The sequence below is a fragment of the Phaethon aethereus genome, assembly GCF_964289735.1.
Source record: "Phaethon aethereus genome assembly, chromosome: 1".
Classification (NCBI taxonomy): Eukaryota; Metazoa; Chordata; class Aves; order Phaethontiformes; family Phaethontidae; genus Phaethon; species Phaethon aethereus.
In genome coordinates, this window is record NC_138575.1 from 56,590,441 (window position 1) to 56,662,529 (window position 72,089).

Genomic DNA, 72,089 nt, shown 5'->3' on the forward strand with positions numbered 1-72,089 from the left:
GGCAAGACAGCGGCGGCGGCGGCGGCACTGAGGCCGGCGCGAGGCAGGTTTCCCGCTCCGCCTTCCACCGGCAGCGCGAGACAGAGGCAGCGCCCGCTTCAGCCCGGCGGCCTCGGGGGAGCGGCTCCGCCCGGGCCCGCCAGTGACGCGAGGGGGAGGGCTGAGCGCCGCGCCGGGCCTCGGGCCTTGTAGGCCGCTGTCGGCGTGACTCGGCCGGCCGGGCCGGCCCTCCCGCGCGCTCAAGATGTCGGCGCAGGCCCAGATGCGCGCCATGCTGGACCAGCTCATGGGCACGTCCCGGGACGGTAAGTGCCCCCCCGGCCGGGGCGGGGGAGGGGAGGAGGAGGCGGAGCCGCCGAAGCCCCTGAGGTCGCGGCGGTACCGGGCAGGCTGGCCGGCCGTTCACCGTGATTGGCAGGCCCGGCGCCCGCTCCTTGCCCCCCCCCCCCTCGCGGGGCGGTGCCTGCCGAGGCTGTGGGTCGGTGGCGGGGTGGGGGCCTCCGGCGCTGCCGCCCCCGGGGCTGGGGGGAGCCGGGCGCCGCCTGCCCCCGCGGAGCTGCCAGCGCCAGGCGTTGTCCGGGCAGCCGGCAGGCTGTGCTGCCGCTTGAGCTGCAGCTGCAGCTTAAGATCCGTTCCCCGCGGTGCTTGGGGTTCGCAGCGGTACCGCGCCGGTAAAGGCGCGCCCGCGGACCCGTCCTGCGCGACTCACTGCTGAGGGAAACAGCAGTTTGCTAGACTCAGATCACGGCGGGGGGGGGGGGTGAACCAAAAAATCCCCCCAAACGGACAGCCGCTTCTGTAAAGCAGTTTGGGTTTTTTTTTATTGTGCGTTGTTGTAGTTTTGTCTAAAGCGTGACCCAAACTATTCTGTCAGTCAGCAGGTGGGTATGGCTGTTGCTTTCTGAGAGAGTGTAGTTAAACCCAAGTGGACGGACTCTTTTGAAAACAAACGAGCCCCAAATAGCTAACTAAAAGCTTAACATCTGGAGTCGGTAATCCCAGGAGGGAGATATTAGATGAACAGTCAGGTTTCAGATCAATCTGCGGTCACGTAGTGAACTGAAGATTTTCGCTGTGTAAAGCTTCTCAGAGTTTTTGTCAGGGAGCCTGGCGATCAGCGTGAAAGTGTGAACTGGCAGTCGCCCATGAATCCAGATAGTTTGAGGTCTGCTAGAAAAGAGCAGTTCCTGTTACGGCGTGTAGTATTTTCTTTATAAACGAGAGAATACTGCACCCGAGGGTAGACAGCAATTGGAGATTATTTAAATGTTCTACATGTTGTACTCGCTCTTGCAGATCTGTTACATGTTTGTTGAAGCTTCATGCTGAATTAACGGTTACCTGTTTTCCCATGCACCGAGTAGGATGTATGAACTGGGATGTACCTTGTATGTGCCGGTCATCTGTTGGTACTGGGGTAATGTGATCTGACAGCTTTTTTTTTTTTTTAGTATAATCTAGAATTTTAAATAAATGTTACTAGTTTTTGCATACACAGTATATCATGAATGTTTTCTGATAAGTGCTTATAGTTGTTTTAAACAAAGGCATGATAATCTCATTGGAAAATTACTGTTCTGCAGAGCAAGGCTGGTTAGTGACTAGTCATCATGCAGGATGTGACTTAGGGTGGTTTTGTTTTGCCCCAGAAGTTTTTTCGAATGCTTCCTGTGGTGGCTGTGTGTGTCTTAAGTGCTTGGCAAAGTAATGTTGTGCTCATGAGAGTCAAGTCTTTCCAGTGTTGGCACCAAGATCACTGTCTTGGAGCTACCTAAAACTATAAAGAACGTTTAAAAGAGGGGGAGGGCTATGCTGATTTATGAATGTATTTTCTGTTGGGCGATGGGGGAAGAGTGATTTACCTGTGACAGCTGTTTAAAGATGCTAAATGGCTATTAAATTTAAGATTCAAACCAGGAAAAGCAATTTCATACTAGATTTCCTTATAGCTTTGTGAGAAAGCAGTTATTTTATTGGTAATTGTAGTCCCCCCACCCACCCTGTAATTCCCAAACTGCTTGTGCTGAACTGTTTAGAAACTAACTGGCTAGAGAGGAAGCATTTAAATGAAATTGGCAGGATGGGAAAGGATAAGGAAAAAAGACTGTTTGCAAAACTGGCTTCCATTATTGGATTAAGTGGGCAATTGAGGATCTCGTTGTAATACCATTCTAGTTTAAAAAAAACCAAAACAACCCCATGGAGCATTACTTAAACTGTAGTGTGCACAGGGATTGAAAATCATCCTTTTCTGCAGAGCTGGTACTTAATAAATTCAAGGCCAGGCTCAAGGTCATTGAAATATTGCCAGCCTTGAGGGTTGTGCGGTTTGGGGTCGTTTGGTTTCTTATGTGCCTATCACCTTTGACAAACACTCTATTTCTAGTAATATGCAAATTGCAGCTTTTCATTAAAATGTGGCAATTTTTTGATTTCTTGGTAGATCGTAGCTCTCATTTCACCATTTGTCTCCATTTCCTTTGATTTTGCTTACCCTGGCAACACAACAGAGTTTAAAATGTTTCTAAAATAATAACCTTTGTTGGTCATGCTTGTGTTTTATGTTGTTAAAAATTACCAAAGTGCTTTTTAATTTCCTGATTAACGGAATTTTATACTTTATAGAGTTTGGGGATTTTTGCTTTGTTTTGGGTGGGTTTGGTTTTTGTTTTTTTTTTGAGGAGCCTATAATGTGCAAGTTCAAAATTCTTACCTATATTAGAAAAGGCAGATAAAACATTTGATCTGTTCAGTGGGACTAGAACAAGCTCAGAGGTAAATTCAAAGCCAATGGTGGTGCCTGAATATGCAGTGTGTATTACTTTTGTGGAGCGTATAATATCATTAGTACAGAACAGGAAAATGCTCTGAAAATGGTTTTGAAAATTCCACAATGAGATGCTCAAATACGGTTTTAGGAGATGAGCTGTAGGCTGCAATTTGTGAACTTTGTGCACACTCTTTATATCTGGTGCCCCTGGGGCCAGAATGGAGAAGCTCAGAGGACGTAGTTATTAAATGTTTCTATGGATTTGCTGCTAAGCTCTGAGAACACCTAAAAAGCACAGTTCTGTATTGGTCAAATTGATTCAGAAAATACCCACTGAGCGGTAAGAATATTTATGAAAAATAGACTGTGTTAGTAAGGAGGCTTCTCATTTCAAACAGAGTTGCTCAACGTGTGGCTGTCGAGAACAAGGTATATGGCTCCAGGCCTGCCCCATGCCATATCCTTTCTCAGAGGGCTCTGTGCTTGCAGGCAGGGAGAACTGAGAGCTTTGTGACTTGCTTTGGCAACCTGCTCCCTCCCTTGTCTGAATTTTGGCAGTGGGATAGATGCAGTTGTAGTCACATGGAATCTCTCAGCGTGTGATGAACTGCTGCCTGCTACCTGCCAGGATGTGATGTTCAGGCAGCCTCTTGCCAGCTGCAAGTGTCCCAGTGCCCTGCTGCTTTGTGCTTGCCTTTGCTCATGTGACAGGCACCTGACAGAGAAATGAAACAGAAGGGACTTGGCAGATGCTCTTCAGGGGTTTCCAGTGAGTTGCAGTTCTTAGAATTCATCTGGGATATCTAAAAAGCATTTGTATTTTTAATGTCAATACAATGAAATTATTCTGTAAATGGCAGGAATGGTTCTGTTACACACCTGGAAAAGCACATTATTTAAAAACAAGTGTGTGGGGTTTTTTTAATACCTTAAGTATACCTAAATTAAACTTCTCTTGCACACTTCTCTGACAAGAAGTGGAAAACTGGATTGGATGGGGACCATGCCAAATTTAAACGACAACAAAAAAAAGTGGCTTAGGTTTTGAGGTTAGTAAAAAGCTGAACTAATTTAATGCAGTCATGGACTGCAGGTTGAAAAAAAAAAATCTTCTCTGAAATATGTCATTCGAGGTACTGATAACCTGACATACTTAAATAGAGAGGCTTAAATAGAAACTACTGAATACATAGTATGCGTTTCCCAAATCTTGAGAAATAAGGAGTGCTGAAGACCAGGTGCTAATCTTGTGTACTTACATATTAATGTTTTCTTCATGTTGTTGTTTTACTGTTAGCGGTTAAACTAAAGGACTTTTCTGTCAATAGTTAAAAGGTTAGTTCAAGTTTAATTTATTGTTGATGACCAGAGCTGCAGGAACTTGTCACTCAGAAGTATTAGGAATAAGCTGATAGAAAGGTGTGATTTTTATTTTTTAAAATACTATTTTTCAACTATAAAATTGATTAAACTTTTTTTTAATAGTATGCTTAGGTAAACCCTGTTTTTGTCATCACCATTCTCTAGAAAACAGGAGTGAGCCATACAAGTAGGACTATAATTGGTTTAAATAGTAATTTACAAATTGAGTGAAATGTTAACTATTGATATTAGTGCCCCAGGAATTCCCCCCTCCCCCCCAATATACCTGAAATGAGCAAAGATTGCCAAGTTTTCTTTAAAAGGCCTGATTGCAAAGATCCTGTTTTATCTTAAATCGGTTTACCTTGCTCAACTGGTTCATTTTCTGCCAGGTCGGTTACCTGCTCTGCCTTGCCGCATGAGTGCTGGAGTCAGTGTGAGCAATCTGTTAGAAGCAGAGGGCGGAGCAGGATCATTACTTCTGATAGTAGTGCAGACGCGACTGGCCCAGGACCAACACAACATCTTGAAACTGCCAAGACTTGACTATTGCAAAGAAATGTGGTGATGGTTCTGGTTTTGGGTTTTGTTTTTGTTTTGTTTTGTTAAATAATTGCCACTATGTCAAAATTAGGTTATAGTCCAGAAACATGAAAACTAGCAAAGTTAATGAGATTCTTCTTAAGAGACAGGTACGTTTGTGTGTGCTTCTGAGACTTACATGTGGTCATGAAAATGTTCTCCCAAGCATCCTAACAAATTATGCCATGTGACTAGCAGAAAAATCTTTGGAGCCTTTAAATATACAGAACCCTGATGTATGAAGTGCTGATCAGTACCTCTTTTGCTTCACCTGCTAGCTTTTTGGGCTCAACTGCTGTGTTTGGAGTCTTTAACTCAGTTCCTTAGCTGTTACTAGCAAAGCACTTTTCTTCTTCTAGATCATCATCTTCCAGCATTGAAACTTAAAATACCTTTTTTGCATCTGTTCACATCAGTTTTTATGTTTTGCACTAGCCATTTCTGTTATCCTTAGAAGTGGTTACTAATGTGTGACTTTTCTGTCCTTGTTTGGGAGAAGTTGAAGTGACACCTCTGTGCTTAGCTTAAAGTCATCCTGTTTGTATGTCATCATGTTTGGTGACACCCTTTATGTGGTAACAGAGGTGCAACATAGAACTTGTAATCCATTTTTTAATTTCTTTGTTTCCATATGGGGTTATTGAAGAGTTCCCTGTGTACCTAAGGATGGGTTGTGGGTTGAGGTTCGTATTTTCAGGGTACATAGATTTTGCTTTCCACTTTGCTTTCCCCTTGTAGGTCGAAGGTAATATGTGCTTTTGAAGTCAGTTTTCATTACGCTGTCCATTACTGGAGGACTCCTAGCCATTTGGGTAGCTTCAGGCTGAGAGCCAGGTTAGGGAGCTAAAGCCTCCTCTGAGAGCTCTTTTTTTTCAAATACGGATCAGCAGCAAAATAAAGGGAGAAAAAAATATTTTGTATACACGAATTTCTGCAAAACCTATGCAAAACGTTGAACTGATACTGGCCTAGAAATATGAAAGTAGTAGCAACATGCAGACTTCATGAAAAGATTCTTTTTTTGTCAATCGTGAGCCAGTCAGAAGACTTTAAGAGCAGTGATTGTGTTTGTGAATTGTGTGCATTTGCTGGCTTTGTTGTAAAGTTCTGGTACTTTAGCCCTTAAAAATGAGGGGAACAATGAAGGACTTCAGGAATTTTTCTACCCTGGATTTGGGGCACTGTATGAGATGGCATTTATTGAAGAAGCAAATGAGCACATTCATACTTCATGGAACAAATACAGGAATGATTTTCTACTTGTAATGTGTTAGCTAAAAAATAGTTTCATTATATTCTGCATTCACAAGTATTAATTCAGTCATAGTGTAAACCAGAAGCAATCCAGCTTAGAAGTGTATTATTCTAAAGGTGTTATGGTAAAGATGCGTCCAGTGTTAGTGACAAGAATATCAGAATTGACTGCCTGTTCAGTATGTAGCAGGAACAGGATGTCTGTGACTGCGTAAGTCTCTATTAAATAATGATGCTCAATACTTGTTATACAGGGTTTTCTTCGCTGATTAAATTTGATACTGGCACAGGTTGCCCAGAGAGGTGGTAGATGCCCCATCCCTAGAAACATTCCAGGTCAGGTTGAACGGGGCTCTGAGCAACCTGATCTAGTTAAAGATGTCCCCGCTCATTGCGGGGGGGTTGGACTAGATAACCTTTAAAGGTCCCTTCCAGCCCAAACTATTCTATGATCCTATATGCAGTCTTCAACCTGATCTTCCACCCTATTAGTAGCTCTTCATGAGTAAAGCTTTCGGAGTCTCTTGCCAACATGTTGGGACTCATGCTTCAAAAATTTGCCTGGAAAGCTGAGTTTGGTTGATATAGCTTGATGAAGTCAATGGCATGAAAATAAAAATGCACATTGTTGTCTTTGCACAGATTGCACCTTTACTTTGTGATTGGAGGTTACAGTTGGACTATAAAGGGTAATTCTCATCAATGCACTGGGATTATATATTAGGATACATCGGTATATTAGGATGCATCAGAACAGTAAGAGATGCTGGATCAAATAAATCATTGTTACAAGCATGTTATAATGCTAAGAATTGTTGATACGTAAGTGTTCATTCTGCTGGTTTGTGATTAACATATACTGAAAAGGAATGGCATTGAGGAGGCTTATTAATAGGTTAGACTTGGGAGTTCAAAGTGAATTGTATAGTACAAGTGCGGATTGTGATCTTAACCTCTGGATCTTCCTTAATCAGCAGTATGCATTGGTTTTGAATATTGATGTTACTTAACATGCTATTACGTCAGCATGTTTAATGCCAACTAGAAAACTTCCTTTAGAAAGCTTACATTACTGCCGTCATCTCTTTAGTATTTGTGTCTCTCGTGTGCAGTTTCCTTATGCTTATAAAGGATATAAGATGTGTAAGCATAGAAATTTCCTTAATGTTTGGCTTTTTTTCTTGAATGTCTTCAATTCTGTTTCAAGGTTCTCCATTCATCAGGAAAGTAATCTCTTATAGAAATATGGTTTGAGCCAGGTACTTCAAGTAAAACTAAAGCTGCTGCTTCTTGAGGAAAATATATTTTTTCTGTATCTCCATAAAAATTTTATGACTTTTTTAATGGAGAACATCTAATTGGAAACACAGGGATGGCTTTACAGTAATAGATGTTGACTCCTGTAATGTCCTGGTAAATTACTTTGATTTCTTTAATGACCATGAGCCCTAAAGATCAAGTAGTTGAATACTCTGCTATTCTTCAGAGGCAGGGTTAAATAAGTTGCTATTCTGAGATAATTTAATTATTTACCTATTAAAATAGAACTTGTAATAAGGTCTGAAATATCAGTGATAGTGTCCCCTTTATAAACGTTTAAGGATGCTTCTAAAATTTAGATGACTGCAGCTACTTGGTACCTAGGTGTATTATTTTCTTCTTACAGAATATATAAAGCCTTTTTTAAAATACTCAAACATTGCTTAGCATTCACTTGATTGTTTGACCATATAAAGGGTGTATCAACCTAAGTACAACTTAACCAAGATGCTACTTCTCTTCGTCATCTGACATACTGCTGAATTCCTTGGCTTAAGAACACACCTATTCATGTTGTTTTAATTCTTAGAAGGCATATGCAAAAGTCTCTTTTGCTGCAGGCTGAATGTCAGGTGTACGGTGAATCTGTAGATTTTATTCCGCCCTCCAACCCCAGCAACCCATGTAGACCCTAGGTCGTCACCTGCTCAAGATGATTCATCTGTAGGACATCGGGAGAATGCAACTTTTGTCTTTGCCAAGAGGTCTGCACTATTTAGGGGTATTAGAGCTCACAAAATTCATGAAGAAGTAAAAGCATTTTCTTCTGAGGCTGTCAGACTCTGGAATGAGCTGCCAGAGGGACACAAAATTCGGACACTGTTAGGACATAGTATATGACACCTTTTTGATAAACCATTCCTTCTGAAACAGCGTAGATTAATTAAATAAATGCAAATGTATGAAACTGCTTTTCATAGGAAGAGGTAAATATCTGAATGTTCTGTGTATGGGAGCCTTTCTGAAAGTCTCTTAAATACTAGACCAGAGGCACAGTGCGGAAAGAATAAACATTTAAAGTGTAAATACGGAACGTGTTCTTGAGGCTGTCAATGGTCGGTTTCTGCTACTTTTTTTTAAATCTTTTTCCTATGTTGTCTTATCTCAGTTTGGTGATTGTGATTATCGTGCTAGCCACTTAGGTGAAAAAAGACTGTATTGGAGCTGTAGCATCAGTACCTAGTTGTGGTAGAGGTATGAAAAAAGCTACATCAAGATGTTGAGGTAATGTGTGTGAAAATACTGCTTCCCAACTTTACCTAAGGAACTATGAGTCTTTCAGCAATTTTTTGGTCTTGATAACTCCTTGACTCCTGATAGGTTAGTGCTATTAGGCCATCGGATGTCTTTTTTTAAAATACTTTTCTTGATTCTGTTCATTTGTCTTTATATAGAAGAATCTTTACAGTCAACATGTATTTCTAGATGCTGTGTTAAAATTGCTGGCAGAGTCTATTATTCTATACAAACTGAACAATCTGGCCCCTTGTTTTATTTATAAAGGTTCAATGTATCTTTGCCTGCCTACATCAATCTGCAAGGGAGTGTCAGAAAGGCCCCGCATTCGCCGAGCCGTGAGTTATCAATAACTTTTCAGATGTGTTAATGAATGTGGAACAAACGCAGTTATGTGTTTAAAAAAAAAAATGGATCCACCTCCTAAAAAGAAAGGAAAAAAACCAAAACTCAAAACTCTTTACTGTAGTAGCAGGCATGATTATAAAGGGATTGCTCTAAATTCCTAGTAGCGTAAGTATAACTAAGCAGTAAGGTCGTCCTCTAGAAAACCTATTGTTGAACTGCTTTGAAGCTGTCTTTAGCCTGTGGATTACAGGTTTTAACTGTTGCATCCCGCAGCAAATTAAGCATGTGGTGTTTTTGGAAACTTTTGTTTGCTTAATAATCTGAAACTTGGCCCATCTGAAAGTGTTATATACTAGCATCCTGTGCATAGAACTGATATTTAAAAATGTGATTACATAATGGTAAGAAAGGCTTGACTAATGAGAGAGGGGTTTTTTATTCCCCTCAGTTGTATTAACCTCAGTAATGAATTTGGCTTCTTCAATTGTTTACTAGTTTAAAAATTCTCAGTGTCTTAGGTCATGAAGCCATAAAAAACTTTAATAGCTGCAAAATGTATCTACATTCTTTAAAATATTTGATGAAATGGAGCTGCTATCAGAACTCACTGAATGTGAGCAGCCCTCCGTGCTTCAGTAATTCGCCAGTAGGTTTTCAATGATTAGAGATTTTAACAAGTTGTTACCTTTTAAAAAATGGATAAAAAGATACATCCCGAGAGAGATTAAGGTGTTTTATCATGCCTGTGTCTTAACAAGAAGAGAGCCATACCAGTGGTTTTTCCTCTGAATCTCAAATAGTGACAATTATGTTATGACTCAAAGGAAAACTTATTCCTGCCCTCCTCCCCAAAGTACCAGCTGGTTACTTTGTTCTGAAGACTTTAGGTCTTGCTCCAAGATGGGGTTATTTAAACGTGCAATTGGACCTCAGTGTGTGGGCAGGTTGATGCTTCTGCTGATGCAGGAACTACAACCTGCCATGATGAAGATACAATTAAGATGTTCCCAGCCCAACAAACAGCATGTAGAAAAGAAAAAAAAAGCTTATGATACGGAGATATGCAAACATCTCTAAAATAATTTTGCATATAGGCTATGTTCATATGTTTGAGGGTTTTTTTCAGGTTTGTAAGCATTTGAAATCATTCTTCTGCCAAGTCTTTATGCTACTCCCATCAGAAGTAAGAGGGTGCTTGCATCCTAGAGCAAAATCATAAAACGAGTATCAGGTGGGATTCGGTGAAGACTCAATGTGTATCATTTTGTGTTTATGAGGCTGCTTTTATATGCTGATTGTTGCATACAAATACATAACTATTTCATGCAAAATCTGAATAGAACGTTATATAGCTCATTTAACAAATGCTGTTGTAGCAAAGTGTTTTTAAGCTAATGCTGTCTTTCTGGTTTCAAGCACCTTTCACACTGCATTTTTGAAGGGGAAGAGTGAGAGGATTTTAAAATAGCATTATAGAGCAATAAAACATGTATTTGTGTGTTTTGTGTTATTTGGGAAAGAAGCATACAGTCTTTTAAGTTATAGTTTCCATAGGCCTTCACTATCTGACAGGGCAGAGTTAACGCTTTGCATGTAACCTGCAGAACGTGTCCAGCTTCCCCAGATTTCTAACCTGGAATGTGTTGATTTCTATATTGCAGGTGACACGACCCGTCAGCGAATCAAATTCAGTGATGACAGAGTGTGCAAGAGCCACCTTCTCAACTGTTGCCCTCATGATGTGCTGTCTGGAACTGTATGTAGCTAAATCTTGTGGTTTATTTAGATAAGAATGGAGAAGCTGAATTATATTTGTTCTTAGTAACGTCTGTTTTAACTTTATGTAGTTTTCAGCAAGTCTATCTAGTGCTCTGTGGTAGTTCAGAGGAATTTTTATAAACAACTAATTTACAGGTTATGAAGTTATTTTTTAGAAGTTTCCTGTTCTGTATGCTAATTATAACTTAAATTCATCATTATTTGCTATAACATAAATGTAAAATACATAAGGTTAATTACATGAATTGTGCTATAGTAAAGTTGTTTTTATGCTGGTACTGTTGCAAGTAGTGGGCAAAAAAGGGAAATATAATTTATACATAAACTGTGAAGTTATTTTCTTAAAATTTTATGTTGCAGTGAGAAACTATCCCACAAATACTTGTATACAGAAGAGAGGTGATCTTTCTTCAGAGATATTTTAGTGGAGACAATTGAAAGTTCAAATAATTCCATTTCTAGAAGCTGAGATATATTGAATGTGATAATGACACTGAGTGTACAACATCCAGTTACTGTGATATTTTCACAAATTAGAAGACAGTTTGAAAATCTCCGCTTATGACATACTAATAACTTTACTTTTTTGACTTGGATTTTTGTGTACTCTATAGTAGAGGTTCCTCTGCGTGAGCATAACAAACAAGGGGCTTTGACACATGCTGGTAGCTTTGTCAGTGTGCCTGTGCTTTACCTTGTGGTGCCTGATTAAGGTAGTTTATTCTTGTGAAAGGCAGGAAAGTTACATTGCACTGGTTATTTAACCTAATGTTCCATGGTGATAGAAGAATTGACAGTAGAGAGAAGTAGTATGATGATATGCAAAGTCTCATGTGCCTGCCATTCTTATCCTGTGCTTTGGTAGCTTTCCTTATTCACATTTGCACATTTTCTTACCCTATGGCAGAGGGGAAGATAAGTACTGGAAAACCTGTCTTAAGGATTATTTGAGGCATTATTGGTTCTCTGTGCTGTATCATTCCAAATGGCTAACTTGAATGGAGCCTTTAATGAAATACAGAATGAAGTTCATTTGTAAAATCTACATACTTCAGTTTTCGACTTGGTAACTGATTTACCTGTCACCTGGCCTCTAATATGCTTTCCAAGTAGCTGTGATTTTGCATTAACCATAACATTTTTGGTTCATCAAAGGTCTTCAAACATGCATGCATGCACGCACTAATTCTGTTTTACAAAATTTGTCACTTGTACTGACAAATCAATAACTATAATCTGTCCTTCCCTCTTCTTAAGAGTCCCTGCAAAAGTAGGTGCAACTGTAACTGCTAAGCAGCACAGGAAGAGACAAAATAAGTAGTATTTGAACTGAACTAGAGAGCTTGGCATTTTTCTTAATAAAAAAGGCAATGGAATAGACAAGGCCCACTTGTTGAGCTTTTTCATAAGTCTTTTGGCTTCCTAATGTTTTTTCCCTATACTTAAAGACACTCTTTCCTTTTTCTTTTGTATAACAAAGTTCTGTCATATCACAAAAATCACGTGTCTTAAAGTTAATGTAGTGTTTGTCATATACTGAAGATAATTCACACTGAAGATAATGCATTTATAAGTGATAAAAAACTGATAACAATGCTTTGTGTATTCATGCAATGTAGTTTTATTTTGAACTGTTCTGTGCCTTACTACCCAAACAAAAGGGGGGACAGGGGGAGAAGAATATGTTCCTCTTCACCCATCTGTTTTGTCCAGCATTTTGGTTGTGTGATGAGCAAAACAGCTTATGGTTGGGGGAAGATAGGGGACATAACAGTATGCTGTAAAAACATGCAGTCATTGGTCAGAATCCACAAGAAGATACTGTTAAAAGATTAATTTGACAGCTTTTCATTGTGGTCTAATTTCTGTAAGCAAAGATTTCTAGAATGGCTGTTTTTAGCAAGTAAGAAATGTTTATCTTTAGAACAATGGAAATTGTAGGTATTGTGATAATGCCTCTTACGGTGTAGACCAAGCATGTAGATTGGGCCTGTTTACCCAGTTTAAGTCTTCACTGAAAGTTCTCATCTCTCACACTGGATTCTGCTGCTGCTGCTGTTGGAATACTAAACTGAACTACTTATTCAGTGAATACTTTTTTTTTTCCTTCCTCATAATGCAATTGCTCATCAGACCACAAAATGTGTTCCACAATGTAACTCTGGGTCCAGAAAAACAGTGACTAGTTTAATGCTTTTAGTGGGAGTAGTAGAAGGGGACTCACAAGAGACAGGCTTTATCTGACTCACGTAATGTTCTGCTGTTTACCTTGTCATAGGTCTGAAAAAATGGACCTTCTATCTTAATAGCACAGTTTTTAAAAGGGCAAGAAGCCTGTAGTGTCACTAAACAGATTACTGTTGATTTGGAAAATTATTGTGGAGTTTTCTCCAGAGTTTTGATGGGAAAATTTTGATGCATCTTGGCGTTTAAGATCCATACGTAACAAAGATTGTGTGACTTTTTAAATTCAAATCCAGAATCTTATGCTTCTGAAAGAATAAGTACTCTGGGGACATTTTATAAGGTTAAATCTGTCCATTGACAAGATTATCAGTAAAATACTGGACAAGTGACACAAAAAAATGGCAATTCAAGATAATCTGTGCAATTCCTGTGAACTGCCTATTGCTGTTCCCATCTGCAAAATGCAGACTTTATGCTATTTGAATCCACCCACTCTTTCAAAAGCACTCAAGGAGAACTTTCACAGATAACACAATACAAATGAAATGACTCATATGAGTTGCCTCAGTTAATTTAGTGTGTTCTTTTCCTTAATGGCCAAATACCCAAAACTGCCAACGAATTGATTTCCCTTGACAATAAAATCATGTTCCCCATCCTGCAGTATGTATTGGTAAAAGTAGTGTGTGTATACTTCTTTTAGGATTGGAGACTTTCTTCTTGTTGTCCAGATTTCTGCATGTATTATCTCTTCTCTTGTTAAATGAAATGCATGCATATTTTTAAGAATACTGTATGAAGTCTTTTGTTATTTCGAGACTTCTCCAGAACACTTGCAGTAGGTATTTTCCTCAAGTTTTTTTGATCAGATTTATCTTTTGGTGAGCATTAGAAACATTTCAAGAAAAAAGAATCCATACAAATTAGTGAAGGTTTGAGTTTTATTAGGAAGCTTCCATTGCCTAGATTGGCAACAATGCACAGCTTTCTAGTTTTTTGAGCTTTCTTTTGCACTCCTCTGTCTTCCTTCCTCAGAGTAGTTTGTGTTTAAAGGAACAATAAAGTTGTCTTTAAAGGAACCCTAAATATTTGACTTAGGAGTGTAAAGCCATAAGAATTAGCTGTATTTTGAAATGTAATTCTTTCTTCTGGCTACAGTTTCCAACAGAACAGTTCATTCTCTATCAGTTACGCTCTTCTTCCACTTTTCTGGATAGACTTGTCTAGTTGCCTGTTAATGAGCTTCAATCGTTACCTACTTAAATCAGGAGATTTTGGTTACATTCCTATTTTATTTAGGGACATGTTTTTCTACTACTAGATTTCTGGTTTTGTAGACTTAAAAATTCTAAGTCACACAGTCAGAGGTGTCTCAGTGCCTGTGGTAGATGATTTTGTGTCACTTTGGGGAGAGACAGGGAGTTTATGGGTTTGGTTTTTTTGTGGTCTGCTTATAAGGACAATGGGAATAATGGGCTACATGGAAGAGAGAGGTAGAATAGTAAGTCCCAACAGCAAAAATGTAAACAAAGTTAAAATTATAGCATCCTCTTTCAGTTTCTTAAATTATAATTCCACATCTGTTGTGCTTAGTGATTATTCTTTTATTTGAAACATGCTTTGAAGTTTGTATGAGGAACATAGTAAACTAATTGGTAAGATGACAGAAATTACTTTGTATTGGTTGTAGAACACTCTTCAGAACCTGCTTTTGACAATGTCTCTATCAAAAGCTCTTTCTTTAACTGACTTTTTTCATGTTTTGGGGCTCAGCTTTTTCATAGTGATCACTTGGGCACTGGTTCACATGCATAAGTCAGTGGTTGAAATGAATGAGTAAACTCTTAAAGTTGAGGATTTTATGATGAGAGATTAGTAAGACTTTGTAAACTCTGGCTACTGGGACACAGTAAATAATTTACCACTTAAAGTTAGATATTTTTATTTAAATTTTTTTGTTTTAAGGGGTTAACACTCTTACTTCAGTTTTTTATCCTTAATGGTTGCTGATGATGAGGCTTGTGGGTTTTGTTGGGTTTTTTTTTCCAAACCACAGTTATTGAGTTATTTTTCATCAGCATTACAAAAATGTTTGTTTATCTATATTATGAGATTAGGACTGAAACTACATGTGTAGGAGTCAGACAATTCCCCTGTAATGGTACAAACACATTAGAATGTGTTTTCTCTATCTGTGTATGTTTCTGAATGAATAGCTGAGTACTAATTAAAATTACAAGGTGGGAAGACTTCAAACAAATACTTTTAATAAGATTATATGTAGTAATGTCCTGCATATTTATGGTAACCTGCTAGCTATCTTTGAAGAGCCCAAGCAGTTCAACACTTCTGCAGCAATCCATTTTTCTTATTAGCTTGATTGTGCTTCCCTGTTGAAAAAAATTTCACAAATACTGTATGTGGTCTTGCAAACCATGGTTGAGAAACTCCTTTATGCTCCGTGGATTAACTTTGTCTGTATTTATGTGTATTTGTTGAGGAGCATTGCTCCTTGCATTTTATTTATCCAGACCTCAAGGTATGCTCTGTCAACTCAGTCCTGCAGTTAAGCATATCTTTAGGTGCTCATGAATTTATTGCACTTGGCTCGTCAGGATTCTTGCTGACTAAAACCATATTGATTGAGTGGTTTAGCAATATAATTTAATACATGATTAACTTTAAGCTTATTAAGGGTGCAGTTCAGCTCCAGATTAAGACATCTAAATTTAGGTTTCAGCTGAGGAGCTAGGTGTTGAAGCTTGCACTGGAGTGAGAAGGTATCTAGGCAGTGGAGTGTAGAGAAAGATTACTTTCACCTGCCAGTGGGTATTCCTCTCGAGAGGGGGATGAATCCAGTTAGGTTCACTGATTGCATTGTCTAGATCTCCTTTTACTGTGGAGGAGAAGTTTGGATAGTTTACACATCTACAGGTAGGTGTTAGTAAGGTGTTTTAATCTGGAGTTGATTTCTTTGCCAGTAGTCCCATTGGCTTAGTGGAACTATTTCCATACTTAAAATGTAGGTGTGCCAGTGTGATTATTTGCTGTAGTGTTACAAAAAGCAGGCATTCAGCTGGATGGTATCAGCTTTTCAGTTCAGGACTGATTTGATCACGGAAACTGCTTCAGCTTTGCAAATCAAATTAAATTAGGCTTGCATAAGATACCTCAATTTGTAGTATTCAGCCCAGTGGTGATGAATTGTAAAGTGCTCTGTTTTCCTGGCAAGTGATCATGTCAGTCTCTTGAAAGTATTCTTAATTTCTGTGACCAGTGTCAGGAAAGTGAACTGATTGTACCATACTCCATTTTAATGGGTTTAATTTATCTAGGTGAACGGGTTTTTTGTTGCTCTTTGTATGGTTATCTAACTTCAATGTTAATATATTATATAGTCAGGCTATAGGACTGAATACTGTATAAACACTGAAATATCTCATTTAAAAATGAGAATGACTGCTGCTAGCTTTGTCTTTCAGTGAAGATCTATTCTAAGGACTTGAAGTCTTCAGAAGTGAGAGTATGGTTAAAGGGAGAAATGTCTTTAAGGAAGTATTATACTTCTAAAGACACCTGGAATTTTCAGTGGTTGCTAAGGACTTTAATAATGTAATAATTTCTGCGACTTTTTAGGTCAGCATTTTTTTCCTGCTAGTGAAGTTCTACAAAAGCCCATGAGTGGAGTCAGAGAACTGAAATCATGCATTATTTATAATTCTGAAGGCCCCCCTTCTGGACTTGTGTTGCCTACAAGAAAGGAGGGCTTTATCACAAGTCAAGAAATCTGTCAGAAACAAAATTGTTAGTGCAGATGAAAAGGGGGTTCCATAATGAAGGAGATCCCAGCAAAGCATCTATCTGCAGCTTCTCTTTTATCAGTGGCAAGGGTGTTCTCATACAGACCCCACTAGCTGCCTTGACAATTTGATAAAGGGAGAGATCTGGTTCCTCCAATGTAAATTTTTTCAGTCATGTCAGATCTTCCAAAGCAAACAAACCAACCAACCAACCTTCTCTTGCTGAACTGCTTTGGTATGGGTATCTTTATAGCTAGAATGAATTCTTTACATAAACACTGCCTAGAGTATCTTCTTTAAAAACCTGTCAAAGATGCATGCTGTTTTTAGAAGCATTGATAGTGTGTGCTACTATGTCACACTTTGACTCAACATCAGCCCTCTGTTTTTTAAGTAGCTTGGGTTTTTCTGTGCTCTTTTTGCACTCCATATAGAGTACATTCAGTAATCTAATCTCTGATGTCAAAGGCATGTATAATAGTTGAAGTGCCAAAATGGGAATTTTGCTGTAGGTATCTCAAGATCGGAAAAGAAAGTTGTCTTAATTTCATGTTCCAGAAACAGCATCACATCAGAGTTTAGTCTCTGGTTAAGTCTCATGAGGGCACATTTATTTTACAGCTAAACTCTTCAGATTCTCTATTGCTTAAGTCCTTGGCCAGCTCTTCCTTGTCTATTCATACTTAACTCATATGTTTCTCTCTCTTTTTTTTTTTTTATTTTGGTAACTGATTTGATTGAAGCAAAGCTATGCATCATTGTTAAACTAAATGTATTTAATCTGTATTTCTGTATTAATACCAAAGGCATTCTATCCATTTTGTGGATGGGATGACAGAAATTATTACTAAATCATTTCAACACGAGATTGTTTGGGATGAAAGACCAGTCATCTAAACTTCAGCTCTTCAGCTCTGGGAAATCAAGTAACTTTAATTGCCCATCTAAGACTAAGAAATAAAAAAAAGTATTTCAGAAAATGGTTAGCAAGGTGTTAGTAGAAGGCACTAGTTTCTTAAGCAGAGCTCAGCAATAGAAAAAGGACTTCTGATACCCTGCTTTGCATATGGTCTCCTTGACTATTCTAGACTAATCTTCAGCAAGAGCTTTCACTTGTAAGAAAGATTCTCCAAATATGTAGGATTTTTTCTGGTTTTAATCTTCAATAAAAGTGCAGTAACTGGAAGAAGCCCCAAAGCATGGCTTCACATATTCAATAAACTTTAGTTGTGACTAGTCTGGAGACTTAGATGTTGTCACCTTTCTGTGTTTGCTTTACTCCTCAAGACTTCTCTGTAAATCACTTTAAGTACTGTAAGTCTGTCTTAAAAAACAGTTAATGTGCATTCTTTTTAAGCCTTCATTAGTAGCTCAATGGTTGAACTTCAGTCTCCCTCGTAGCCATCTTCTATTTCAAATGTGATTGAGCTTTAAATGGCTGACTACCAATGCTTGTTCTTTGGCCTGGGGGAGGGTATGTCTTGGCACCAAATGGCAAGGTGGACATGTGGAAAATTAAAATAATGTGTCTTACTGTATCCTCTTTCTGATGTATCCATTTCCATCTGCTGTCCATCTACTTTGCAGCTGGACATATGAGCCAAATTATAATATGAGCTGTGCTTATTAAGGTCCTTTGCCATCCTGATCCAACATAGACTTTCGACAGTAATGAATCATCCTCCCAAGATGAATTGTCTTTGCCAAATGTTGCAGACGTGCTTTTTAGACTGATTTTTGCATGTAATGTGCAAACTGATTTAAGAGTTTTAAATTGAGTTTTTTTTTAAATGTCTGTCTACATTGGTGTTTGCTAATAGAACTTTTAAAGACATTTAGCAGTAATATTTCTGCGAAGGTGCTTTCAAAGGATTAGCCAAGACTACTACAGGCTGTTAAGGAGCAGTTCCAACAACAATATAATTTCTTTAGCAGCAAAGCTGATGAAAAAGAATCCTTTTCTCTTGTACCTGCATGTTCTTGCTCCCTGTATGTTATGCCACATGAGTATTTATGAGTGCACTCTGTTGGATCAAAGAGGGGAAGGGGAGCCAAAATTTTCTGTCTGAAGTGGCATCTTGATACTGTGAGAGATGCTAGCTGATTAAGTCCACTATTACATTGCCCTCTACATATTGTCAAAACATCTGTTTGTGTGGCTGCCTGACAAGTTGGACAAAGGTACACTGCTGAAAAATTGCCTCTGTTTTTGGTTTGCTAAGGTATGTTTTACCTAGTCAGTACCCAGATTGTGTTCAACTGCACAGGCGGATGTGCTAGCATGGGGTGGTACAGTAGTGATAAAAGGAAGACTGAAAAGCTTTCACTAGTAATGCTGGCTCAGAGTAATTACCGTCCTTTCAGGCATGGGATTTACAATTCCCAGTAGGAAGAAAAGAAATCAGCAAATGTACTCTCTTGAGAAGGGCAAATCCAACCTGAATAGAGGGAAAAGAAGCATAAAACACATGTAAAGTGAACAGTGTGACATGATAGCGTCATGTGAATTCTCCTCTTTTAAGAGTGTGATGGAAGTTTATTTCATGCATTTATTCAAAGTGTATGTAGATTCCATATTAAAATAGCATTTTTCTGATGCTATGGTGGATGTGTTTCAGGCTTTTTGTCATTGTATTGAAATATATTAAAGTGTGTCCGTAGCCTTATCTATGCATTTAGAACTGGAGCATTTCACTTAAAACATGATTAGCCTTGAGTTTTACAGTTTAACCTTAAATATCTTATCCGTACAAGCGATGAATCAGCATAAAGACAAGCTTTTTACATTTTTAGGAGGATTTTTACGTGTCTAATTTTCAGGTAATTTTAAGATGTTCTTTCGTACTGCTTTGCTAGTACTGAAGTACTGAAGAATGCTGCAGTTTAAATATGCCAGCATCTAATGACTTGAAAATAGATATGTTTAATACATTGCTCAGCTTCAAGGTCTTTGTGGATTTGCATCAGTTAACAAAATCGCCGAGGTCCTGTGTAGTTGCAAAAGGAAAAGCTAATCTTTTTCTTTAGAATTGCAATCAGATGTTCTGTATTGCAATCAAATATTCTCTGGAAAACAGATCTATGATGGCTAAAGGGTATTAAATAACTACAGTTTATCAAAATCTTTCAAGTTCAAAATTCTGTATTTTAAAATGTTTTTTTTCTGTGTCTAACATTTGAAATAAACCAACAACTTCCATTAAAATTACTTTAATGGATTTGTTGGAACATCTAAGTCATGATTTGAGAAGTTGAAAGCAACTGGTGTTTGTTTACTGTATTTGTGAGGCTTGAATTGCTACCTAAATGCAAGTATTTTGTTTATTTAAAAAAAAGGCACTCATTTGGCTCAGATACCGAATGACTTGCAGCAGTTCTGAGTTAAAGCTCATCTGTTGTTTACAAAACTCATAACACAAGTTATTATTTAAGTTTTGGTTCTGAAACTGTTAATAAACTACAAGAGTAACAGCTTTTTCCGTCAGAGTTCAACTTTAATTATGTGCTTTCAATGTTAAGGAACGATTAGTTTTTCTTAATATTAAGTGAGCAGTGCCAAGAGCAGACTTAACTGAAACAGCTCTTTTTAAGTGGCACAAATAATAATCACAATGATGATACATCAGCTTGTACTTTTGCAAAGAAGGGTGCCTTGGTTTTGTCCAGTGTTTCCACTACAAATTGTTTTTTGTGGATTGTTTGTTGCTGGTTATGGGGTTGTTTGGGGTTTTGCTTTGGGGTTTTTTGTTTTGGGGTTGTTCGGGGGTTTTGGCGCCTTTTTTTTTTTTTTTTTGGTCATGTGCACATTGCTCTGTCTTGATCACCAAACAAACTTCCAGGGAACAGATTGAGTTAGAATTCCTTATCTTATGTGGTATGCAAATTTCAATTTAAAAACAGTATTTGTTACCTAATTAAGATTCTGGGCACTCTTCTCAGTGGTGTTGTACGCAAGGTCAGTGATGCGGTCTACTTACTTTAAGTTCATGTTTCCTTCCTGTCAATTCTGGAACGTTAGATTACAAGTAAAATATCTATACTTTTTCTTCCCTGATGCTTGAACATAGTCCAACACTCAGCTCATCTTCACTCATCTGCAGAATGTTTTGCTGGGATTGGTTTTTTGGCTATCTTACTTGAAACGCTTCAAGAACCGTTTTTAAGCAGCACTTACAGTGGTGCTGTGGTTGTAGCTATTTCAGGTGATGAATATAACTGGAACACATACAGAGTGTGCAGACAGTTCGGATCAAGCATTTGACCATTTAATTGCCAGTTATTTGCAGGGACCTGGGTTCTCCTAAACTGTTTTAATTTGATACAGGACGTCCCACTTCTGTCATTTTTTTGAACTTTCAGTAAAACAGCATTTTTGCAGAACATTAGTGATACTCTGTAATGCAAACAACCATCATGATTAGCTAAGCAGTTCGTTCTGTCTGCTTTTATTATTTCCTGATTCATGCATGCTTATTAAAGATCTGGTATTGTGTTGTCTTACAGCTTTATTAAACTGTCCTTTCATTCCCACAGGGCAGATGATTTGCTTCAGAATATTTGACTATTAAAAAAAATCATGCTAACTTCATTCCTTGTGACACTTCTGAAAAGTTATACCACTTTCCCTCTGTCTCTTTTCAGAGAATGGACCTTGGAGAATGTCTGAAGGTGCATGACCTGGCATTAAGGGCAGACTATGAAATAGCATCCAAAGATCAAGATTTCTTCTTTGAGCTTGATGTATGTATTTTGTCCTAATGATGGAGAGAAAGCAAAATTTGTGTACCTAGGTGGACAAACTGAGCACCAGAAGTTAAGTTTTGGTACACACAGAAAGAAAACTTTTGGAAAGTAATTTTATAGAAAGAGGCAGAGAAATCCTTGCACAGTTACATAAAAGATACATGCCTGTGCATGATTATATGTGAGTATTCAATTTGTATTGGTAGTCATCTCAAGGTAGAACTGTTCACAGCCTTCCACAGAATGAATTATCATAAACCTGGATGCTGTCTTAGTGTTATCAAATAGCAAGCAAATGTTAAGGTTGTGTATGCTTTGAAGAGAGTCTTAAATTCTGTGCTTATCAAAGAAAGTAGTTTTGTATTGGAGATAACAAATCATATGCTATGTTTCAGTACACTGTAATGTGAATAGTACAGTTTTGAACTCCCAGCTAGGAGTCTCCTAGCTTAGTCTTCGCTGGGACAAAAAGATTAGATGTCTTTTTTTTGTTGTTGCTTGGAAGGATGGTGTTAATATGCTTAATAGCTTAAAAACCTAGTGAAAAAAGTTACAATATTGCATGTATTGGCTGGGTGAGGTGAATATTCAGAATTTTAATGCATGTTCAAAGTGCTCACTTGTTAGAGAAGACTTCAGACAGATGCACTTCCAAATTTCGGCAAGTACTTGTGACAACGTGTAGACTATGATTTTTAAAAAGTTGTGTATTAATATATGTGATTAGTCACCATAAACAGCTAGATTATTGTTTTACAAAGGTTTCACTAACAAAAACTTACAAAAGTTAAGTCTGGAAGGTGTTAAGGCTGATGAAATATTCGTGTTCTTGACAGCATTGATCAGTGTTCTTACTGATGTTTTAGGCAATGGACCACCTGCAGTCATTTATTGCAGACTGTGACAGGAGAACAGAAGTGGCTAAGAAAAGACTAGCAGAAACCCAAGAAGAGATCAGTGCTGAAGTTGCAGCTAAAGTAAGCATGTAAAACTAGTTACTGAAGTCTCTTTGAAGGTCTGTTTTTCCTAAGGAGCCAACTTAAGGCTTTGGCAGGCTATCCAGTCTGAGAATTAATACTGAGGAGAGGAAAAAGTAAGATGTTTTCTCTATCCGTCCCACAACTGCCTTTAAAGGACAGAGAGGAGAACACAGGGAAGAGATCTTTCTGATATTTTTGAGCTCAAGAAACTTGACTCTCTGTGATACTATGCCATACAAATGTTAGTAATTCTTACACTTTTTGATCAACATTTCATCCATAAAGTAAACAAATTTTGATGTGCTTTTCTCTAGATCTTCTAACTGAAAAAAATTTTTAACCATTTTCCTGCACATATATGCACATACTAGGAGTAACGGTTGTACATACTAATGCTAATTTTGCAAGACTATGTGGTATAGACAACAGTGTGAATGACTTGAAGTTTCTGAACAAAGTCCTGCTCTGGAGTTGGTACATAGACTTGGTAACTCAGCCTTTCTTTGTGTGTTTTTATGAGGCAACTTCTGTTGCACTTTTACCTGGAGAAGTTATCTCTGCATGTTTCTTTTAATTCTCTCCTACCAATTTTGTATATAATAACTCGGTAGTAGGTTCGATTGTTCTTCATAATTAAAAGCATTTCCTGTGTTAAGCCCTTCCTTGTCTTTCAAGGCTGAAAGAGTTCATGAATTGAATGAAGAAATTGGGAAACTGCTGGCCAAAGTAGAACAGCTTGGAGCTGATGGGAATGTGGAAGAATCTCAAAAAGTAATGGATGAAGTGGAGAAGGCTCGGGTAAAGAAGAGAGAAGCAGAAGTAAGTTGATTGAGTAAGGCTGAGGGGATAGAGAGGGCAGGGCCCAATATTAAATTGGTTGGCATCTGTGTAAGGCAAGATGTCTTACCTGCTATCACTTCCTTAATGAATTGCTTCATATAAAGCTATAAAGAATTTGCTTTGTGACATCCTGTATAGTTTAAGTTTCTACCTTTAAATACACTCTTATATTATTAAAGTTATACTCACTTCTGTGGATGATGCATTTATCCTAGTTCGGCTTTATTGGCCAGTTGTATCTGTGGTCACTACAGTTGTGTCTGTGTGTGGTGGATTGACTTAACCATTTGGTCTCATGACTTTTGCTGTGGCAATCCTGTTGTGCCTTGTGGTGTGCTGACGTGGCTTGTACTGGAAAGCTTCAGTGAAGTGAACCATCATCTTCAATGAATGCTAATTAATCAATGGCTTGTGTATCAGGCAAGTCAAAATGGTCCTTGTTGTAATGTTCATGTGGCAGAACTCACAAAGAGCTTTTCCATATGATACTTCACCAAGATACTTAAATTTATAGAAACAAACATCTACCGTTATTTTAACGGTACCAGAGGGGTTGCTGGCAGTCTTGCTTGCCTGTCATCTGACTGTCTGTAGATAAATGTTGCTCAGATAACTTGTTTAATTAGTGTCTAAAATGCAGGTAGATTTCTCAGGAAACTACTACTATTTTAAACTGGGTTCAGAACTAAAACTGATGTAATATTTCCATAATATGTTAACATAGTAATTGTAGTGGTAACGTGTATTCATTGTTGTGTATGAAAAAATTGTTCACCTGTCAAAGTAGTATGATCTTAAGTAAAGGTAATAATCACCCCACTTTGATTAATTTGCAAAACCAGTTGCTGATGTCCTGCTTTTAAGTAAGTCCAGTTTTCAGTGAGACAGTTGATTTATGAGTAGTGTGAATTAACTAAAGGATGTGCTGGTGTACACTGAATTCAGTTACCAGTTTGTAGTGTACCTTTGAAGTATTACCTTTGTATTTCTGTGCATTGAGAAGTAACAGCAAATTGTTTTTTTTCTAGGAAGTGTACAGGAATTCTATGCCAGCCTCCAGCTTTCAGCAGCAGAAGCTACGGGTTTGTGAAGTGTGCTCGGCTTATCTTGGTCTTCATGACAATGACCGACGACTTGCTGACCACTTTGGAGGAAAACTACATTTAGGATTTATTGAAATAAGAGAGAAGCTTGAGGAACTCAGGGTAAATCCATTCTTATATTTTTATGTGTGTGCTCACACACACATTCGGGATTTTTTTAGTCTACAAAACACTAAACATTCTTATTTAATATCAATTATCTGGATAATTTGATTAGATGACCTCTTTTGCACTGAGGTATATTCAAAAACATATTCAAAGTAATGCATCTTGGGAACAAAGAGTGCGATTGCACTTGCAAAATGGAGAACTGTATTTTGAACGATAGTGATGTTGAAACATTCAGCAGTCATAGGAAATAGCCAAATGAACTTTACTTTTAGGCAGTTAATTGGCTAAAAGTAATAATGAGACTGCTGAAAATACAAGAACATGTAGTGGGCCTGAGTGAGTGATATTTTATTTGTTTTGGTGTTGAAATCCTCATTTTTTGTACCCGTACATAAGGAGGATGGTAACACATGGCAGAGTTTTCAAAAAAGATCTACAGAAGTGCTTGGAGCTCAAACAGCTTACTGTATGGTGAAAGACTAAAACTCAATTTGTTTATTTTATCCGGAAAAAAATAGGAGGTGACTTTCATTCTGTAGGTACCAAGAACTAAAGAAGATTTCTTTTTTTAAGTAATTTTTGAAGGCTTTTAAGCTTAACTGACGATAGATGAAATAAATAAGCTACAACAACTCAAGGCTGTAGCTATCCAAAGTCAGAATACAAAAATATGTGTATCTTGAAGTCAGTCTAGCTATTAAAATAATTGTTACAGGGGAGGTTGCATGTTATCTATAGCTTGAAGGTTTGAAATCCAGTTGGAATATTATCCTAAAGAACACCATCTTGACCAGAAAACGTGTGCTTGAAGAAAGACTGGAATTACATTCTAGACTTTGGTATTCAAGAGGGTGGATTTGGACACTGATGCCATTTATGATCTTAGTATGCAAATTATGGAGTTCAAGGCTCAGTTGAGCATTTAAATGTAGAAATCACTAAAGACAATAGTTAAATGAATTGAAGCCCTAAAACCAGAAGATGCTACTGCTGAGTTTGAGTAAATTGGCTTGGTTTATATTTCATAATATTCCACCTGTCTTGCATGGATACTGTGACTTACCCTTTGGAAAGCCCAACTCTTTCTGTTGACTGTATTGGCAATTTAGTCTTCTAAATATAGCTGCTGTAACGTAAACCTTAGATGCCTAGAATAGATGATGTGTGCTTCCTCTCATCCCTCCGTGAAATTATGCAGAGTCACTTGAACAAGAAACCTTGCTTGTAGTGAAATTACTGATATTGTACAAGGAAGTATAGATATAATTTGACATAAAGGGTTGAAATAACTGATTATTTACACCATTTGGAGAAAAAAATGCATGGATAATTATTTCACTTTCCCAAAGCATCAATAAAATAATCTTTTGAAGTACTTCGCTAACAAAAGAAGAAAACAATAACTATCCCCTCCTTCCTCAGAGCTCTCCTCAGAGATCTAATCAAGATGCTGCTGGGGCAATTCCACATCTCAGAAGAAGGTCTTTACAAAGAGTTGAATTTCTTGCATCATGTCCAGAAGGTGGCGAGACTTGGGTTTGGCCAGATCTCCAGTTGTGAGTTCCACATCTGAGGGCCCTCTACTGAGCGTGCCTTGTCCCCAGTAGTAGTGAGTTCAACCTGGGGGCTATCAGCTGAAGCATCCTCTCTAATTATATGTCTCATGTTCACAATACAGAAAGAAGTAACCTCAAAACTAGGTATCAGCCCAACCAAGTCCTTTAAGACTAAGGATTTCTTTATGTCACAGCAAGGCTGAAGGAGTTAATAAAACAATTAACTCTCCCAGTTAAGATTCCTTTCAACCTTTCCCCAGTGGCCAAAATATGATAGGATTGGCATGGAAACTCTCACAATAAAGGCATGACTTACTGCTCTGAATTCCCCTTCATGGAAAACTTAAATTAACTCCACATATTTTAGGTCTTCGTGTAACACCCATCTATTTGCTGTAGCTCTTCTGCAATAACTTCTGTTTCTTGGAGAAGAAATATATATATACACACTGAGGAAGAGAGTGGGAATAATATACACAAGGGAAAGGGAGTATACCTGAGGGAAAGAACTGGATATTAACTGTATAGATTATTTTTATAGCACCATCATCTGAAAAATTTTGAAATGTAATTTAATGATTATATTTATTTGCTTATAGAGAATTGTGGCTGATAAACAGGAGAAACGAAATCAGGAGCGTCTGAAACGTAGAGAGGAGAGGGAAAGAGAAGAAAGGGAGAAACTAAGGAGGTAAAGTTTAATTGCATATACATAATGACCTATTTAAGTTTAATGGAAAAACTGTGATGTAGTTCATACACATTTTTAAATGTGCAGAATCAGAATAGTCTGCATTCCTTGGAAACTTACAAGGATTGATAGTGAATTTCATGTCTGACTCTTAAGACCTGAATTGTTTTCATAGAAAGACTTTTTAAAAGCTACAGATAGAAGTGTCTCTACATAATTGAAAAAATGGCTTTTAAATGAGATAATTTTCAGGTGTGTACCTTGTTTTGAGACCTGACAGGTGTGAGCTTGCACACATGTGAGTTTCTAACATCTGTTAGATATTTTCTTTATAGATGTTATGAGTTTTCCTTGTTGGAAGTAGTTGAATGTACGACTGAGGAAAGTAATTCCCTGTTCTTCTATGAAATAGTTGCTTCCAGGCCTTGTGGGGCTAGAGTGGATTGGAATCTGAACTGCAGTTCTCTTGACATCTCAGCTGCAGAGGTTAACAATGTAAACTTTGAAATCTGTTGCAGTGTGGTAGTATGTGCCTCCCAAGAAATAAGGGAGTACTGACTTGAACTGTAAGCTTTTTCTGTGGGAGGGGTGGGAATAAAAAAGCAGATTGTATATTCTTTTGAGTTTGTAGTATGGCGGGCTCAAAAATTAATTAAAAAACCCCAACAAATACAAAACAGTTGTCAGAGGTATGCGTTTCCTGGTAAATATGTTACAAAGATGTTAAGATCAAATAAAAGGCCTTTAAATAATTGTTAGTAAAATAAGAAATACAGTAACACAACAACTAGTTTGGTTTGTTATTACTAAATTTTACTTTATTTGATTATAACATTCTGTAAGAAAAATTGAATTACTATTTTCCATTTGTTTCAGGTCCAGATCCCACAGCAAGCATGCCAAAAGGTATATAAATCTGCAGACAAGGAGTACCATCAGTGAAGCCAGCCTTTCACAAGCTGGAACATTATAAGTTTGTCTAGCACTATTAGTTTCAGATGTCTGTCTTTACAGACAAAGCATTCTGTTACATAGTCATATCTGTGTGTTTATACAGTATTTGTCACCATGCTACTGAGTTTATACATGTATGTCTGTTTTGTGGCTACTACAATGCAACTTTTTGTCCCAAATAATGCTTAGAACACAGAGAATTGCTCTTTCTCTTAAACAGAAACTTGTGGTTAATACCTTGTGGTGAAAATTCATGTTATTAAAATCCTAAATGCCAGATTAACTTTCAACAGATGGCACATCATTAGTACAAGTTTTCTTCCTCACGAACACAGTTGAAGGTCACCAGTGAGGTATTGCGGGGGGGGGGGGGGGGGGGGGCGGGGAGAAACTAATAACTTTGTATGGTGTTTAGAACCTTCAGACTAGTTTTATTGTAGTAACTACAGGGAAGGATATAGTCCTTTTTCCTGAGAACATACATACATAGGTTCTGGCAGATAGTCCTTGTCACTACATTGCAAAGTTCTACAACTTTGCCTCTTAAAGACAAGATTTTACAACTTTAAGAAGTAGATATTTTCCATATTTTTAATTCCTTTCAGAAGCCTGAATTGGCTATGCTGTAACCATACTTACAGTCATGAATTAACTGTAAAATTGCATTAGTGACAAAGGAGTTTGTAGCATTTCTAATGTTGCTTTCCCCTCTCTGTTTGCCTATGATAGGACAATGCAATAGTTCTGAACACTGCTAACTACTCTGTACAGATTGGCTTATTCATAGAGTGCATAATATTCAGAGTTCACTGGTAGAATAGCTAGGTGAATGCAGTGTCTGGTTTAAGTCCTTTGTGTTCATAGATCTAGGTCCCGAGATCGCCGCAGACATCGGTCTCGCTCAGCATCCCGGGAACGAAAGAGAAGAACTCGCTCCAAATCCCGTGAGAAACGCCATCGTCACAGGTCTCGCTCTAACAGCCGCAGCCGGAGTCGCAGCCACCATAGAAGCAGGCATAGTTCCAGGGAGAGAAGCCGAGAACGCAGCTCCAAAAAGAGGTAAATGTTGGCCTGGAAACAAATGGAGTTTCCTAGATGCATGATGAGAATTTTTGCATCAAATTAAGTTTATGTTTAGCACTTGGTAATTTAAACACATTTTGAGACTGTCTCAGATTTCAGTTACACCTTTAGCATATTTATGATTTGACATACAGTACTGTTGGGGTTTTTTTTAATAAAAATGATAGGATTATGTATTTCTGTTTTGGAAGAGTGATAGAAGGTATTGGTGTCAAGTTGGTAACACTACCAGCTTCCTGCAGTGTAGAAAGTGAAACGGTTGATCTCCATTTAAACCCAGAGATATCAGCAGTCATCTTAATGTCATGCATTTGCCTTGTCCCTTGGGCTCTTGTTCCCAGCACTGGAGGCCATCTGTTGTGTCCTGTGCCAGATAAAAACGAGTTTAGATATGCATGAAAATAAACTTGTTGCATTGCACCTGAAGATGTTGCTTTGCAAGGAAAGTGGCTCAAGCCCTCATGGAAGGATTACTGCAGAGCAATGTGGGGCTGTTGTTTTTGAATGACTCAATTGCTGTCTGCTCCTGAGGATTTGCTGGCTTATTTTAGATGAGTGAGGTAAACAATAATGTAGAAGAGTGTGGGAACTGCACAAATAAGTATCTGGTAGTGAGGTCTACTTGTAACCAGGATTCCTTTATTGTATAGGTCAGCCACTGCGGCGTAGATTTGAGTGCAGTACAGTGGACAGGATGCCCAGTCTTAAAACTCTGACAGACTGTTGACTTGCAAAAGGATAAAAGATCTTGTTTTGAAGTGGCTGCACATGCAAAGTTTATAATTCAAATTATTTTAGGAGTTAAATCCCTAAGGATGGAGAATATGTGGTGAATATGTTCAGGTATCTCATGGCCTCTTTGACCCCAAAATAAGCTTTTCTTCCTGGAATAGGTAAGTGGCTGTAGTCCCATTGTGCTCTATAAGACAGCATAGAAGACAGGGTTGGTCCAAGTCTTTTGTTTCCTTCTTTTTGTTGCAGATGTTTAAAACTTAAATGTTCAGCAGCCTAGTTGATATAATCAGTAGTGTCTGGTATTTAAATTCTTCAGAGTATTCTTTAGTGTCCTGAAGTCAACATTTCAGACTTGGCAATTTCCATATTGATTATAGCCTGTCATCACAGTTACCTTAAAGAGCCTGCCTCTTCAAGGAGTTCACAATGGCAGATTAGCAAATCTTCAAACTTGTAATTTTTCAGTTTTAAAATAGATATTTTCCTGTGAATCAACACATTTTATTAACTTGGATGAACCAATGTGCATTATGCTCAGATTGCCTTTAATTCTTCAGCTTTGAAGTCCAGCCTTGCAAGACTCAATTTCAGTCCTTCGAAGGAAACGATACTGATTGGTTGTTCATACCTCTTACTTCTCTGTGGTCAAGCAAAAGTTTTGCTCTTAAAGTATGTGTATCGTTTTCAGGAGACTAAAGAATCTTTACAGCTATGATCTTGCTGCACTGGGACCAGGATAGCTATTGAACTTGCAGCCAGGCTGGATACCTCCTTTATAGAGATGCCCTTCTACCCATGAGAGCTGCTTTTCAAGTGAATGTGGGAGTTTTTCTGTTGAACACCATACCACTGTTGATGCCAGAATCCAAAATAAACCTGAACTTGCAGGCTCAAATGTATTATACTTCCTTGTCTCCTAAGAACTCTTTTTCTAGTCCAGGAAAGTACTCATTGCCAAAACCCCTTTTTTTGGGGGGGGGAGCGGGGCGGAATTTCTTAAAATCTTTATATGAAATACTTTTATTCAAGCTGGTCTTCCTTAAGCTTAAAATATCGAGTTGTCCAAGGAATTCTGGCCAAGAATACTCTGGGAAATAAAAGACTCATTCCAGCAAGTTAACTTCTTCAGGAAGGAGTCATAGCCTTTTGGTTTTGAATAACCAAATAAATTCAGATGTGGGGAACATGAAGCTCCTGCCAAACTCTTGACAGAAGAGCAGTGTGACACCAGAAGCAACAGAAAGCTGCAGTGGTGGGGCAGCCCATGGAGCCACTAATTCTAGGGCTTTAAGAGAAGTGTGGAGTTGTGGTTGCTATGTGGGAATAGTTGCATCTTTTTATATTAACCTGAAGCTTTCAGTGTGATTTTTGGGCTTGATGAAAGTACCATAAAACACAGTTATTGTAGGCTGCTGAATCCCGCTGTAAAGGCTATTTATGTTTCTGGATTTTTTCAGTTTTGATTGCATCCATTATGGCTTCAACATGTAAACATGATAGACAATTAGACTCCTTACTGGAGAAACTCTTAATGTACTTTTTGTGGAAGTCATTTTCCTACTTTTTTCTGTGTAACAACGTTATTACAGGCAAACGTGTGCTGGGTGTTATTTGCAGCAAACCATGCAGGTTTTCCTGTCCACGCTTCAGAAAGTATTTTCCAAAAAGCCTTTCACATAAAATGAAAAGCTTCCACCTTTCAGATAGTTCTTCATTCTGAAAGTAAAGGGATGTTTATTATGTGCTATAGTTGAGGAAATTCTACAAATACGTAAATTTCTTTGACAAACACATTTTCTTTAATCTGTATCATCATTCCCCCTATGAACAGGTGGGTAGATTTAAATCTCTTGATAGCTGGCATCTAGTTTCAAATTTATCGATATAAGGCACAGACCTCCACACTCTGTGGGCACAACTGAACATATACAAAGTATCTGGATAATGGTAACCCATCTGGTAATAACAGCAATGTGCCTGAGGTAATAGGAGCCCTAGGTCTAACCCAAGCCTGGGGTTGGATTACAGGTTTATCAAGAGCAGGTCTAAATAAAGTCCTCGTTTTCCTTGCTGTTACATCTGTAAATTACAAATAACTAAAATGAATTATCTTTCCTCTCATTAGAAACAAAATTATTTCTGCTTTTTGATTTGCAATAAGAAGGTGAATATTTGCTGTTAGGTGTTGAGATGTGTACTCCATGATAAAAGCAATGATGACAGCATACCTAATTAGGGTAAATTGAGAGGTGGTTGTGTCAATATGCTTGGGCTCACTTGCAAGAATTCATGTGACAAGGGCTAATGTACTCTCATACAGACATTGTATGGACAAATAAGAGTACCTGAATGAGATGGGGGATTCATTTGACCTGTCTTTAGATGACTAAGGTGGAAACCTCATGAGTCTCATTACAGGCTCATGTGACATAGTTTTGTGTTTGTTTTAAGATGAGACATATCCTGCCTTAGTATCTCTTTCTTCTGCTGACTTAAGGAAATCTGGATGACTAGCTTAGATGTCTACACTGCAGACGTTTAAAGCTGGGTGAGACAGATCCCACTCTTAGCATTTAGATGACTTTTTTTTAAAATTATTTTTACATTTTAAAATATCCCTCAGATCCTGGTTGACAGCATAATATTATAGCCCTATGCTAATTCTCTTCTGTGGTGGTGAAGTACAGACTTAATTTTGTGTTTTCTTTTTTTGTTGTTGTTTGGTTTTTTTCCTTTTTAAGGAGAAAGCCAGAGGAGGTGAGCACAGGCCCATTCAGTCAAACATCTTACCTCTTTGAAGGTTTGAAACTGTAGCTACATCTTTCCCTGCTTTCCTAGATCTGACTGCCTGCTCTAGGATTTTTGTCCAAGGCTACTTAGGATTTTTTTTTTTTTTTTTTTGTCCTCAGACCCAATGGGGGCATCCACAGATACTGTCCTGGAACCATTATCACTTATTGTAACACAATTCATAGTTGGTGAGCATGACAGTGTGGATGCTGCCCGCATACCTGGTGAAGGGGGTGGTTTCTGCTGCAGAATCCACTTGATCAGTTAAGAAATAATGCTTTCTAAGCATTCTGGGTAATGTAAATCTGGGAGGGATTCTGATTCTAAAGGCTATACCTTACCCCTGAGAAAGGCAGGAATGGTACTTCAGTTCTAAGTCTTCTGGTAGTAATACTGCTTGCTAAAGCAATTGTATAAACTTTCCCATCACTATGCCGTAATTCATTACAGCCAGTCTTCCTTCTTGTCAGCCAATTAGAGACTCACCTGTAGAGAGATGGGATGGCTGGACGAATGCATCTTGCATTCCCGCAAAGATGCATGGAATGAAAAGCCAAAGCTGTGGATGGCATCACATCCTGCCTGCCTATTCCAGGACTAATTACTAGAGTTAGCCTGAGTCGACCAGTGTGGAAGCATTGTTACTTCTGCAGGGGACTTGCAGCACAAAATACTTGTGAAACAGCAGTACTAACTCCAGTATTAGCTTCTTGTTTGTCGTGTAGCTCCTTTTCTTATTTGACATATAGTTTGTGGAATAGGAGTAATGCCTGTGAATCTCAGTGTTTACAAATACTAAGTCTTGCAAAACACTACATTGTAGGGAAAGTAATGTTTCCATCTGAGGAACTAAAATGAATCGTTACCTCTGTGTAAGGTTATAAAGGGGAATTGGTGCAGGAGCATTTTGCAGACTTCAGTTTTGAAGCTTTGAGGTGATGACAGTAACTTTCTGTACGTGGAGGGAGTACAGTCTCACTGTCCAGTACACCAGATTTTTTGACTAAGAAATTAGTGGCTAGCTTTATAGCATGCTGTTAAGATTTCTCTGTGAAAGTACATGTTGGATTCTTTTATGATTGCAGTACATATTAAAAGGAATGTGATGTTTTTCAACAACAGGCTTAGGTGGACTCTGTGAGGGAATATAGAGGAGGATGTCTAATCCACTTTTTTTCTAGTACGGGCAGTTCATTTATTTTAAAACTATGTGGCTTAACAGAACAGCTTTTTTTCTGGCTCCATTGTAAAGGTTTTGGAGGTGCCTTTTACCAAATATCTTAAAATAACACCACCCTAACACTGCAAAAACACACAAGGGATAATTCTTCTAACAAAACCTAACTGTAGCACAGATTACAGATTTGTTTTTTTATTTGGCATGTAATACCCTCATTCCAGAATTACACAAGTTAATTTCCCCCCTGCTTTTAATCAAATTCCCATTTTTAAACACATTTTTTAAGTTTGTGATTTATACGTCTGAGAGAGGCTAGACATTCTTAAGCCAGAGACTACAGATGAGAAATTTCAGTTAAACTTCTGTTAATGCAAGCATGAGGGTGGAGGTTGAAAATAAGAGTGAAGCAGATTGACCTTAATCTGGGCTCTGTAATAAATGCGGATTAAATTCTGCCTTTATCAATATTTGTCTTATGAAATTGGAAGTAGGAAAGAGAGAAAAGTAGAATGATTTCTGATGTCTTCTCCTACACTTGTATGTATATAAATCTAAAGTTGTTTGGAAAAAGAAGAAAAACATGAAATCAAAATGCTGTTTGATGGCTACAGATGTGTGACTAACTTTGAATTCTCAACTTTACTGCACTTTTCAGGTCCTCAAAAGAAAGATCTTCCAGAGACAAAGAGCGTTCAAGGGATCGTGATAGGACATCACGTGATAAAGATAGAAGCTCAAGAGAGAGGTCACCACGAGATTTCAAAGACAAGAAACGTTCTTACGAAAGTGCTAATGGCCGATCAGAAGACCCAAGGAGCTCAGAAGAGCGTGAAGCAGGGGAGATATAACTGGCTGTATATTCACCCGATCTCTAGCTTCCTATGGAGTTGCATACTATGGTTTAGTTTACAGTTGTTCAGAGGGACACCAGTGAGCAGTTCCAGACACTGATCCAACTAGGGTAGATGTACAGTATATAAAAGTGGTTATAACCAAGTCAGAATTAAACCCCATCAATTAATGATGCCTAAAGCTGGGTCCTGGACTTCCACCAAGTTGTAAAACTTTTCTGAAAGATTTCTCTTTATTCAGGACAACAGTTTTATGTACCAAGATGCAGATATCAATGTTTTTAATCTACTTTCCAATACAAGTTAGTGAACAAATTATATTGTACTACTTGCCTTGGGTGCTTTTGAACCTTTATAAATTCTCCAATTCTGCTCCAGTCAAAACAGCAGCATTGAAAGGTTGTATTGGGGGGAAATTTTTTTTGTTTGCTTTTTTGTAAGAGGGTGGGTGGATGGATATTAACTTTTACTCTAAGGTTACGTTCCCAGTGATGATTTTTGTTTTGTTTTGTTTTTTTGTTTTTTTGTTTTTTTGTCTGGGAACCTAGGAGTTGATTACAGTGGGAGCATTTAGACAGGAATGTGTGCTGGAGAAAGCGAAAATGTCTTTTTACAGTGCCTATTTAGACTTGGAAATTGAACAGCTGTTGCATTACATCTTTTTTTATTTCTACTTAAATTTTGAAATCAAAGCCAGTCCCATATCTGTACCATTTGATTGGTATGTGTTCAATATATTTGTTTTTTTCCATAAGGACTCTTTCTGCTTTTTCTTGTGGGGTGTAAATGGCACATCCTTAATTGTATTGAAAACAAACAAAAAACCAGCAACAACAAACAAAAATTAAGAACAAAAAAATAAAAAAAAATAAAAAAGGAAACATTGTCCAATAACTTAAGAAGGATATACTGGTCTCTTAAAGTGGTTACTTAGCAGTTCAGTCATTTAAAAACTAACATTTGGTTAGTAAAAGTTTTTAACGTTCACAGGCACTCTAGGTGAAGCGGTCTTTCTGGTTACATTCCTGACTCCTAAGATCTTCAGTGTGTGGAATCATAATGGTCATGGCAAAACCACTAACTCCTTAAAGACTTCCATTTCAAAAAGCAGTATTTCATTTAGGTGCAAGCTGCCTTACCATAAAGGGGTTGCTGTCAGTTCTGTCAGACTGAAAGTGCTTTGGGGCTTATAAATTACTAAAATATGCCCTACCCTCACATAGAATAATTTAGAGATTGGGAAGCTCTCCTCCTTGAGATTGCACCACTGAGTTACTTAACAGTGATGCATAAGAGCAACGTTTGTAATGATTTTTTGGGGGGCATTTTCAGCAGGTTCTGCAGACACTCCTCTGTATCTCCCTCGTCTAAGTGCCTCTGTAGGCCAGCTGATCATGGGCATATAATATCGCTATAAATTCAGTGTGTGCATTTTTCCTCAGTATCTCTTCTGTAGTCTCTTCAGTATGGTCAGAACACATGGGTGATAATTCTAATACAGTAGATAATTGAGCAGTATTTTGGCTGGCAGTGAAAGCTAGAACAGAACCTTTACATCTCAGCAAGGACTTGTATCCAGCGTAGCACATACCCTCCTCTTTGAATTCATGACGTTTTAAGCTCCTAAAGAAATACTGTAATAATGATGGCTAACTACTTAACACTTTCTTAATTTACCCATTTGAAATCTGAACGTGAGTTTCCTTCCTGGGAATGTCTTATGATTTACTGCGTGATGAATGTAAGTTACCAGTGTTTGTCCCTCTGGTATGAGCACACTGTGTAAGTGCTTGCTAAGATCTGTTGTCACACCTTTGTTAATGGAATTCTACTGGTGTGACAAAAGGTGAACAGTCATTTCTAGCTGCATCTTGCATAGCAGAATTGCCAGTGAGTGGATTGTTAATTCCTTTGGAACTCCTTTCTGGAATAAAAATACTCCAGAAATACTAAGGACCTGTTTCCCCCTGCAGCCAGCAACTAGAAATTTTGTATTGTACAAGGGGGCTGGAGGCGGGGTGGGAATTTGCATCCTATGACAACCTGCTTAGACTCCTTACTAGCAAATTCTGGATAATATGCCATTGATTTTACAAATGGCCTTTAAATTCAGTTATGAAGGGATGATTGGATTTGGGCCTGCCTTATAGGTTTTCATGGGGTGGTGAGCTTCATAGTATCCAAGCAGCACACCAATGTTAAACAGAGAGAAGGTAAGTCTTACCTCTGGTATCCTGATAAAATAATCTGAATTACATGTGGAAATACATGCCTCCTGTCTGAAATGGACTGGAGTGTAGTTAGGAAGAGAACTGAATTGAGGCAATTGATGAAACACTTCTGAAGCAAGAGACCTGGAACATCAGTCAGTAAGGGAGACTGCTTTATTAGTTGTGCCTAAGTAAGCACCTTTTTCCCCCTTTTTATCAGAACCAGCTACCTTAATTTCCAGGAGGGTTAAACTTTGAGGTGTTCCTCACCTGTGTATTTCCTGCTGGGCAGCTGAAGAGTCGTATTGACGCTCATTAGTTTGCATGGTCAAAATGATTATGAAAGGGATCTTGGGGAAACAAATCTCTGCTGCATCAGATAAGGGAAAGAGCTTTGACACCCATCAAGTTGTTTGGGCTTCCTTACTTGTGGTCTCTAATTTCCTGGACTTCAGTAAGTGGTTTAGCAATTATTAAATCTGACTTCTCGTCTTGAGCTGGGTGATAAATACAATTAAGAGATTATTCAGAAGATTGAGCCACTCAACCTGCTAACCCAGATCAAGTAAGTCGTACAGACATGAATGTACTGGCAGCTCGCACTAGAGTTACAGCTTCCCGCACCTGTTTGTGCAGCTTTTCTCCCTTCAGTTGCTTGTTTGGCCATCAATTCTTATGAGATTGAGGGTGCCGGAGGCAGGGTGCTAGACCCACGGGAGAGCCGTGGGGGATGCCACTGTGCAGGGATCTGTGTAGTGAGCTGTACTGCTGCTACCTCATCGGTAAGAGATCTCGTGGGTCTGCAGGCCCTTGAGAGGGCCTGAGTGCCGAGAGTGCTCGAGGCCTTTCCTGTTTGAGGAAGACAGCTTCCCTGTCCTGCGAGGAGGCTTACTGCAGCCTGGGAAGGGAAGGGAGCGCCTGAGTGAGCCTAAGGATGCTGTAGCCGAGCATCTCTCTGAAATTTTGCTGATGCAGTTGTAGCCCCATAGCGATATTTGTCAGACTGCAGGTGTACAAATGGAGCGAAACGAGTAAAGTGTTTGAAATGCAGTGAGCCTGCAAGCGTCACTCCTGTATCTCGGAAAGCTCTCGCTCTGGATTAGTCAGGGAAGAGTGTAAAACAGAAGACCATGAAGATGGTAAGCAGCTAGAGGATGGCACATTACCAGAAACTAGGTCCTCTTGAATGTACGTGGAGCAGAAGGAATCATACAGTGAAGCAGTGACATTTCCAAGCAAAGAGGTACTTGGCCTAGTGCAGCCATATCGCAGTACCCAGCATCAAACTGGCCAATGAAGCTGGCAGAGGAGGCTGTTCCCATCTGTCCTCCTGCCCTCCATCAGGTAGCGAATCTGGGATTTATCCTCCTGTTGCTACAGCGCAAACCCCAGCCCTGGAGCCCATCCGTCTGCCCAACCTGTCTTGCATCAGTCATTGCCTTTGAGGCACCTTCCATCCTCCCCCAAGAGCAGCAGGAGGAAACACGTGAACCAACGCTCTAAGCCAAAGCAAATGGATGACTGTGGTAACCTTAAATAGCCTTGGGGCTGGGATTATCTATTTAGTTGAAGGGAGAATGACAGCAACTTGGTTTAAGGCACCTGGGGCCAATGCAAGACAGCTGAAGGCATGGGTGGGTGCCTCCAAACAAATGACTTCAGCACTGCAGAAGCATCTTGTTGTGATGCTGAAGGTGACTCCGCGAGAAGCGTGTGCTGACTCCTCCATGGCTGTTAGGGATCCACGCAGACTGCAGTTGCAGTCAGCATTAAAAAAAGTATAAATACAGAATGAGCAACGCACCAGAGGTGATGGCAGTGTGCAGCACGTTGTGTAAGAGTCTGCAGCACCTGCTAACCCCCCTGGTTTACTATTCTCTGCCCCACATTTCAAATGTAGGACTCCGTATAATCGTCCTTTGTTCAGCAAACAGTAGAGGTTAATTTCTCCTGAGGCAGTGCCTTACAAAAAGTGCTAATACGATCTTCATTTAGCCCTGTATGGTTCTCATTCCCTGTTTTTTGCTTTGATCACTTTTTTTCTCCTTGCTTCTTAAATTCTTGCACTGTTACTGCTGATGCAATTCTTTAATTCTTCTCTTCACTAAGACCTGGAGATCTGGCTTTTGCTGCAGGCTGCAAAACTGGGAAGCAGTGGACTGCTGGGCAGGAGTTGTATCAGCAGCTGGAAATACGAAGGAAGAGAGGAAGAAATGTTTGTCTCTACCCCAGGCTCCCCTCTTTATCCCCACTTTCCCTTCTGCAGGCACGTAATGGACAGTCAGCAGGCAATTAGAAAATTCTCTCATGACTTGTCTCTCCTGGCTCTGGCTTTTCACGTCCTGCTGCTGGGGTAACCACGTCCCAAACCGCTTCCCCAGGCTGTCGGAGGTGCTGTGCAGGGCACCGCAGGCACGCTGTGTCCTAGGAAATGCAGCAGCGGGGAGTGCGGATCAGCTGTAACAAAGCAGGGCTGGCCACGGGCAAGGTAGAAAAGGGCCTGAGGGACAGAAGAAACTGCTATGGCTCTACAGCCCTTGCCCAGGCTGAGATGATCTGGCAGATGCTGGCTGCCGTAAAGATTTGGTGGTGATGCGCAGTTAGGAGCACAAAGGTTAGAAATTGTTCCTGGGGCGGGCTCAGCGGGGATGCAGACTCACAGCACCAGCCCTCAGGCGCCGCCAGCATCAAAGTCCTGCTCGAGCCTCTGTGTTTCCATCACTAGAAGGTGATAACAGGGTTGGGGACTTTGCATAGAACTACTGTAACTTACGAAAGTGCTGCCATCTTCCTAAACTCAAACTGGATTGCAACGGAGCAACGGGAGTAAAGAACTGCTGATTTCCAACAGGCGAGGGCAACTGCTGCCTTGATGGAGGGTGGGACCGTAATCCAGGTGTCAGCTCCAATGTTTCCCAGCTATCGTCTTCCTTGTCCTAAAATCCTGCCTCTGCTTGTGACCCCATACAAAGCTCTGCTGCTGGCCCGTGCTCGTGGGAAGTTTCAGCGTGACGTCGGGATCAGCCCGCACTGCCTGCTGGCAGTGGTCAACGGCTGCCGGGTGTCCTTGGTGGACACCTTGGGGAGGCTGGGTGGAGGTCAGCTGCACCGCTGTCACCAGCAGCGTGTCCCCGATCTGTCTGCTCCCACGTGGTTGTGTGGGGAGGAGGTGAAGCACCGTGTTGGTGCCTGTGAGAGAGACACCACGGCAGTGCTTCCTCCTGGGGAATTCCTTCCAGGGACATCAGAAGCAGAAGCCTGGGCTCTCCAGAGCGAGCATACCAAACGTTCTTGCAGTACAACGGGGCTGCTATTTCTACTGCCTGCTGAGTAAGGAAATGATTCATTCTAGAATGCTGCTGGCTCACAGCAGAAAAAAAAATCACTGCTGTGTGTCTTAGGCTTGTTTGATACTGACCATGTGCAAGCTGACCAGCATAACCATGCCCCGAGCTGGCTCAAACTCCATCTGCTGCATAAGCCAAAAGCGCCCTGGTGTGGCATATAAGATTAACTGAGCCTCAGTGATATTCTAATTACAAATATTCATTAACTCAGTATTAGCTTTAGCAAAGGTAAAGAAAAGAAGGCGTCTTCACTAACATCCCCCTTGCCTAAAGCAGGACGTTGTTACGAAAAAAAGAAAAGAGAGATTTTGCAATGTTGAAAACTGAGAAGGTTAGAATAGGTCTGGGAGCTTTTTTGGTTTGATTTGCAACATAAGTCACACCTGTGCTTTTATGAGAGGCCTGAGCACCACACCTGATGGATTTGAATTCGGTGGTTGGTCTAACTTTTCTTCCTGGGACCACTGGCTCCTAGTGCCAATTCAGGAGTTACAATTCACTTGTTGTATCTCAGTATGTTGTTCTGTAGGGAGCAATCCTTTCTCATCGCACATTGTGCCATTACAAGCCTTGTGGTACTTTCTGTTTAACCAGGAAGGTGAATTAAAGGTCTAACTGGCCTCTCCTGCTCCTCTCCAGCTCTAACAGAAGCGACCGCCCTGGCACTGAGCCCGGGGTAGAAACACTGCTGCTCCCAGCATGTTCCCATCTGGGCCGTACCCTCACCACCTTCTACCTGTCACTAGGTTTTTTAAACAGCATCTAGAAAAAGCCTCTACTCTTTCAGCAACACCTCTGAGGACTATATCTATACCTACGCCCACAGCTCTACAGCAAAGGAGCTCAAGCAGCCCTTCACTTCAACCACCAATAACACAACTGACCTTCCAGTAGGAAAAGTGGGTGCGAGGGAAGGTTTTCCTCTGGACCCTGATAGAAGGATTTCCTAAAAGCTTACCTCTGCAAGGTCTCTAGTCCCCTCTCTGGGCAGCCCCAGAATATCTGAGATGACCTCACCGCCTTGTTGACCTTGCTGAGCCTCTCTACTGCCCGTGCTCCAGGCAGGGGCGGGAGGGCTGCTTGGCTCAGACTCTCTAGCAAGAAAATCATTAGGCTGACGTGCCTCGACAGCTAGGTTCTTGCAGCTACTTCTGCAAAACACCCCCTCTCATTTCAAATTGCCATTGTATATTCGTAGCCCTTGGCTCTGAGTGATTTGGTGATGCTGTCGCACACCACTGGACTCTTGGAATTTATCCCAATATCGATTTTTATTTGCACAGGGATGCCGTGCAAGTGGACCTTCCTCCAGGTAAGTTTCTGCTTTGTCACCGCAGTGACTGAAGTTTTTCAAGTTAAATTTCTCTCATCTCTTTGCTTGTGTTACTTTATTTTCTATTCCTTGTTCTTTCCCAAGGCTGCCCCCATTGGAATGTCTGAGTTCACTCAACTAAGTCAATGAACTGAATTTAAGTACATATGTGTTTTTACAGTGTTTAGGTAATATTTTGAATCAGTAAAGTGTTTGGTTGTCTCTGCAAGGTCAAGTTTTGCTTGTGGGGATGCTTTTTTTTCTCCAGCAACATCACAAGCACTTTGATTCTATTAGCTGAGGGGATAAACTTCCTCCATGAGCTCCATCTCACTCCTCTTCCCCTTTCTCAGTATTTTTCCATATGTTTGCACCATTCTGGTTTAGGTCAGACACAAAGATGACTCCATGGCATTCAGCTGATTTAACCTATCACAGGCACTTGTCATACAACTCGTGCTATGTCATAGATTTGTCATCTCACCCAGACCTACCTGATGTCCCACAGGGTATGTGAAAACCATACAGCTTGGTGTGAGGGCCTTGGTCCCACTCACCGGTGGTGGTCCACAGGAAATCTCTTCCGGCCACATTTAGGTATGACATTTCCCTTAGGTTTCTCTTCACAGGATCAAAGTTATCCCTAAGAATGCATACAGTATGTGTAGCACCATGTATTTACTGGTTCAGTAAATAAAGAGTGTGTTTGGTTTGCCTCCCAGGTATGTGAATCTTGCTGTTTTGCAGATGCACAGTGAGGTATGAGGAAAGTCAGGCAGGGTTGTGCAGTGAGGCTACTGGGAAACTGGGAACTCAGCTCAGGTATTCTCAATCTCAAAATGTCATCTAATCGACGCTCTATTGGGAAGCTTCCTTCCATTCTTTGAAATCTAAAGTAAACATAAAAATAATGGCCATGTACTCCTAAACCACTCACATCATACAAATTTTTAAAATTTAATGTGTCCCCGCTTAATTAATATCCATATTTAATGGATATTAAAAAATAACTGATCTCTACTTAAGCCAGAGTTTGGTTTGTTTCACACACTTTGCTTTTGCTACACCTCTCTCCATCACAGGAGCAGGGAACACAAGAGCCTTAAACCATCGGCCAGTGTTGTCAGGCCCCTGACAGCCCAGGATGTCTATGGCAATGATGAGCACATCATTACAACTAACCATTGTCATGGCAAATAGTGCTTTTAACGTGCATTAAAGCAAGTAAATAAAAAGGGGAAATTATCTTAAGCTTTACAGAGTGTTACCTACTTGTGCTCCCTCAAAGAGATTTGAGACTATAAATAGTTTTTTGCAAGTCTTGTTCTTTTCTTACAATACTTGGCGATGCTGTACAATATGCTTCCCCTTCTCCCAGAGCTGAATAAAATACCGAATCCAATAAAGCAGTCTGCCCCATCCTCCCTCTCTGGCAAGAGTTCATCTTCTGGACTTGGGATTTCAGCATCCTTTGCCAAACAAATGGGAGGAAAACTACGCATCGAATGAAAGAGAATTCTGCATTTTTAGCTGTTTACAAAGTTGCTTCGTCGTCAAGTGAAAAGCTTCCCTTCCCACCATCCGAGGAGCCTGATTACTGCGAGTGTGATGGGCGCCTGAGTGGGAGCTTGAGCTGGTTTTGGTAAACCTCCCAGTACCACCAGTAACCGTGCACTGTAACCAGCCACCGCTCCCGTGCATCGCGAGTGCCTTTTCCGTGCTACAAATGAGAGGACGCACCTACTTTCTCTGTGTTTATTGCGTTACACCGAAGCAAAATGGCACGTGCTTATTTGCAGTTGTTAGCTGATGATTTCACCACACCTAAGGAATACAAGGAAAAGCAATTAAGTAGTTCGGGACTCGGTTCCCACTGAGGGGGGGCCCAGGCTGTGTGGCAGGGCAGGATGAGGGCAGTGCTGTAGAAAGCCCACGCTGAGCTGAGCCCACCGCAGTGCCCACTGCGGGCAGCAGCCTCCCTCAGCTGGACGTATTTTGCGTAGCACAGGAGCGAGTGACCTTCAGCACTATCGCTCCTTCCTGGGTACGTGGCCAGAGACATTTGCTGGGAGTAGCACCGTGTAATCCATGTGCTGGAGGTGGCCATCCCCCGCCCAGAGGGACCCAGTGGCGACCGCATTCAGCGTGGCCATCCTTTGTGCTGAAAGTTGCTCCAAGAAGCCTCTCCCCAGGCTGGGAGACTCCACCGGCTCACACAGGACGGGACTTTCCCCGTGTCTTTCTCAGTTAGTCTTTCCCATACACCACTCCCCCCATTGTTTTAGTTCGAAAACAAGACAACACCCGTGTCGCTTAAATAATGACCTCTACAAAGTCCCTAGAGATGCTTCAGAATGGTCTCCTGTTCATCATTCATGAGGATGGAGAGGTATTAGCTGAGATAAAGACTGCTGGTGCCTCTCTGGGCCGGTGCTGCTGAAAGAAGCGAGTCTTTCTCTTTGGAACAGCAAGCTTAAAGTCATCATCTTAAAGTGTAGTCTTCAAGGACTGTGGCCAGAGGAATCCACCTGGAGCACCGAAGCTGCAAAGCATGTCAGGATTTGTTGGTTGGCTTTGATGTATCTGTAGGTTTCACTTAACTGTAGAAACTCAGTTTGCTAAGGAAATTACTGACTTCAATATCTATATTATATAAGCCTTTTTTTTTGCCTTTCTTTTAATTTTTCATTCTCCCAACTGTGGCTGGAGGCCCAAAAGCAGCAAATCAGTGCTGGCGACACGTTTGAAGAACCTGGACGTTGCACATCCTCACCAACCCGCCTCTTTGTAGACGTTGTTCAGCTGAGTGCAGATTTCATTGGTCACCTTCTCAAAGGAAGTTTTGCAGTCTCCGCCAAATTTCTCCTCCATCAATTGCAAGATAATGTCACAGATAATCTAAACAAGGAGAAGGGAAGAAACAAACGGTGTAAACTTTCCTCCACATTAGAAAAATACATATTTTTAGTTGGGATTCTTGGAGGATGGAAAGGGGGTGCAAAACCAACTCAATAGCATATAGCATGCAGAGCTGGAAACTGGTCATGGAAAATTAGGTTCATTATAGAATTCACCAAAAATTTTAGTCACGTTGTTGTTTTTAACTATCCTGTATCTAGTTAATGCTGACTGCACCCATATACACAGCACTTAAAGACTGCTGTACAGGACTGGTTCACTTTGTCCATCTACTACAATCCTTCTCCTGACAGTGGACTGTCCAAAATGTTTAGAGGCCATGAGGATCACATGTTGGACAGCTATGGAATACATGGTTTGGGGGGGAAGTTTCTTCCTAGTCTTTCCTGCTCGTTAGCTATCTAGCACTCTGTAGCAAACAAATTTGTTTGTCTTTACAGTCACTAGGTAGGTGATATACTTTGAAATGTCAACTCCGTTTCTGTGCAGCATATATTATTTTGTGTGCATCTTTAACCTGAAAAAGTCTTTTCAGGATCTCTCCAGGCAGAAATCCTCTCTTATTCACCCACTGATTGAAAATTGGGCCTACTACTTTGGAAACCACCCTCTTGGTGCCTAAGTGACCTTTGCCAGAAGGTGCCTCTTTTTGCATTTTGTGCTGCGTAAGGCAGACAAAATAGTTATAAACACCATCTGCTAGTGACCTTAGGTGGACTTGGGCAAGTCATTTGATCCCATGTTTATTATCTGGTTTTGTTTAGTGATGGCAATGGTGTTGCTGTTGTTGTTTAATAACGACTGGTTTAGTTGTCCTAGAAAATCTCAGTTCTTGTTATTAGAGAAAATATAGACATCATGGACTGAAGTCCAGCGTAAGCTGCTTTTCTGTGTCTTGTTATTAAATGACGAGCGTGTGTGAATCCTGTTGCACTGAGAAAACCCATTCAACTCGTGGGCAACTTGGCAGCTCCCACCTGAGCAGACCTGCCTGCATCACATCTGCTGCACAGCCTCCTTCCCAACAGATGCCGGATCTCTCATTCCTGCTATCTTCCACCACTGACCGCCTCACCTTGCACCATCTCCATTCTCTGAAGCATATATATATTTATATATACAAAGCCTGTTTTCCTCCATTCTTCCCTTCCAAGGGGAAGACATCCTCCCATCACAACACTTCCTGGGAAGAGGGCTGCTGGCTCACCCTGAAGTTTTTGGGGTCAATCTTCAGCTGGGTGGCATGTTTCTGGCCGAGTGGGTTCACTATCCCAAGAAAAGCTTCAGAGTTGTCCAGGTGTTGCACCATGTCATTGATGGCAGTGAAAACCCTCTTGCCGTGGCCCCTGACTTGATCTGACTGTTTCATCTCTTCGGCGGAGTCCATGCCTTTGAAGTGTACGAAGTAGGACTTGGTGTCTGGGTGCTCTGTAAACATCCTGTTGAGAAATGACAGATGTCCTAACTTGTGGACCAAAGGATTGATGCAGATATGGCTTCACGTTCCAAGCCTTATCTTATGCATTTATTGCCCTTTTTCCTTCTCTTTATTAGAACAGACATTTCTTTCCCCTGCATTTCTTGGTTCTCCTTTGCCCTTCCCACCTGTGCACAGCCCCTGTGCCAATGGCAGCCTGTTCCCTCCTTCACCTCTCCCGAGGTCACTTCCCTTTGTTCACTCCACCTTAAAACCTACCTATCCTGAATTTATTCTGCTGCTTCTAAAGTAAACATTTCCTCAGTGTTGACTCAATGTTAGGTGGAGATAAATTCCACAGGGCAGTGGCAGCACATTCATACGGGGTGAGTGTGATGGCACAATAGTCCCTAAGATGGTCTGCACAGCAAATATGTCCACTGTGCTCTCAGTGGGTGTTTCCATGGAGAAACCCTACTGTTTGTTTTGTTACTTAACCCCTTCCTAGAGTCCATCCCAAAGCTTTCTTACTGCCTGTGATGGATTGTTGTTTGAGTACCAGGTACTGTTCATGTCATTTAAGGTAACACAATTCAATGCCCCTCGTAAAGGAATTGTCTTTTATAATACACCAATTACAGTCATCTTGGTCTGGCTCTTAAAAAAGCAGTTTACTCCATTGGGTAAACCAGTTACCCACCTGAAATAGCAATGGCAAATTCCAGATTGCATTTCACAGAGTTACAGGATGGTTGGGCTTGAAGAGACCTCTGAAGGTCATCTTGTCCAATCCCCCTGGTCAAGCCGGTTGCCCAGGGCCATGTCCAGATGGCTTTTGAATACCTCCATGGATGGAGACTCTACAGCCTCTCTGGGCAACCTGTGCCAGTGCTCAGTCACCCTCACAGTGAAAAAGTGTCTCCTGATGTTCAGAGGGAACCTCTTGTCTTTCAGTCTGTGCCCATTGCCTCTGGTCCTGTCCCTGGGCACCACTGAGAAGAGCCTGGCTCTGTCTTCTTTGCATTCTCCCTTCAGGTTTTTATACACATTGATAAGATCGCCCTGAGCCTTCTCTTCTCCAGACTGAGCAGTCCCAGCTCTCTCAGCCTCTCGTCATAGGAGAGATGCTCCAATCCCTTCATCATCTTTGTGGCCCTTCACTGCACTCTTTCCAGTATGTCCATGTCTCTCTTGTACCGGGGAGCCCAGAACTTCTCTAAAGTCAGGGCTGGGGCTGTAGGACACTAAGGGAAAACCTTCTAGAGTAAATTACCCTGGGGAGCCAAGCCACTGGAGGCTACTAGCATTTTATAGCTGCATTTCTGACCCTAACTGTCCTCAGGTTGTGTAGACTGCAGAAGGAAAGAGCAGTGCATAACATTTTTTGAGGCTGATCCAGGCACAAGATGTGATAGACAAGAAAGCCAGAGGCAGTGGGAAAGGCATGATTACCAGAAATAGTATTTGCATATTCAGTGATCAGTGCATATGGAGGTGATGTAAGTCCCAGCTGAGAGAGGGATATGTGAAAGGTAAATAGAAGAAACTTCAGTCTTATGGAAGAACAGAGGAAAACAGAGTGAAAACTAAGAGAGGAAAGCCCACGGGAAGGGTACAATACAATGAAATAGATGGGCTCTGGACTGGAAAGGCTGAAGGTGAATCAGAAGAGAAATATTGAGGATGTGCAAGTTTAAAAAAAATCATTACAGGAGTTTAGATGTAAAGGGGAAGAAGGAAAAAGGGCCCATGTTTTCTTCCCATTCTCTTTCATACCACACTTTCTTTTCTTTACCTTAAATGGCTGCAGTGAAGAAATTGTTCTCATCTCTTCTTCCTTTCCCACCCCCTCTCTGCTTTCCTTTTATTTTTCTTTCTCCTCTTCCCCATTTCTTCCCTGAGGTGGGATAAACCACAGCAAACCAAAATGCTCCCAGCAAGGGCTGCATGAAACACATCGAGACATGCTCCTAGGTGGTAACTCCATCCTTCTTGCCGTTCCTCATTCAACCCTCTGGGGTAGCAGCAGGACAGGATCTTTCCTTACCTGACCAGCACAGTTGTCCCATTGTCCTCAGCATCCACATACATCTTCTCCCAGGCTCCACGGGCGCTTTGCACCTCTGCTTCAGAGAACAACATGATGGAGGAGATGTTGGCAACAAAGGGCGCAGCAGGAGGGAGAAGGACAGGGAGGTCCTGGCTGGGCAGTTCTGCTCCAGTTCTCTCCTCCTCTCCTCGGGGCTCTCTAAATACTGCCCCAGGAATTTAAGAGCTCTTCAATGGACTCTTTGTCTCCATTCTCCTCGGTCACATTTCTGCAGGCTTTAGGGCTGCCTAATCACTTTTAATCAGGAAAGAAACCAACCACATGAGGAGGGAGGACTAGCACTCTCGCCATGGTGTCAGGTGCCAGAGCAAAGATCTCGCTGCCTGAAGATTGAAGGGAAAAAAGGGAGTTTTCCGTGGGGAAGAAGAAGATCAGCTCTCCTCCCCTCTCACCACTGCCAAGGTCAGTGCTTGGCTTCTCTTTCCCAAGGGGGACCCTTGCCAGAGCACTAACTTTCCTCATTTTCTCCCAAGAGCACTGCTGTGCCACGGGCAACGAGATGCCCTGCCGTCTCCTCTTCCCAGGGCCTCTTGGTCCTTCAGTCGTCCAAAGATCCCGTTTCCAGCTCCAGCAACCCCCTCCAGCCCTGCTTGCGTGCCACGGTCACTGCGTTGCCACAGCACTCTGGTTTAGCAAGGACTCGCCCCGCGGCTGCTCCCAGCCTCGCTACTGGGCGGGTGTGAAGTATCACCAGCCCACCACGACCACGTTGCAGGGATGGTGGTGGCAGCATGGGCACAGCATCTGTGGACACGGTGCCCTGGAAAGCCACCTCATTTTGATGCAGAAGATGATAAATGGTGCTGGACAGCCAGGCCGGGAGCACAGGCGTTTCACTACCCTCATCCTCCTGGGATGTCTGTCCTACCCCTAAGCCTACCTGGCTGGGAAGGAGAAAGAGATAAGGGGCAGGAGAAGGGCCAGCGTGGAGCTGAAGATGATGCCTACGGGCCCGTAATTGTCACGGTCACTTGGAACCAGAGTAAAAAAAAAATCTTGGATAATCCACACGGCGCCTGGGCTTAACCTCTGGCAGGAATGTTCTGGTTAAGTCCAGGGCACGCACACAAAATCAAGGCTAAGGGGCTTGAGGAACTGCTGCTGGACGCCAAGCGCAGACAAAAACTCGTATTGTTTGGGATGGTTTAGAGGAGGGAAGGAACAGGCGCGAGGGGGGAATGTGTGGCACAGTGAGCACAACCAGCCAAAGAGCCCAGAGCAGAAGAAAAGTGGTGGTTGCAGCCTCACAGAAACCAATGGGTCTTGGTGGGCTTGTGTCCCACCGCTGCCGAGTGATGCCTCAAATGACTTCACTGAAGCTACCCGCCGCTGTCCCCCCTCTCCCTTTTCACCACAGCAAGCAAAGAGTGGTCTGACAGAAAGCTGGACAGCCTTCTGCTTCCTCATCCCAAAATCCGCAGAAAAATGCCCCAGATTTCAGGAGATCCCCAGGCGGGGGACACGTGGTGCTGCCGGGACCGCTGCCTCTTTGAAGGCAAACACAAACCTGTGAGATGCCGGCCGACCGAGCCCCACCGCCCGTGCAGGGACGCAGAGGAAAGAACAAGGACGTCACCACAGGAGTCGGTGAGTCCCAGGCCTCAGGAGCCAAAACCGCCTGGGAGGAGTTGGGTGGGAAAGCACCAAGTTTTTGATCGAGAGCAGAACGTGTGGCGGGTGCTTGTCATGGGTGGCCTGAGAGGGAGCAAGCTGCTGAGCAAAGAGCGGTGCCAATTTTAGCCGAAGGGAAAGGGGCCCAGGCAGGTCTGGAGCGTGGAGGTAGAGCTGCGTCTTCTTCTGCATGTGGATGTGTACGACTACTCACTTGCAACTTCTCCTCCTCTCTGTAGGTGTCGTGTTCTCCTCGTGGGTCCTGGTGCACCCTGACTTGCTGTAGACACTTTTCAGGAGAAGCTGGAGCACAGTGGTGAGCCCAGCACTCTGGTCTGAGCTACGGTAGCAATGCACATTGCTCAAGGATGCATCTTCCCACTTAGCTTTCTTAGCCTTTTACTCTTCCTCTCCCTTGTTCGCCCTTCCCTTCCCTCCCCTTTGTTTTTTCTTTGCAGCAGCTCACAAGCAAACCTCAGGTTCACTAGAGGACATCTCCTCTGCTCTTCCCAGTCTCATCTGGGACGTTGCTTTATGAAGGCACTCATTCCCTCGATATATTGTCAGACATCCTGTCATGGGCCAAAAAACAACTGTTTTGAGTTGGGAAATTTCAATCAAATTAATTTGTTGCCAAGTAACAAACCAACCAACATTTAGGCATCTCTCTTCCCCCCACCCTGGTCCCCCACGCCTGTGCTGCAGGTTACATCCAGGCCCTTTGGTGAGACCCTGGGTGGTGCTGGAGCTGGGGGTCATGCGCAGGGGTCCCTTTGCTCTCACTACTCCTTCTATCCTACTCAACTGCTCTGGCATGGGCTCCTCCACCGGTCCCTGTCCCTTTGGGTGTCCTCGTGTCTTTGTCCCTCTTCAGGCAGCTCTTTTCCTCTGGTGTCCCTCTCCTGCTCTGCTGCCCCTCCTGCCCCTGCCCTGCCATGTCCCTTGTGTCTCCTCCTGCCGTGGCCCCATCTCTCCTTTTTCAGTATTCACTGCCCTTTCCTAAACATGTTTCCACAGAAGTACCATAAACTCGTCTAGTTTGTCCAGTTTTGGGGTGCAATGGGTCAATTTTGTCTGGTGCCAAGCCAGCTGTGAGCAGCACATGGCAGTCCCTGACCTCCTGCCGCACAGACAAAAACAATGATGCCTCAAGCATGTCACCATGCTCTCTGTGACGCACTTTTCTGTCCTTTCCTTTCACCTTCTGGTGTTACTTTTACTGTTTTGGAAAACTATCTCCCATTTTCCCCCTGCACAATTTGCCAAGTCCTTGTAAGATGAACACAGTAATTCCTCATACAGTTTTGACATCTCTAATAAGATTACACACATCTGTACTACACCTCAGGGGTTTCTAGAAATTGAGGAGAAAAAAAAAGACTCCAGAAGCCTATTTTTTTTGGCCTCAAAATGGTATTGCTGTGAAAAAATTGTGGTTTAATCATAAAGTCATCACATTTTTGCCAACGCTCACCCTCCCCACCCTGTAGGAAGAGGACGCGTGCTTGGTTTATTTCTTTTTCCTCTCCCATGGTTTGTTTTGTTTAATATCCCAAAGGAAATGAATGCTCTTAAGTGTAATTTCTGCTGAATGGGGAGAAGTGTTTCCTAAGGGGGGTGCTGGGCAGCGCTGCAGATACAGCCCCGGCCACAGACGGGATGCTCCTCAGCAGGCAGGGTCAGGCCGAGGGGCCGAGGGCATTGGGAAATCCTGAGCAGGGAGCACAGCCGCAGTATTTCGGGCTGTGCGCGGCGGCCAAGCTTTTCCTGGCTCTGTGCCCAGCCAGGGAAGCAAAGGACGTGGCCTCCTGCCGCGGTGCAGGGAAACGGCGGCGGTTCTGCGAAGTGGGGTTTGTTTCCTTTCGGTTTCTGAGAAACCACGTGCTTTAGGCAGAAGGCAGCCGGCGAGCTCCGGTGACAGAAACAGGCTGCATTTTCTACCTGCCCAGACATTTAGAATCCGGCAGCAATGACTGCCTGCAGAGCTTGTTGATGCCCTGGTCACAGGCACCGCAAAGCCGCCCGTGTTTTCTTCTCCTTGAAAGTTTGTGACCTGTTATTTAAGTTTCATATTTAATATAAATGAACCACCCTATTTATTATGCAACAGGGGTTAACCCCCAGCTCAGCAGACGTACCTGTTGTAGATGACGGCTGGAAATGGGCTCAGCAGCTATAATTCTTATTTTCCCAACACCCTCCATATGGTCAGACCGAGGTTAGAGCCCCCCATAGCAGGTATTGCCAGGTTTCTCGGATGCTCAGTTTGAGATGCTGACACTCAGTGCTGCTTTTACAGAGATGACAAGCACCCGCATCTGCTCTGTGCTCAGTCCCCGCGGTTATCAACATTACTAGCTCATCAAAACAAGCAAAATTAGGAGGTGCGATCACGACTGCTGGTGTCAATGTCTGACTGACAAAGGCCACATAGCACAGGGGTGGGAAAGACCTGGGGCAGACACAAGCAGCTTTCCCAGCTGCCACCAGACTGCACTTCTCCCTCTCGTTCAGAGAGCAGTAGTGGGCTGGGCAGGAGCTATGTGGCACTTTGCGTGGCTGAAGTCCAAAGGGTAAAAAAAAGGCAGGAGTACTCAGCTACTTCTTCACACCTAGCCACCCAGAATGGCTCTCACATGGTTTACAGAGAAGTACCCTTTGACACAATAGAAAGGCACACAGGTTTCTGTTGTGAATACTTTTATTGCGTGCATAAGATTTCAAATGTGAAAAAAAAAAGGCGATGTGTTCAAAATAGTTCGTTTTTTATACATCATAGGGCATAGCATATGTACAGATTAATGCTCTGAATGCTGCTTTAGTGATTGCATTAAGTGCATGGCTAGCGGTGATTCTGACGCAGTATTACAACTAACAAAGATGCCAGCACGGAGTTTTCATGCAGTGTACCCAGCTAACCAAGTATCTGCCCTGGGACAGACTGGTGTTGAGCAGGGAAACTCTACACTCTTAGTGAAGGGGAAACAAAAAAAACTACAAAACAACCCCAACAAGAGATGCAAAGGTAGTCACCACATCCCACCACCAGACTGATACCCAGCCAGTTTACAAGCAATAGCTACTTTGGAGAAATTCCCCCCAGTTTCGTTGCTGAGCAGGAAGTTCCAGGGTATGGAACATCCCCTTGGTCAGTTTGGGTCAGCTGTGATGGTTTTGTGCTCTCCCAGCCCCTTGCTGCCCTGAAAGCCCCCACCTAGAATTTATGCTCGAATCAAGGGAAAAGCTGGACATGAGCCGGCTATGTGCACTCACAGACCAGAAGGCCAACCATATCCTGGGCTGCATCAAAAGCAGCGTGGCCAGCATGTTGAGGGAGGTGATTCTGCCCCTCTACTCTGCTCTGGTGAGACCCCACCTGGAGTCCTGCATCCAACTCTGGAGCCCTCAGCACAGGAAAGACATGGACCTGTTGGAGCGAGGCCAGAGGACGCCACAAAAATGACCAGAGGGATGGAACACCTCTCCTATGAAGACAGGCTGAGAGAGTTGGGGTTGTTCAGTCTGGAAAAGAGAAGCCTCTGGAGACACCTTATTGCAGCCTTCCAGTACTCAAAGGGGGCTTATAAGAAAGATGGGGGCAGACTTTTTAGCAGGGCCTGTTGCAGTAGGACAAGGGCTAATGGTTTTAAACCAAAATAGGGCAGATTTAGACTAGATACAGGGAAGAAATTTTTCACAGTGAGGGTGGTGAAACATTGGCACAAGTTGCCCAGAGAGGTGGTAGATGCCCCATCCCTGGAAACATTCAAGGTCAGGTTGGACGGGGCTCTGAGCAACCTGATCTAGTTGAAGATGTCCCTGCTCATTGCAGGGGGGATGGACTAGATGACCTTTAAAGGTCCCTTCCAACCCAAAGATTCTATGATTCTACCTACAGCTACACAGAGGGGCTCAGGCAGTGGCATAAGCACTATTCTTATAGTGCATGCATACATTGCGTATCTGCAATGTTACAATCTGGCATTCATATCTGCCCAGTTAATGAGATCAAACCACCTAATGGTTTAATGGAAACAACAGTCCCACAGGTTTTGGATACAAGCTCCCAGATTACATTGAGTTACTACTTCACAGAGTATCTTGACTGGGACAAGAGCACTTTAATTACACACAATCTATATAAGTGATGTTCCGAAGAAAACTCAAATGCATTGAATGTCACCCCAGCAGAGTTAAACCTGGACTCCAGATAAAAAGACCTGATATCAGAGGAACACGGGATGTAGATGAAAAAAGACATCAGTCTAAAAGAAATAGTTATGGGCTGGTATATGTGGAAGTTAGACACCCATCCAGAAGCTTTGTATCAAACACAGGTAGGGTACAGATTATTATATTGGTGGTATGCACTGTCGTGTTCAGACATGCAACGGGGCTAAGCTAGAAGGGCAAGAGATAAAGCAGCAGATAAACCTGCTGTCAGATACAACAGAAAGAGAGGTGTTGGACTCAGACGGTGGTTGGTGAGGAATGGAAGGAACCAGAGAATCAGACTAGCAAACTGTTTACCTGTGCAAGCAGAAGAATGGATGATGGACTTTATTGTCCATTTGCCTTCTCTATTGTAGTAGTTATTACCTCCCACTAAAGCCATACTCTCCCTTGAGTTTTTTTCCCTGCTGCTTGATGTATGAAGCATTTACACAGCTAAAAAATCTATCATAACTGTCCGACTTTGTTTGGAAGTAATGTCAGTACATGTGGCTTTAAATTCAGTGAGCCCAAATTTAATATCCAGCTTCAGCTGGCGTTTCTTCCCCAGCCTTGTGTCTGGCATTGGCACTGTACAGGAACCAAGTTGTTCTATCCCTTCCTCATCTACGTATTGAGCATCCTGCTTTTCTGTACAATAGAAAGAAAAGCATGCACTTGTTTGATCTGGTTCTGTTGGATGGAAATTATAGTGGGCAACTTCATTTATATTCACTGACTCCTCAATTCCCACCAATTTATCGAAGAGATCTGTGCAATAAATATAGCCGTCAGCTTTTGAGACCTTTAGTTTATGGATGTCATGGATAGCAGCATCAAATTTACGACTAACTGCTATGCCATAAGTCCGAGCGCTGACTCTTGAGGCAACAATGTGTGGATTGACTCCAAATAAAACAGCCCCTTTTGCAATGGCCACTTGGGCCTCCATTGGACAAAGGATATGATACTTCTTGCTAAAGGCCTGACTGATTGCGTCTCTCAAGATGATGCTAGATGCAAAGCCTCCCACAAGCAAAATGTACTGGACCTTGGCCATCTCAGGCTTGTCAAGAATTTCCCTCAAAGTACGAATGATATTTTTGATACTGTAGTCAAAAAAGCTCTTCATTTTCTCATATGTAATCATGATCATCCCATCACACCACATAGCTCCTTCTGCTTTTTTGAAGAAGTGGGAAATGTCCTTCTTGCGCTCTGCCACTCTGGTCAAGTTGTAGTAGCAGTGTATGTAGACCGCTTCCCTGCTGGCAGAGCATTTCTGTAGACTGAAGTTGTACATCATATATTGTAATTCGGTAGGGTGGCTTTTCACATATTCATCCCATACACCATCATTGAATATTTCCTCAAGGAATTCAGTGAATTTTTCATCCACTCTGTTGCCTCCCCATCCACCTCCAGCTGCCTTGTGTAACTCCTTCAGGTAATGATTTTCTTGGATCTCATGTACCGTGATGTCTATTGTGCCCCCTACACACACAAACACAAATGAAGTTAGCTGTCGTCTTTCTTTAAAGTACATGAGGTCCTGACTTTCCACTGAATATAACCTTACCTTCTGAACTCCTGGTTCACAAGTGCGCTTTTCTGCTGCTTTCTTTTCTCATCCTCACTCCTCCACTATTGCCTGCACACCTTTAGATTTCCTAAATTTACACACTTCTGTTTACAAGCCTGGTCTCTCAAGGCTCCTACAGTAATTGCTGATGAGAGCTGGATGCTCTGACTTGCTCCCTGCACAAGCTGATCTCCTTTCTGATCACAAAAGGACACTGGCCTCCTCATACAGATAGTTAACTCCTGCCTTTTGATATACAAGCCCTGAGTTAAAAAGAGCAGGGGTGGTGAGACTCTCAGAAACTTGTGGTCCTCTTGATGCCTTTTCAGTATTGGTTCACAATAACCAGACCGCTGTTGGCAGGAAATTCATGACACACCGAAAAAACTTGCATAGGAAACTAGAGAAATTGCTAAGAAGTTCTCCATCAAATGTTCTTAATGATTTACTCTACAAAGCCTGCTAGCTAATCTCTTTGGTCAGTTCACTGGGCACTACACGTGCTCCTGCAGAGGAGGCTGTGAGCTCAGGCTATACAAAAGGATGTGGGTGCACATCAGTGGCTGATGCTGGGATATGGTGCAGACTGGTGCTGTCTTTTCTTCCCATTTTTCTGCCTGCCCATGGATCTCGTTAAGTGAGAAATAACAATAAAAACCCCATGACAAGCACAGCTCTGGGACCCCAAGCTCTGGGACTGCACTGCAGCCCTTTGGGAGCCCACTGTCTCAGACACTGCAAAACAGCCATGCTCCGCGCCCAGCAAAGATGGCACCTGTTAAATAGGGAAAGTTTTACCTCCACAGTCAACAACAACATACTGGATCCCCGGGGAGTCTTCAAACTTCTTCTTGTCACTGCTGTCTGCTATAAACCCTTCCTGTGGAAGCTGTTTGCACCACAGCGATGCAGCCTCCGGCTCCAGGGCAATAATCAGCTTCTCAGAAATCATGTCAGAGATGAGTCCTGCCTAAAATCACGAAAGAGAAGTGCCAGTTCAAGGAGAGGTGGCGAGACCACTGCTGCAGAAACGCCACCCGCTAGAGAGGCTGTTCTTACCCCAGGACACCACGCTGGGGTGGTGGCTCTTGCAGTGCTGATCTCCATGGGGCTCATTTCTACATGGCAGTGGGGGGAAAGGGCAAAGCAGTTGTTACTGCTGGTTTGGGACATCCTCTTCCCCACAGCCCCCAGCATGGGAGATTTCTCTCCCTGGTAGACTGAAATTTGAGATACAGGTTGTTTAAATGTTGAGGAGTTCCTCTGCTTTGATGGGTGAAGAAATCTCCGAAGACAATTTGAGGAAGTGGGATAACCCCTGCATTTACCTCTTTTGCCGCCAGCCGCATGAACTGCCTGGCAGCAGCACTCCATATGGCTGGGACGGTAATGACCCAGGTGATCTCGTCCTGGTCGCAGACAGTTTGGAAAGAGGCCTCTTGGATGGTGTTCAGCGCGTGATTCTTCAGGTAGCGCAGGCTTTCCGAAAAGACCATCAGGGCGGGAAGCAGCTTCCCATTGCTGGCTTTCAGCTCCATGCCAGAAGTGACTTTCTACAAAAACAGGTCTCATGGTCACATGTGGCAGTCTCAGCAAGAGACCTGTCACCTTTATACTTAACACTGCACAATATATGGCACAGAAGGAGGTCCTGCCTCCAAACCTGAGTAAATTCCCAGCAGTGCCTTCAGTATTGTGGCAAACGGCAGTCTAATAGACACAGGTCAGCTACGAAACCTCTTACCCACAACATCTGTGATTCAATAGGCAAAATACCAATGTGTGTGGTTGGTAAGTCAGCTGTTTCTCCTGGGCCAAATTTTGTAAAGACCCTGTAGACCTTCCTGAACAGCCAGTGGGGAGAATTGTACTTTCTATGTGACACCACCATACACCATAGACCATAGACCATATACCATACACCATACACCACCATACGTTTCCCAGGTTTATGTATAAAGACTTCACACCTTTCTCATTGTACCTATACTTCTGTGTATGACATTAACAAAATATATGCTGGACAAACATGTAGACGAATTACGCTCTGGCCTGACACAGTTCCTCTGTAATGTGTCCTCTTGACTTATGTGTCCCCCTGGTTGTATCTGAAACTTGAGGTAGGTGGCTGCTTGGACACTTTTTTAGTCTCTTCCAGGAGACCAAAACTCCCTCCATGAGTCCCTGATTGCCTGCTCTGTCTAGAAAGAGTGGGAATTGTTGCCTGTATAAAATAAGGTTTTCAGGAGCCAGCCTTCGCTGCACAGTGCTTCTCTCTGTTTTGCTTCAGCAGCCACCAAAGATGTCCCTAAATCACAAGGATTATCAAGCGGATAATCAGCTCCATGAGCTTGGGATTCTTTACAGCCAATGGAGAAAAACAGGCCAGTCCAGGTGCTGCCCAGCACACAACCAGGAAAGCTGAGGTGAATCCTGTTCTGAAGGTGCAGCCACTTAAGAGAAAGGGAAACTGTGTTCATTTTTACTCACAACCTCGTTTCCTGTCACTGTTGCTGAGTCAGTTAGGAAGGGTTGATACAAGGATATATATTTCCTCCATGGACACTTTCTATGGAGATTAAGAAATAATTACTGATGTATCTGGGAACTGGTGTTCCCCTTTCTTGTCTCTGAGCCCTTCCACAGAGAGGCTGTGGAATCGCCATCCTTGGAGATATTCAAAAGCTGGCTGGACAATGGTCCTGGGCAACCAGGTCTAGGTGACCTTGCTTGAGCAGGGAGATTGGAGCAGATGACCTCCAGAGGTCCCCTCCAATGTCAACTGTTCTGTGATCCTGTAAGGAAATTTCCCTTAAACATTTTCTTCTTGGGTGCAGGGAAATGGAGCTGAACTAAAACCTCCCTCCAACCCCCTCTGAAAGTGAGTGAGAACCCACCACTCCCCACAGGTGACACTGTGGCAGACCACATCATTCCAAGCTTTCCTGGGGAGGGAAGTCTTCACAGAGCACTGCCACCCACCACATCCAGTTCAGCCCTCATTGCTTAGCACTGGGGGGTGCCAAAGAGCAGACACGAGACTTTATCTGGGGCTGGCTCTGTACTCTGGGCTATTCCATCTTTGGGAGGCCCTTGTGGGACCTCGGAGCAGAGACAAGGAGGCCCTAAGGTAACCTAATGTTTGGCTGAATGAGCAAATCCAGAAAAAGCTGTGAAAAATTCTGAACTAGCACAGAGCTTTCAGAGAGAAATTATAGCCACTACACACTTGAAGGACAACTACCCACCCTTAAATTGGCTTCAGCATACCATTTCAGGGCAGAGAGAGGCAAGCTAGAGGGAGGTGTATAGCATGGAAGAAGCCCTTTTGGTGATCCCAAAGCTGCCCACCTCCTTTGAATTACAGGAAGCCTCACTTGTTCCCTCCGGAGGACTGAGGCAGGGAGCCCCAGAGGGAGGCTAGTTTCTCTGGATCAGGGCAGCTTTTTGTTAAGAACAAGTATTTGGCTTCACCGAGGTGTGCAGTCAGGTTTTGTTGTCTGTATACAACGAACAGCATCATAAAGGAATGTCCCATGAAGCCTTTGACTAATCAAGTAAAGAAATTTCTTCTTCAGTTCATCAAAATGCCATTTGATTTCCATTTATTCATCCTCAACAGCCAGATTACTCAGCCCTCTTCACCAGTTCCTCTACTCCTCACCCCTCAAACAAATGAATAGCTCTGACTCCCATTAGCAGTAACTGTGCCACCTACCGTGTTGTACAGCTTCATCTTGAAGTTCTGGAAGAAATACCAGTTGTCAGCTTCGCTGGAGGGCAAGCTCTTGTACTTCATCACAGCATCGTAGCCAAACTTCCTGAACTCCTGCTTCTGGTTGAATAGGACGCACGTGGGCGTCTTCGGGGTCTTGAGCCCATGCTCTGTTCCCCAGTACACCTGGCGGATTTGGTCTGTACCTGAAGCAAGGGAAAAACAGTATCCACTGTAGGACGTGCCAAAATCTATAGCGACCACGAAGACCGACTTGCTGGCCATGGCCGATGGCCGCGCAGAGGTGCACGGCTCGGGGAGCTACAGAGGAGTAAACGGGACTGGGAGGAAACTGAAACTACTCTGGCTGATACTGCAGGGTGAAGCCACCCCCTCGACTTTATTGGCTGGAGAGGTGTATGATACCAGACTCAGTGCAAAGAAAGCGTGCCTTTTCCCGTAAAAAGGAGGGGCTTGTTCCTGTTATTTATAGCAGAAAAGTCCCTTTGTGGAAGCAAGTGCCTGACACCTGCAGCAGCCTCCTGCGCTCCTGGCAGCACAGTCCCCTGTGCTGCCACTCATTTCGGCAAATATTTTCTGCTGCTGTAGAAGCATGGGTACACCTGAGTTTTCATCCTACGGCAGGACGGGGTTCTATGAAGGACTCTGTCGGGGCGCTGATCCTAGAGAGGCGACTGCAGAAGGCGGCAGGTAGGTTGCACAGGGGGTGTCTTTGGCTAAACTTACCGAGTTTAACCTTAGCAGGGCTGGATATTTCTACAAAGTCCCTTGGGGGGTTGCAACGAAGGGCTGCAAACGTTTCCTGACTCTGAAATATTTCAATAAAAGCTCTGTTTTCTACTTCCTAGTGTTCCTATGTGTTATAGGGTTGGCTAATTTCCTCAAATTCAGCTCAAGTTCAGCTCCAAGGGCTGAGACAGATCTTAAATGGATGTAAGAGGAAAAGAAATGGGGAAGAACAGTTTAAATAGTGTAACAGATCTTGGGCTTCGGGGACTCGGTCTCTGAGTTCATCAGTTTTTGCAGGGAAAGGCTGACTTAAATGCAGATTTTATACTGGATTGTTGAGCTTAAAGGGAAAAAAAAGTGTCCTCAGTGAAAGACTGAAAATGATTTAACTGGAAAGGAACTGGATTTAACTGGAAAGGAATCCATCCAAGTAAACAAAACCGAAATCTGTTTCAGTGGGAGAGGAGAGGGGAGATGCTGAGAGAGAGGGGCAGGACAGACCCTTGCACCAGCTGTGCAGACTTGGATCAGCATAAACTGATGGCGAAGCCTGTTGCTTAGGCTTTCAGCTTTCTCTGACGTTGCTTTGTGGCAGGAAGGAGCTTGCTGTCTGCTCCACCTGTGTCTGAGCAGCAGGAGCACCTCAACCTGGGATTGTCTCTGCAATAATAGTTGATGTTTGGGATCCTCATTAGGAAACAGGGCACAGAGCAGTTGTAGAAATAAAAAATTATGTTGACAACATAGAGCCTCTATTAAAAAAAACCCACATCCATGTGTTGCAAAGTTGGTTTCAGCAGAACAGCTACCTGCATTTTTGGGTTGGGTTTTGGTCTGGGTTGAGTTTATTTTCCAGGAGTTGTCTCTGTATCCTGCCCACTTCATCTAGCCCTAATGATTGCTCAGACCCTCCTCCTATTTTTGGCAAACCCTGTCCTGTGCAGTCCTCTGAACTGTAACAGGCATCATCTGGGGGAGTGCTAGCTCGCTTCTGCCTAAACTGCGTCCAGGTGCGTGCTGGGCCATCATGTGCCCTGGAGCCTCGATCCTGGCTCTGATATATTTGCTAGCATGGATATAGCCATGGAGCCTGTGCTTATGGGGCTGTCTCTTGTAAGGTACCTGTTTAGAGTATGTGATCTTTCTTTCCCTTCATTTCAAGAATTCCCTTTTCTTTTTCCCCCAGACAAACATTTGGCACCTCGGGGCAACCATCAGCCTGTGGAGACGAAACTTCAAGGCTGGAGGACTTATATCATGATCTGACAGAAAGGCTGGTGCAGGTAGAAAAAGAAATAAGGTGAGTGTGGTGACCAGAAATTACAGTGTTTAGCATGGCCTCTGAGGATCAGCTGCAGCTGGTGTACACTAGGACAGGTTGGACAGAAGACTACAAATAAGCCAGACAAAAGGAGGACTCTGAGTTAGCACCAAATTTGGGGCTATATTGGGAACCCAGAGCTAAACTACAGAAGCTGTTTGATCTGCACCATATAACATGCAGATCTTTCTTACAATTTTGGAGTATTTTATTTGCACTGTTGGTACTGACTTTTAGAACCACAAACCACCCACCTGGCAAAGCACAGCCTTGAGAAGCTTTGGTCTCTATATATTTTTCCCTACGGGCTGAGCAGGAATTGGAGGGAGGAAGTTTACCTTGTGCATTTCTTAGGGCTTTAATGGATACTTGCCTACTGACTGTAATGTGGTTTATTATTTCTTTCTTCCCGTGATGGATGGACGAACAGCAAGAAAAAACTTTGGTCTGACTCTGTTGATACTCGACTACAATTTCTGGAGAGCTGCTACAGGTAATGTGATTCTTTATATCAAGAGTATATATAAGAGGGGAAAATCATAAATATTTCTGCAACTGTCACTGAAACATACTTCAGCCTTGGTTATCACAGCTCTGTCCTGCAGGGCAGACCAGATTTTCATTCTCCTGTTTGACTGCATTGTCATGGCCAGGCATGAGTTGCCTCTGAAACAGGTTTGTCTCAGAGTGCAAATCAGGGTACATGACCGGGACACATGACATGAAAACGTGTCATGTTGCGAGATGAACTTTCATTTTTGTGCTAATACTTCTCTGAATATGTAATGGCTGCCTTAACAGCAGCAGCCCTCAATATAAAGGCATCCAGCCTAATATAGAAAGCAGCTCTGGGGACAGTTGGAATAGATGTGCAGAGGCAGTCCTGGGTTTTTGCCGTAAAAACTCCCCTCTTGTGAACTAGGCAAGGGCTGAGGGAAGACATAGTGGTGGGAATACTGGCAAGAAGGAGGGAAAATGTTAATCAGTGTCGTGGTTTAGCCCCAGCCAGCAATTAAGCACCACGCAGCCGCTCGCTCCCTCCCCCCTTTCCCCAGTGGGACGGGGGAGAGAATCAGGAAAAACTCGTGGGTTGAGATAAGAACGGTTTAATAGGACAGAAAGAGGGAAGGAAACAGCACTGGTAACAACAATAGTAATACCAACAAAGGAATGTACAAGAACAAGTGATGCCCTATACAGCAGTTGCTCACCACCTGGTGATCGATAGTCCATCCCCAAGCAGCGATTCCCACCCCCCAGCTAACTCCAGTTTATGTACTGGGCATGGCGTTATATGGTAGGGAATATCTCTTTGGCCAGCCTGGGTCAGCTGTCCTGGCTGTGTCCCCTCCCAGCTTCCCATGCACCTCCATCCTTCTTGCTTGCAGGCCAGCATGAGAAGCTGGACTGTCCTTGACTGCTTAGCAACAACCCAAAACATCAGCACATTATCAACATCATCTCATCCCAAATCCAAAATGTATCCTCACACTAGCTTCTGTGAAGAAAATCAACTCTATCCTGGCTGAAACCAGGACAGTATCCACCCCTTATTCCATACCATTTATGTCATGCCAAGGTCCTACACTTTTCAATACATTCCAATTATTCATCATTACTCTTCTTGTCTTTTAATATATACACACCGATACCATTCTCTTAGTCCATGGGCCATCGCTTTAAAATGTCTTTGGAGTTCATTTGGTCCATGACTTTGGGCTTCATCCATCATAGCAGTCTCTCGGGGCAGGGGAGATGCTATGTGGTGTTGGATTGTTATCTGGCACAGTCCATGTCCATGATCTGCAGGTTGAAGATGTTGATTTTGAGGAAGTTGCTGGGCACAAGCTGCTGAAGCCAGTTCTGGTTCCATCACCGCTGCACATTGCTCGGTTTCAGTAAAGCTCATTCCCCATCGGTCTGGGTGATTCTTACTGTAATACTATTGATATGGTAGATACCAACCATAGTAGTAATGACATAGCATATTGTGTAGCAATTAACATAATACAATTCAGATCATTGACTTTTTTCACCCAAAATCAAATCTCCTTGAGGTACACATCGGACTTCCCCATCCTTCTGCATTACCCACCAAGTGCACCCAGGTCTCTGGGCAAAGGCAATCCCACGAATAGGTTTTCATTTGCCTGAGGCAGGAGTAACCCAGACTGTCTTCCCCAGCATATTTTTTACGTGCACCACAGGGACTTTATCCCCTTCTACAGTACACAAAAGTTTTGATTGGGTAGGGCCGACTTTATTGGTAGATCCCCTAGTATTGACTGGCCAGGTGGCTTTTGCTAAATGTTTATCCCAATGTTTCAATGTTCCGTCACCCATTGCTCTCAGTGTAGTCTTTAATAGTCCATTGTATTGTTCAATTTTTCCGGAAGCTGGTGCATGATAGGGGATGTGATACACCCACTCCATGCTCTTTGGCCCAGGTGTCTATGAGGTTGTTTCAGAAATGAGTCCCATTGTCTGACTCAACTCTTTCGGGGGTGCCATGTCGCCATAAGACTTGCTTTTCAAGGCCCAGGATAGTGTTCCGGGCAGTGGCATGGGGCACAGGATATGTTTCCAGCCACCCGATGGTTGCTTCCACCATTGTAAGCACATAGCGCTTGCCTTGGTGAGTTTGTGGGAGTGTGATATAGTCAATCTGCCAGGCCTCCCCATATTTATATTTCAACCATCGTCCTTCATACCAGAGGGGCTTTAAACGCTTGGCTTGTTTGATCGCAGCACATGTTTCACATTCATGGATAACCTGTGCAATAATGTCCATGGTCAAGTCCACTCCTCGATCCTGAGCCCATCTGTATGTTGCATGTCTTCCCTGAGGGCCCGAGATGTCATGGGCCCACTGAGCTATAAATAGTTCACCCTTACTAAACGTGCTGACTTCCGTTTCCAAGATTTCTTCTTTTGTACAGGGGCAACTGATACCGGGACGGGCTGGTTCTCTGGTTCAGCTGCAGCGCCTGTCACAGGGGTCAGAGTAGCCATAGTGCCCGTTGCAAGAGTCTGAGTAGCTACAGTACACATCGCAGGGGTTGGAGTAGTGGCAGTGCCCGTCGCAGGGGTTGGAGTAGTCGCAATGCCTGTTGCATTGTCGTCAGACCCAGAGAGCCTCTCTCCCCTTTCAATAGTGTTAAATAGAGCTCGGTAGGCATGGGCCAGGCCCCAGCACATTGCAATGATTTGTGTCTCCTTGGAGCTGCCAGGCCGACAGCATACTTCTTCCAAATATTCTGCTAGTTTATCAGGATTCTGCACTTGTTCGGGAGTGAAGTTCCAAAACACTGGAGGTGCCCACCGCCCCAGGCATTTGCCCATGCTGTTCCACACACCCTGCCACTCATAACTATCCAGCCTCGGGGTAGATCTCTGGGTGATATTCTTAAATTGCTTGCTAATCTTAGACAAAAGTGAAACAATATTCCCCAGAAGTACCAACAGAAGTATTTTAACTACCCAAGGGTGTTCAAAATACTGAAAAGTTGTTGTGATGAAGGAGGAAACATTATGGTAGAGGGTAGCAAAGGTGCCATTCTGCATTTCCTCCATAAAAAGCCTTTTGGAGGAAGAAGTATAATTGCTAATTGTCTCCACAAGATAGTACCCAAAACACAGTAACGGCTTTAGTACAGAGCTCAGATACCACGTTAAGCTCAAGGTCAGTGTCCTAAAAACAAATATCCCAGGCAAGACATCACTAATCATTGCAGAGTACAGCAGCCTGCAGAAGCCAACACCGATCTTTAACATGTACAGCAAAGGCGAGAGTACGATGCAAATCAAATAAACTGATATCATGACCTGCAACCGTTATTATCTCAAGCCCTTCATGCCCCACGTTGGGCATCAAAAAGGATGGTCAAGGTTTAGCCCCAGCCAGCAATTAAGCACCACGCAGCCGCTCGCTCCCTCCCCCCTTTCCCCGGTGGGACGGGGGAGAGAATCAGGAAAAACTCATGGGTTGAGATAAGAACGGTTTAATAGGACAGCAAGAGGGAAGGAAACAGCAATGGTAACAACGATAATAACACCAACAAAGGAATGTACAAGAACAAGTGATGCCCTATACAGCAGTTGCTCACCACCTGGTGATCGATAGTCCATCCCCAAGCAGCGATTCCCGCCCCCCAGCTAACTCCAGTTTATGTACTGGGCATGACGTTATATGGTAGGGAATACCTCTTTGGCCAGCCTGGGTCAGCTGTCCTGGCTGTGTCCCCTCCCAGCTTCCCGTGCACCTCCACCCTTCTTGCTAGCAGGCCAGCATGAGAAGCTGGACTGTCCTTGACTGCTTAGCAACAACCCAAAACATCAGCATGTTATCAACATTTTCTCATCCCAAATCCAAAACATAGCCCCACACTAGCTTCTGTGAAGAAAATCAACTCCATCCTCGCTGAAACCAGGACAATCAGGAGGAAAGAAAAATAAATAACAGCCTGATGGATGGCATCTTGGGGATAAAATGCAAACGTAAATCATTCTCAGTGATTAAGGCCAGCAATGAATAAACTTCAAATAGTATAGCTGGATGTCCATACCCTTCCTTGAAGAACTTTGTGGATAAGATGCTTTCCTGTTAGGATTTCCATGAAGGCAGGCTGTGGTATTTTAGTTTCTGATCACGGCTGGAATATCTGTGGGGTCATGAACGGTTTGCAGGTGTGCAGTCATGGATAGCCTGGTAGTGAAGGAATACTCAGACTTTCTGAAACCTTGCAGCTTTCTTCCGAAGTGGCTCAGGTTTGAGACTTGGGTTGATATAAGGCAAAGATTCCCAGACACTGGACCTAGACTCAAATGATGACCAAGCTCAATCACTTGTGTCCCTGAGTTTGTTTGCCTAATTACAGAAGGCTGTCAGGAAACCAGTCTAGATCCAGACTACACCTCCCAAATTCAGGTCTTCATTCTTGGTTTGTCTGTCTCCTTAACATAGATTGTTTTCATCCATCTATAGGCAGCATGCTGCATCTGATCATTACAAGACACAGGAGTCCAACAACCCTGATATTCCTTACCAGGAGGGACACAGGAGCTATCAGGAGTGCGTATTGGGTTTTTATGAATTTCCTGTTCTCAGTATTGTCCCTTCACCTACAGCCAGTCATCTTCCTCTACTATGCATAATACATGTACCACCTCCAAAGTTAGACAAGCTCTGAACACAACATTTCTGTGTGCAGTAACGAGGGTAATTCAATTGACAGAGCAGAAACTTGATGGGATAATTCACAAGATCAGAATATTAATATAAGTTGGTATGGCTTACTCTGAAAGGAGAGGAAGAAAACATGGGACAAGAGGTGCCCTTTATATTCAGGCTGCATGTACTTGTTCTGAGATCAGTAATACAGAATCATAGAATCTTTGGGTTGGAAGGGACCTTTAAAGGTCATCTAGTCCATCCCCCCTGCAGTGACCAGGGACATCTTCAACTAGATCAGGGTGCTCAGAGCCCCGTCCAACCTGACCTGGAATGTTTCCAGGTATGGGGCATCTACCACCACTCTGGCCAACCTGTGGCAGTGTTTCACCACCCTCACTGTGAAAAATTTCTTCCCTGTATCTAGTCTAAATATACCCTCTCTTAGTTTAAAACCATTACCCCCTGTCCTGTTGCAACAGGCCCTGCTAAAAAGTCTGCCCCCATCTTTCTTATAAGCCCCCTTTGAGTACTGGAAGGCTGCAGTAAGGTCTCCCCAGAGCCTTCTCTTCTCCAGGCTGAACAACCCCAGCTCTCCCAGCCTGTCCTCGTAGGAGAGGTGTTCCATCCCTCTGATCATTTTTGTGGCGTCCTCTGGACTCGCTCCAACAGGTCCATGTCTTTCCTGTGCTGAGGGCTCCAGAGCTGGATGCAGGACTCCAGGTTGGGTCTCACCAGAGCAGAGTAGAGGGGCAGAATCACCTCCCTCAACATGCTGGCCACGCTGCTTTTGATGCAGCCCAGGATATGGTTGGCCTTCTGGTCTGTGAGTGCACATAGCCGGCTCATGTCCAGCTTTTCCCTTGATTCAAGCATAAATCCTTGGTGGGGGATTTTAGGGGAGGTTGTTAAGCTCTCCTGGAGTTTTTCCCGGGCGCTCTGCAATTTCCTACCTCACAGCTTTTTTTCTGGGATTGAGACTATTCAATAGTAGCAAGTCCACTGTTGTCCCAGTGCCCAAGTACAAATAAAGAGATCTCACAAAATAATCTGTTTCAGAGCATTTCCTGGAGGGGTCACCCAAAAAGAGCTTCAGGAGAAAGAGGAGTATAAGAAGCTGAAAGAGAAGAATAAACAGCTAGAGGCAAGGTAAGGTATTTATTCAGATTTCTGATGCAATGTGTGTTTCTACATTGAAAAGCCACTTCTTGCACCCTCCAGTCTTTAGGGACTCTTTGTTTCTGACTAGACAGCCTGGACACTTTCTCCCCAGACTTCCAACCTGCCAGCATCTCTTTGTAACTGATTTCTGGAAGATGGCATGGGTTGTTCTGGAAAAGGAAGGAGACATTCCCAAGCTGAACATGTTAATAAAAGGAATCATCTTACAATGACATAGGCAAAATGCCACTCTTTGATCAGATTCCACTGTGATCATGCAAAATTGAGCTGAGAAAGCACTGTTTTGCACATGAAAGCTGCTTGCCATCTATATAATATAGTTGAGAAGTACATTGTAGAAAATATGGGATTCATGAAATAGATTCATAATACACTTTAAGAGTTACGCTTATTCATTGTTTCATCTTGTCTTAGCTAAGTTTTTTAATATCCTTCTTGCCCCAGAAACCAAGAGCTCTTGTCTAAAGTGATGGGCATGCACAAGCACTCTGAGAACATGAATGACGCCTCACGTTTGACTGCTGTGCTGCACATGTATGAGATACTCAGGGTACATGACTGGGAAAAAATGAGGAGCTCCCCAGCCTCCTACTTGACGTATAAAACTGGCAGCAGCATAATTAAGGTTTGTTCATGTCCGTTTTCTCAATCTGAGTCTTATCAAATCAATATGGTGTAGCCAGTATAGCAGGCTTTGAGTATTAGTATTTCTGTGTCAGACAGCGCTGAGGCTAAGCTGGGTCTCTGATTTTCCAGTGCAGCAGGGCCTGTGTAATGATGTAGAGAGCAAACAGATGATGACCTGCTTCTTCCTGCCTTTCAGAAGGGCACATTCAAATCCCAAAACTTGTGCATGTTAAGCACAAGTGGGAAACTACAGCCCAGTTTCCTTATAGTTAATGCTTTAAGTACTAGATGGAACACCTCATTCTGATGCCTGACTCGCTGCTCTGATGCTGGGGGAATTTAAGGAAAATATCAAAATGGTACACCTTAAAGTATGAGACTGAGATGAGGCCATTATTAACATTGGTTGTGATGATAAGGCCCCACAGATGCTGAAGAATGGGCTTCAACATGCAAACACCTGGATGAAACAGTTTATTACCCAGATATTGAAGACATATTTCAATCAATTAGTGGGCTTACAATTTACTCTAATGAAGATGTGGTTTCAGCACATGCTTTCCATACTACTCATTTCAAGGTGATTGCTGCTGTAATCAGCTGTTGGCTTTGCATTGCAGAAGCTGTTTGATGCCTGTGAGAAAGATATACAGCAGAGAACAACTAACATATTTGAAGTTCTTGACATTCCACATTCGAATGACACTATGACCAACAGCAAACAGGTACTTTATGTTTCTGTGTAGCTGGACCCAGGCAGTGGGATAAAAGGTCCATCTGCACCTGCCATTCATTTAGAACTTAGCTTCTTCTAGGGACACTGCTCAAAATATATTGGTAATGACAGTGGAGATAACTTCTGAGATGAGAGGGATGGGGATGTGGAAGGCTGAGCTCCAGCAACCTTTCTGTGTCCCACAATACACAGACACATACACTGCACGTCTGACGTCTGAATTGTCCAGCTGGCTGAGGCACATAGACAAGGCAGAAAACATTTTCCAGCCCTGTGTTGCTTTTATGGGACCTTCTTACAAAGCTTGAAATTTGCAGCTTCTCATTGCCAGAAATGAAAATTCCCAGTGCTCAGGGACTGTACTGCTGGCCACACCACAGGCTAACAGTCTGCTTTGTGCTGTGCTTGGTTTGTAGGGAATGATGCAAGAGATAAGGAATCTCTTCAGATATTCCTATTACCAAAACCACTCAGAGTTTTACAGCAAAATTATCACTGTAAGTAAAGACACTGCCCAGGAACAGGGGCAGTGGTTCAATTTTCTGGTATGTCTGTGCAGCGTGGTATTTAAAAAAATGGGAGGTCTCCCTTCTGCTTGGGGTTGCTTTCCAATTGTCATGACGGTCTTCCAGCCCATATACTCCCAAAACATTCTCACAGGCATGCATAGCGGTACATGTAACCTTGTAAGGGAGATACAAAGCTGTGCTGGGAGCAGTGGGGAATCGCAGGAGAGGCAGGGCAGTGCCCTTAGCAACAAGGGCACAGTCCTACCAGACCCAAGCAAGGTGCAAAGAGCAGGGCCAGTGGTGGTGATCAGGGTCAGCCACAGACCGGTGATCACCAGGCAAACCCATGGTGACCAGGCAGGTCAAGACTGAGCTGGGAAGTCAGTCTGTAGGTCAGGATCAGCAAGGCTGGGCACAGGCATCCCAACATCACAGCTCAGGCAAGCACCCAGCCACCGCTGAGCTTGAATCAGCTCCCAGGCCAAGTGGCGGAGGGTCTGTGGGTGGGTATGAGGCTTCTCATAACTCTTTCTCACACCACCCTTTCTGCCACTTACTTAGCTGTTTTTCACAGCAGTCAAATCCAAGGTTATAAGGCCGTGCTATATCAGAACTGATCTTGAACACAAGCAGTCAAACCCCTGGAGAAGCAAGGGAAAACTTGCAGATACTGTTGGTATGCACAGAGCCCTGATAACTTGTTATCCAAATGGACTACGGTCTAGCTCTTTTTTTTTTTCCTGGGAAATACATATATATATATATATATGTCATATATATCACATATATATGAAGCTTAAAAAGAGCAGCTTCCTCCTCTTGCAGCTTGCTGGGCCTCTCCAGAAGCTCAGCCTTGTCAAGCTCTTTGCAGATCTCTCTGTGAGGTAATAGAGACAGTTGCTGGATGCTGGAACAGTCCAGAAGCCAGGACTTAGTAAATAAAAGAAACTTTAAAGTGACCCTGGGACCCCTGCCTGTCCCACTCAAATGGTACCATCAGCTTTGACAAAGTTCTTCAGTTCTTGGTTCATGTGTAGCAGCTGCACAGAATGAGAGCAGGGAGGCAATGTAACATTACATCAACATAACATTACAAAGCTTTGAAAACTGTTCTCACTTGATTTTCAGCAAGCTGGCATTGACCCAAAAACTGCCATTCAAAGACAGTTCATGCTGCAGTGCTGCAAAACTTACTGTTTGTTGCTTCTTCAAGACCCACCGGTAAATGCTGTGTGGAACCTACAGGAAAGCTCAAGACAATATTTAGAGCATGTGGACAAGAAAGGCTGGGAGCACTGGAAAAAACCAGCATTTCTGTGGCCTATAATGAAATGTGGGGAACAAGTCATTCTGAAAGGAGTAGTCTGGGATGAAAAGTAGCATGACTTCAGAGTCAAGCTACTCACTTATATGACCACAAGAAGATGAAACAGCTGCTGTGCAATACGCTGCTTTTCTTTCTCCCACTAACTGCCTGCATTTCAGAGCTTGTAAGTTAGACGCTCCTCACTTGGGACATCTAGGACAAATCACTGCTTACAAACATGTATTAAAAATTGAAGATGTTTGCCTCAGCGGCATACATACATTTTATGTAACATTTGTTCCTTGCTGTCTCTCAACAGCATTTGTATGGAAAGAGAATTTGTGTTTTTAGCCTACCTTACCCGCTCTTCACAAATGCTTATGACATATTGTCAGATAACAGTGGGGATCTCAGCCACTCTGTGGAGGCACTTGCGTCCTCACCAACAGCATGTAGTAGGATCAATGCTTTGTGGGACCCCCAACAGCAGTGGTATCTCTGCCCTCCCCTGTGTCTATAGGTGCACAAACTGCAGGTTCATGCTTTCTGAATCAGCAGCAAGGATGAAGATGGCCTGTAGGGAAACGGGCATCCTTCTTGAGAAAAAATGTACTTAGCTGAGAAAGAGATCAAAGCACTAAAAGACAAGGCTCACAACGGCTACAACGGACTCTCAGAAGACAGGTGTGCGTAGGGATCTGTACCCAGACACAGACACTGAGAACCACTCTTATATGCCAAAAGGCCACTCGTCTCCACACAAATGCCGCTTGCCTGTTAGTACTCAGCTGCCTTCCTATGTCTGTACGATTTACCACTCCATAGCCCTTCAGCTACATACCTGCCACAGATCTTGATCAAAGTGCTCTAAAAGTTGTATTTCACAGCGTAAGGGGGATGCAATGAGGCAAATTTATGTGCTCGTGTGATGAAATATTCAATGAGAATCTTGAGATTTGCTAAATAAAAAAGACTGGAAATCCTGCGGTGTGCCTGTCAAGTCCTTTCCTACAGTTCTGCCTTCTGGTCCAGCAGTTTCCTTGGCTGCACAAACTCCCTGGCATTTTCTCGGCGGTCCCCAGAAAGACAGACAAATTTCTGTGCAGCTCTCTGCAAGCAAATTGCTCTGCTTCTCTCAGGAATCCACTGTTTTTTGAGCATGTTGCAAGTCACTGACAACATGAGCTGGGATCCAGGTATGTGCGAGAAAATTGGCTTTTAGAAAACCAAAGTATTCTGAGAAACTGACTGTAAAAGACCTTTACTGGAAATATTTATTATGGAATAGAGCAGGTGAATTAAAATTACATGTGCACCATATTTCCTACAACTTTCACAAAAAGAAAGAACCACAATAGTTAGTTTTTCATACTTTGTAAGGTGTTGCAGACTAAGGTGGGCAGTGTATTGACACTTCAACTTGTCCAGGCTTCAGAAGGTAAATAACAGGGAAGTTGCCCAGTACCACCACGTGGGAGCTCCAGCATTACCCTGAGCCAAATGCTGTGTGATTATATAGGTGCAATAGCATGTACATGGCATGCTGCCATGCTCTATTTGTTACCCACTTAGAAATTTTGTTAACCTAATTTTTAAGACCCTGTGGCTTTTGAGTCAGTCTGGTCCTGTTCTATGGATCAGTTTTATCTCTGAAGTTCATTGCTTCTGCAGCTTCTCATGCATGGTCCTTTCCTTTGATTTTTCTTCCCTTAACATCTTTTTTACTGGCTTTAGGCTAAAACACTCAAGTTACAAAGCTTTATATTTCAAAGGCTGACTTAAAAGCCTCCAGAAGGCT

The 72,089-nt window shown here is 42.5% G+C and overlaps 3 protein-coding genes across 3 annotated transcripts; 1 reads left to right on the forward strand and 2 right to left on the reverse strand.

Moving 5' to 3' along the window:
- Nucleotides 1-244: 244 nt before the first annotated feature.
- Nucleotides 245-34,252, forward strand: LOC309409937 (putative RNA-binding protein Luc7-like 2; the record flags this gene model as incomplete). The annotated part of the gene is made up of 10 exons (XM_082006205.1): nt 245-305; nt 10,534-10,628; nt 21,280-21,378; nt 22,248-22,358; nt 23,037-23,180; nt 24,230-24,406; nt 26,571-26,662; nt 27,539-27,568; nt 28,481-28,675; nt 34,084-34,252. 10 exons carry the CDS (start codon nt 245-247, stop codon nt 34,250-34,252), a joined length of 1,173 nt encoding a protein of 390 aa, XP_081862331.1.
- A 9,445-nt stretch (nt 34,253-43,697) lies between these two features.
- On the reverse strand, nt 43,698-47,602 carry LOC309412610 (cytoglobin-1-like; the record flags this gene model as incomplete). The annotated part of the gene is made up of 3 exons (XM_082009552.1): nt 43,698-44,022; nt 45,251-45,482; nt 47,508-47,602. The coding sequence occupies 3 exons, from the start codon at nt 47,600-47,602 to the stop codon at nt 43,894-43,896; spliced, it is 456 nt and encodes a 151-aa protein (XP_081865678.1). The 3' UTR covers nt 43,698-43,893.
- A 6,239-nt stretch (nt 47,603-53,841) lies between these two features.
- LOC309417082 (heat shock 70 kDa protein 12A-like) lies at nt 53,842-58,975 on the reverse strand (the record flags this gene model as incomplete). The annotated part of the gene is made up of 4 exons (XM_082014491.1): nt 53,842-54,887; nt 55,774-55,945; nt 56,304-56,528; nt 58,694-58,975. 4 exons carry the CDS (start codon nt 58,973-58,975, stop codon nt 53,842-53,844), a joined length of 1,725 nt encoding a protein of 574 aa, XP_081870617.1.
- Between the last annotated feature and the right edge of the window lie 13,114 nt (nt 58,976-72,089).